The sequence below is a fragment of the Gobius niger genome (genome assembly GCF_951799975.1).
Source record: "Gobius niger genome assembly, chromosome: 4".
Lineage (NCBI taxonomy): Eukaryota > Metazoa > Chordata > Actinopteri > Gobiiformes > Gobiidae > Gobius > Gobius niger.
The window spans coordinates 17,849,452-17,921,540 of record NC_136855.1 but is presented as its reverse complement, the minus strand read 5'-3'; the positions used below and the strand labels follow the sequence as shown (position 1 = coordinate 17,921,540).

Below are 72,089 nucleotides of genomic sequence, written 5' to 3'. Positions count from 1 at the left end.
ATTGATTAAATTATTCTACATTTTGGAATTAATGTTTGTAATGATTTCCCTTAAACACTGTTGGTTAGTCCTTTTAATGCATGTCCTGTAGCAAGTTAATGTGAACAGCTTTTTTAGAAACCATATGGACATAGTAACTTGAAGCATGTGTCACCTCCAGCACAACTGCCCCTGGGCTCATTTGCTGTTGTTGAGAGCAGCTATTACATAACCATCTGCAAACAGAAATACAGCAGGGAACATGTGGGTTTCTCAACATTTTTGAAAACACTCAAAGCTGAGTGAGAAAAAAAAGTAAGTGCCATTTCATAACAATGCGGTCCCCTCTTAACCACAAAAGAAGTAGCTTATGCACATCCCGCTACACAAAGAAGGCAGAAAATCCATTTATTAAAAGTCATAATTTTATGTGCTGAAATGCACAAATACATGTCCTCCAATCACTAGCATGAGAAACTCTTTGCCGTGTAGCTCTGTAAAGCACTCAGGGCAGATTGTCAACACAGCTTCTCACATTGTCATATGTCGGCACAGACACTGTGGGAGACATTGACATTTCAAAACGCCAGCATGCAGAACACAGAATTAAAACATGTTTAGCATTTTTGACAATTACATTTTTCACATTCGTGGTCTCAGAGCCAAAGAGGCATTTATGTTGAACTGAAAATCTCAGTTTTCCCACAAATGGTTGCATAGCATATACCGTTAATTCGATTTATATATTGCATTATTATATACGGTGAATGGCTTGTTTGGACATGTTTATCAGAATTATGAAAGAACGATTCTCTCCAAGCAAGATGCATGACACGAAAGTACAGACCACCCCCTAAGCACGCAAATCAAATTACATGGAGGAATCTAATTTGCTGGGTTGTATATTGACTGATTTTGTTATTCCGCTGGATGCGCATATGAGCATGTTTGCGTTTCTTTTTTTAGTTTGTGCACGTGAAAGGGAGAGTGATGGCGGCGGGACAAAGCAGTAGAAGTGCTGGCTTGGGGCAGGTGCCAGGTCCTCCTTCTGCCACTGGCCCCCCCACATGCTTCATTAAACCCCTTAAACTTTGCGGTAGATTCATGCTTAAACATAACACCACCAATCTCCACCACTCCCTGCCCCCCTCCCTCCTCTGAGAAAAGCCCCTGGCCCTCAGCTCAGCCATATGTCCAACGCAGAGACACTGGCACTTCCTGAGGGCTTTGTACTGTCCACACTTGCCTTTATTTAGTGTGACTGGCAAGAGGACACACAGCTCCCCAGGCTGTAGCACTATATAGCACCATATAGGCCCACGTATTGTTTAAAGGCACTGGTTTAAAGATTAATACTTAGGAATCATGTTTTTTTGTGTACATGTTTTTGAATATGTGGATGCATCAATCTTAAGGGGAGACACGGCAAACCAATCTCTAATTATAAAAGTATACGTTTACAATTATCAGGTGAAGCAGCATTAGACATGTTAGGATTTCCTTATAAAGCCCCAACTTTGGAGTCTGTCATTTCACCTCTGTGCACTTTAACCTTGGGAATAGATGAGGTTAGGAGACCAGCGTGTTTATAGAACAGCATCCTGTAAATCTTAATGGTAAATGGTAAATTGCAGGGAGTCTGTTCTTTGTCCAGCCTGGCGGCCCGTGTTGTATTTGACATGCGATGCTGCTGCACTCTGTACCTGCCGTTACATCACAGCCTCCTGCACATGTCATGCTACAGTTAAGTTGAAAGGAACAGGCTAGGACAGTGGGTAATGATTAAACAATGTTAATTTCCATGGCTCTAACTAGATCTTGAGAAACATCCACAAAAACTAAGATCCGATCTTTTGGTCACATTCACATTGCAGTTGTCGCCACGGGGCGAACTCATAAAAGAAACCTTAAAATTCCTTGTTAAGGTATGTCCCCTGTGCATTCTTTTTATAAATGCGAATAACATATTGCATTTAAAGGAACATTAACTGTAACAAAATAACAACTAAGCCTAGTTAGTTAGAACAAAAAACAACAATTGCAACAGTTTCATACTTCTACAGTTAGGAAAAATACAAAAAGGTTTATATTTTGAGACTTCTTTTCTATAAAGGACCAAATATGCTCTCTGTTGTGTTATAATCATAGAAGAAATTAGGTTTCTATTGTGCTCTATGGGAGTTGCAGCTGTGGAAATGAGAAGAGGGGAAGGCTAGACAAAGAGAGAGCCATATAAGCCAAGTCAGGTTTAGATAAACAGTGAGGATGGGCCAGCACTCTGTTTAGACTACAGTGTATACCCAGGTAGCAACATCAATCAGAATCTGAAGGACTTGACCTACATCCGCCTCTGGATGTGTCAGGCAAAGCACACTGGATCTCCATATCAAATCTAACCTCTTATGACAGCCAAAGGAGCAGCTTCCTGGCACTATCTACTCAGCAAAAGACCAACTCAGCTGTCACAGGGAGACAGGAGGTGTAGTGGAGGGGGGTGAGGGGGGTGAGAGGTCTGTGTGGGCTGCCTGAGTGAACCTCTTACAAAAATAACAATAACTTCATCCTTCATAAAGTTAGTCTGCAGCTCCTGACTTTTCCCTGACCCCACAGCCTCATATTTATTGAGCACATGACTACAGCTGGAGAAAGCGGTTTCCTGGAGTGCCTGGAAAAAAGTGTGTTTTCTTTGGCCATTTATCTTTATTGTAATCAAGTTTTTATAGTGCAAATTTATAAGGCAGTTGTACAATCATATACAGGAACATAATATGCGCTTTTGTTTCCTTTTGCAGCAATTATCTTTCCTTGCCCCATGCCTGAACAATGGGTTCCAAAAGATAATTAAAGAAAACTGAGCAAAGGACATCCCTTATCACCTAAAGCCCAGATAACCCCCCAAAATGTGATGCACATTTCAACTGCTAATCTCAAACCATTAAAACCAGTGTAGGTTATTGGAGCATCAACAAATCATCATGTTTTCTCTGAGGTGCAGGAGGAAGTGTTGACTGACTATTTGACTATTTGCAAGCCTGTATGGACTCCACGTGATGTAAGCATATGACAGGTTAGAGACAGAGACATTGTTCTGCATTGTTCTTTTATTCCAATAAACCTCTTTTTGAAGCATACACATGGCGTGGCCTCTGTTTTTGCTTCTTTTGTTTAAAGGGATGTTTCAGGATTTTTGACAAAGGGCCTCATTTCCTAGTTATCCAGAACATTGTTGATTTCTGGAGATCTTTTTTTTACTCATGCAATTCTTATATTTGAAGAGTTTAGTGGTGCTAGAATAGTGCTAGGCTAGCGCTAGGCTAGCACATGTCTATGGTAACTAGTAGCCTGCATTAAAACCTCTTCAAAATCATCATTTGTAGAAAGCTCCTTTGTGAATTCTACGTGTAGTAATGCCGGCTGCAGGTAAACAAACTACTGTAGATCCGGTAACCGAGCAGATCACTCTGTCGCTGCATTGCTTACAACCAGGAAGCTGATGCTGCTAAAATATAAGTTATTTTAATGCAAAATGGTTATATTTAAAAAAAAAAAAATTTAGTCAACACAGACATTTATATCGGTAGTCTGGTGCTATAAGTGATTCGCCTCATGTGTTTGGGTCAGACTGTTTTTAATGCAGGCTACTAGTTACCATAGACATGCACTAGCCTAGCACTAGCCTCGCACCATAAAACCCTTCAAATATATAAATAAGGACTGCACAAATAAAAAAAATAAATAAATAAAAAAAACACTGGATAACAAGGAAATTAGGCCCTATGTCAAAAATCAGGAAATATCCCTTCAACTGTTAAAACGTACCCCATCATGTGTAACAAGTTACCCCGGTAGTGGGGTAGGTTGTAACAAAGCAACACCATGTATTTGACACAACTCACGAGGTCTGTGATATTCTTGTAGAGGTTTGAATTGGTGCCATACCCGGTCTCCCGTATTAGAAATCGTTTTTGGCCACAATAAAGGTTTTTTCTTTTCTTTTTGATCAAATTTGATCAAAATTACTTTATTTTAGACAACACAAACATGCATAATTTTACAGCACAACATCCTCTTGAGTGAGATTAACCCTCTTGACTATGAAAACATCAGATCGTTCCAAAGCTGTTCAACAAAGTGCCATTGTTTAGCCACGCAGCACACATGAAAGGCGTGCACGTGTGTACAGAGGAAGGTGACTGTGGTACAAAGAGTGCTCAGAAGACTGTTCTAGCCCGTTTGTTTGTGTTGAACACAATGACCTGGGGGAAAAAATTGCATTTCCATACATACTTTTGTCAAGTGCACAGTTTCTGCTATATAATCTATTTTTGATGGTGGAATCAAATTGAAGACCAAAAACTAATATTTGCACTGAACCGCGGGCAAAAGAAGCATGCTAAAGTTCAACTAGAAGCTCTGTTGGTGATTTACTATGCACAGAGTGAAGCTGAGTTCCCTTTTCTCAGTTATACTAACTAAAACAGCAACCTTTGAGACCATTGGCTTGTTTTTCTTTCCATACTCATGCCAGAATTAGGCAATTTCAATTCTTATCTTTTAATTGTTACAGTATATCCAAAAATGGGCAGAATATAACACATTAAAAAAGGGGGTTAGGAAGTTTTTCCTAATAGGCAGAAGCAACAACTTTCCCTGCAAAGCATTTAAACATATTTGGCAAACATCGCTTGCCTCCTTAACCTGTGGTGCATTTGGAATTGATCAATACTATATAGCAGGCAAGTTACTAAGTTACAGCTAATCCTTGCAAACAAATCGCTCAGAACTAGCGCATGGCTTGAATACTATGAACACAACCAAAGGAGCTTTTAATTTTTTTTTCTAAATAAAAGGTATACGGCGTTACAACAAGTTATCATCAAGTGACTGAAATGGACCCAACAAGAAAATATAGAACAGAATATATTTATTATGATTTATTATGTAAATTGTTGGTTATATTTGGGCCATCAACAAATGTTGAATTGACTTCAGATAAGTGTTCAATGGTTATGAATATGATCCATAAGGTTGGCAGTTCCAATGCGGCGTTAAAACGGTGCACACAGTTGATGTGCAATACAGTTCACCCACCCAGCCTATGAATGAATGTGGTGTGATAGCCAGTGGTGGATATGTCAAGTGTACCCCAATGTAGCTGAATCTACATAATCTGCTACCAGTGCAGAGCAATTGAAAAACTGTCCCTTACCATGTTTGTGAAAAGCTCTAAATAAATTCCCTCCCTTTCTATAAAAGTGGGGTTAACAGTATAGGCCCTGTTGCCCATGCCTGAGGATCTAGCGAGTGTGATTTTAGAGCCACCCCCCTGCTGTCTAATGAAAGGATCAGACTGGACATATTTCCCCCACCCCTCCCCTCCGCCTTTCGCTGTCTCCTTTTTCCCTGCACCACTCCTCTGCTCCTCCACACTGCCGCCTTTATGGGCCTCTGTCTTTTTTAATACTCTATCCGCCGGCCTGCTGACACAAGCCAAGCACAAAGAGTGATGTACGCACAATTACACCATCTCCGCGGACCCCGACGCCTCCACATGCGCCACATAAAGAGCCCTGCACACTTTCCAGCTCGCACGGCAGGTTTGCCGTGCAAACCTTAAGGTTTGCCCCCCCCTCCTCCTCCTCCCTCTCATCTTATTGTGTTCCTGTTGTGTGTGGAGTGTGTGCGCGCATGTGGCCAGAGATCTGAGGATGGCTAGCAGCGTCCTTTGAGATGGCGGATAAAAGATATAAAGCTGAATCAAACCTGCCAGTATAATTACAGACAAGAATCCAAGGAATGCTGTGATCCGGACCAGGGCTGACACCATGTTTAGGCCCCTCCACCAGCTAGTTTACTCATTCCCACAATGAGTGTGTATGCAGCACAGTTATTAAGCCTGGGGTGCATATCGGCTTACACAGCCAAGAACAAATGGGTCAGTAAAAAACGTATAGCATGAGTTATACAATAAGTGTCATAACAAGCCCCTTTCCTTTTGACAGTCCCAAGCCTGAGTGAAAGGAGAGTTGTAGAACATTTGATCTGAAACTATGAGGACAAACAGCTGAACAAAAAGACTATAATATTACATTCATCCACTGTAGAGCAGGGTTTTGGAGCAGCCATTGTACTAAAATATCATAACATACAGACAAATTTGAATTGTCCTGACCGCTTTTAGTCCTGATGTTGTTCCATTTAGCTTTTACTGTCTTTTATTAGTCATTATAGTCGGCTAAGTCCAGTTATCTCCTTTGAACGTCACAAGATTAAAAGATCTTCACAGTTGTAACTCACAAGTCAAATATTTCCTTTCGAGTTACTAAGTAAGATGAATGTGGGAGTCACTATCATTGTCAAACTCAAACCACACTGTTTTGATAGGCCTCTCTAACATTGGTTTGCGCATTGGCCCAGATATTCTCTTGCAGCCTGATGGACAGAGGGAGGCCATGTCACTTATCTGAGGAATTCTCCCTTGGACATCACGTCTTCATAAACACTTCCATGTGGACTTGCGATCTCTCTCGCCCACTCACACCTTTGTGGGCCCATCATGTCGCCAAGCGCTCACATGATTCGTTCAATACACTCACACAAAACAATTATATAATGCTTTTTTATGAAACATTTATAGCTCGTGTGTTTTACTGTGGTCCCCGTGTAATGCCTTTAAGCTGCTTGCATTTCTGACATACCTGTGTGTCTCTGTCTTTTGGATGTCACAGCCGCAAAAAACAGGTGGTTCTCATTATGTCTGCGGGGGGAAATTTGTCAAGACAAAAGCGAACGCATGCATTGGTCTCTCACGACGCGCATGGGCCACTTTATATCGGCAAATCCTGTGCACTAGTGTTTCGGAAAGTGACTCCTTCCTGCTGTTGTCACACATCTACATCTCTGTCTACGTTGGAATGAAAACAACATCTACAAGAAAGGAAATGATTTTTTAGATTTCGTTGCGACTGATAACAAAAAAAAAGTCTGTGGTGTAGGAGTGAATTCCAGTCTATGTGCAAAATAGTGACAAAGATAAGAGAGGCACCTTAAGAATGTAGCCTACACCAGAGCTCGAGAGCACGTCCCTTCAAGTATGCCAGAAATGAGCAAACACACACACTGCCATACAATACTGTAACAAGAACTGCACCCATAATTCACTACGAAAATAGATGGGAAGGGAGATATGCGGGGAATATCTGAAAATGTAAATATTTGGGAATAGCTGAAGATTAATCCAACTTTTCGCTGGACCGTTGTCACGTTCCTTGAGCTTAATCTTAAAATATTTTGACAAAAGATATTTGAGAATCTAGATACTTAGTTTCGAATGTGCATTTTTTATAACAATGTATTTTCAGAGAACACATGATTACAGAGCACATGGGCCAGCAATTTTGCGTTATTAATCAATATGTTAGTATTTTCGTCGGACAATGCATAGTTGTAGTGGAAGATGGTGTTTAATGGCATAGTTGTAATGGGGAATGCAGTATTATTGAGCTAATACAGGCCTCCAGAGTAACAAAAGGACCAGGCAACACATTGGTTTGAATCTGGAACACTGCAGTAACGGTACTACTAAACCTTAAAGTTTAAAATCAGTTTCAAGAACTAAAATAATGACAATAGAACCAAAAGTTATAATGGTGGTAGTATAAGCCAAAAGTGGTATGCAGTAGTAGTAGAATGACATTTACAGGGATAGAAAAATAATAATCGCTTAAGAACTAATATGTGTGTCGTAGGTAAAAATAGTGATAACAGTAGTACTGTATGTGGAAATGATAGCAGCAAAATCACCATTATTGGATATGTTTATGCCTAGTTGATCCAACTATTTGGAAGTAATAGTGCTGCAGTCTCTCGCTTGGGTCTCTGCAGATTTGTGCCGCCTGTAGCTGCTCTCTGCTCTGGATGTTTTGTGCATACGTTCAGATGTGTGTAACACGATACCAGGGCTGGAGGGAGCGCTGAAGTGCTGACCCCATATGGTGATGCTGACTTACAGTCTCTCCAAAGGCCCCACGCTAATGGAACACAAATCAAGATGGAGAGATGAGAGAGAGATTATATGAACAGAAAGTGCATGGATCGCCTTTCCCCTGGGGCCGGCATCACCACAATAAAACATTGCAAACACAAGATGGCTGACTGGGTTAAAAATCATGCTACAACTGCACACAAGCCTTTGATTTATAGCCAAACGGGTGAGGCATAATTCAATGAATAATATAGGTACAGAACATAAATTATGTGTGTACTATGAAGCTGGATGACACTCTTCGACGTGGACTGTGTAGTTACTTGTGATTTTGGCTCAGCAACGATCTGGACAGGCCCGTTTGACTGGGTTTTATGCGGCAGAGCGGACATACCAGCGGTCAGAGTTATATACCACATCCATCTCACAGCCTCTGAGAGAAGACTGCTGAGTCTCGGACAGGTCTCAGACAGGTCCAACTGACTGACAGACACCGTATCTCCCTCTTCTGCCCCTTTAGTGTACATACATATGTATTTGATGTTGGTCTGTATAGTGTTAAGCATAGTCGTTTTACACTGCTTGTGGTTTACATAGAATATAAAATAGAATGGACAATAAAGCTAATTTAACTAAATTGTATTGACTATTTCTTCAGGTATAATATAATTTGCTTTTTAAATGTCCAAATGTTTTGACTTGGTCTATGGTTAAAAATAGCTCTTAAGGGGCTGCCCACATGAACCAAAATCTTGCATAAAATCTTCAGAATCTGTAAATGAAAGTTATTTTTTTCTATCTCATTAAAAGGTTGTGGCTTTATAATCACTCTGGCATGACTTGCATGGGGACCCAATCCCAACAAATAATATTTATTAGACATGAATGAATGCTCTTAGAGTTCATCGGCCTGCTCTCTATCAGACCATGTTTAACATTAACTTGCGTATTGTTTGCTTTCTGGTTTTACCTTTTTGAAACACAATACAATATAGACCTCATTAGGGTTTATGTATAACTGGACCTCGGAAAAGACACCAAGATCAGAGTGAATGTAATAATAAAAAACAAGGCTTGGTGGCTTGGTCCAGGGAGTGGCTCCATAGCAGGCATGAGAACTATGGGAAAAAGGCCAAATTTACCGATTCAGGCAGAGCAGTAGTACCGCAATAGAGACCGAACAATCTGACGATGAATGGAGGGGAGGTTGAGGTCTTAATATTGCAGTGATAAGAAATTGGAATTGCCAGGTGTCCCTGCTCGGAGTCCACTCCCCTCCAGGGCCAAGCCTAAAAGAAAGAACAAAGACCCACAAGAGGGAGACATAACACGAGTACCAGGGCCAAACAAACATAACTGTATGTTAAGTGCCCTTCCTGATGTAACACAATACTTAGTTTGATCAACATAAGAGTTCTGGTTTGTGACCCTTTGGGGATATACTTATATGCACTTTTAATCAGCCAATCATTAGGAAATATAGGCCTGTGTAATGAGGTGTGAACAGTGTAATGCTGAGAGTGGCACAGTATTTTTTCCATTCATTCACATTGCTTTTGACAGTCTTGAAAGTCACCAAAATATGTAGAAAGAAACAGAATGAACACTTTTTTGGGTAAAACGTTGCATTTCTTTCCGGTTTGCTTTTGAATCTACCATATTCAAATCACACTCACATGTTGCGTAATTTCTGACCCTTCATTGCATGTTGAGCCCCACTCTCTTGGTTTGAGTGTAAACTGCTCTGTTTTGGTCCTGTACAGACATGCCCTGCTATAGCCATTCCCATAAAGATGTCATGTGTACAGTAAATATATAGTGTTTATACAGTATATGCACAATCTGGGGGTGAGTTTCTCTTCACACTCTCTTCCAAGTATTGTGCGCAACTATGTGCTCTGAGCTCATTAACAGTACATCTGGAAAGAGTAAAGCTATTTAAGCCTGGTCGCACAACCTTACGAGGGTCTGACTGGTTCAAACTGCATTGTTGTGGGTTTTGGATTGTGCAGACGGTGAATCAACTGAGGTGTGCATAAGGTCTATAAAAATCAAATGAAAGTCAGGTAAAGACCACCCGGGCGAGAATATGTGCCGATACAGCACCCATGGTCAAGTATCAAGTGAACACATTGGCTTTTTGTCCCTCGCGTTATTGTCCAATGTCCACACATAATCTGCACATCTGTTTGCAGGAAGAATAGTGCGGCCCCGCGTGGACCCCAGAGAGGGCTGAAGTATGCCGGCCTCCTGCAGACTCCCAGCAAACACTGCTCAGCAATGTTTTGGCAAGCCACTTTTAATTCAGCCTGCCTTAGGAGGAGGTGGGGCCTGGGCCGTTTGGAACAGAGCCAGATAAATGGATGAAAAAAAAAAAAAAAGGACACATTCTATCCTACCTTTCCTTTATGTTTGGAAGCGTTTCCCATTTCAGTGCTTTCATGGTTGGTTTCTTTTTAAATGACCATGTTCTCTCAGATGTGGCAAAGAGAAAGCAAGAGGACAGTTCAGAACGTAACCTCTGGATGGATATGACCACCAATCTGCCACCTTGCTCTGCTTCTTCTTTCTGGCGCTGACTCATGCACTCCCCTCCCCCTTTTATTGCTCAGAGCAACAGTGAGAATCGGAGGGCAGAGCGGCCCGTGTGCAGGCAGCCCTCTGATTTACCGATCGATTTTAACATTAACGACTGGCCCACCCCCACACTGTCCACACACGGTGAAAACACACATGCATCCTTTGTCGGACCTCTCCTGTGGCTTTAAGATAACGCCGCAGCAAGCAGAGCCAGTAAACCGAAGACTTGATAATGCTTGGCTGCAACAGTGCAACTTGAAGATGGGCAGGGTGAATATGGATAAAGCGGGACACTGAACTTTAACAGGCACATGTTTATTCTTCATATATATATATTTTAACACTGTCCCACTTTACATCTACCAATGTGCAATCGGTAAAGTGAGACAGTGTATTTTTGTGGAAAATCATGGGTATTAGGTGAAAATTATAACTTCTGTGTTAAATATTTGGCTTCTTTTTTTCTCCACTGGTGTAAAATAGACTTTTAAAAAATCTATAACATTAGACTAGATAGCAGACTTTGGCATTTTCTTCTAAACAAAAAATCAGGTGGAAACTGAATTGTCAAAAAGTGTCCCACTTTAACCATATACACCTTATTTGGAAGTCATTCATGAACCTCTTAACCGAGTGCATTTTCTCCAGTTCAGCTTTACCCAAATATTTGCCCATGTTAACGTTTCTCGACTGTAGCATACAGCCTAGGCCCGTGTAACCTCATTTGAAAGCTAAGACCTACAAAACAGTCCGTTTTCGTTTCTTCTTTTGACACATTTTGGTCAATTTTTGTTCCCTTTTATTGTGTCATTGTTGCTTTTCTGGTGTGTGTTTTTTTTTTTTTGTGGTCAGCCTATAGGCCAGTGCAAAGCCTAATTTGAAAGCTAAGACCTTGTGGTTTCTGAAATTGTGTGTAAGAGCTGTGTGAGTAAAACACAACTTACAGGGAGTGGACGGAAGGTGACTGGTTACTTTACAAGCATGTATTGCACTCTGTTTGGGCTGCTGTCGATCAGCGCATACTCAAAATGATTTAGCAATGCCTGTAACAGGCACAGTAAGACATTGAGATCGCTGTTTAGTTTTTTGTAGATGATGTTAGAGCTTTACTTTTTCCCCCCTTTTAATTGCACTGCTAATATGTCTAATATGGTCTTGTGGGAGTGCGAGATCAAAAATAGTGTAGCATGTGATGAGTGAAATGAATTTGTTGCAATCTCAAGTCTCAGCATGACTATGTACTGTCTTCATAGAATAACATGACCGTGTAAACAAGGACAGTCTGGTACTTAAAAATATATCAACAACATAAAGAAAAGCCTAGCGACACAAAACATAGTTTGTAATGTAAATGTAAGTCACAAGTAGTGAAATTATGTGCTTTAGGCTTAAAATGGTAAAACTGATTTCACACAGAGATCACAGCATTTGTGCAATATGTGCAAGGCTGTTTTGACTTGGGATGTTTACACAGCTGCATACAGCTGTTCAGAAACTGAAAAGAATGTTGAAGCAAGAAATTATGTCAGTAAAATTTCAAGCTAAATGAGTATGCTCATTTAATTGAATTGACATTCTGCCAGCACAGTACTAATAAAAATACATTAAAAAAGACACTGGTACATTAAAAAAGACACAGGTCAGTGCTGTTCTTGGGAACTCTTTCTGAACAAGTTCCTACAAACAATCAGTGCCATAAACGACGGCCACAATTTGTGAAACTAGCAAAAAAGAAAAAGGAAAAAAAAAAGCTAAATGACAGACCTCAGTCCGGAAACATTCCAGTAGCACAAATGTGCATTTGCTAGTTCTCTGAATGTATACATCATGGTAAGTCAGAAACTTTTCTATTGTTATTTTACATAATAAAAGCGGGAGCCTCCTACTGTTAAAGAAGCTAACAGTGCCCCCTACTGTTAACGAAGTCAACATCTCCAGCGTGGGACCTGATCAACCTGAATAGCGTGAGTCTAGCCAGAGGATACGTCACATTGCTGCCTCCCAAGAAGCTCACATGCTTGTCATGTTGCGTTTATTTAGACAGGATAACTGTGTAAACCTTGTTTTACTTATTGAATAACTTTTGCTAACCTCAAAACTTAGCTGACGGAGCCAATAACATGATGGGACCCACAACACAGCCTGATGTTAACATATTCCATACAGTGCCTTGTTTATTGTGATAAAAGGTCCAAATATTTCAATACAATTTATGAGTCATATCAAATGCTACATAGTACTTACATGTAGTGAGCGATGACAATGAAATACAGCATTGGTTTTGCCAGTTTAATATCCAGCATTTTGTAATTTTACAGAAAATTGTCAAAACAGGTCTTTTGAATTGAAGTTGAATTCTGATCATTGATCTTGAAGTGTAACTGCACATATATTGGGAGAAACACCCAAAGAAAGATTCAAACAGCAATGTCCCATCACAGTCTTGATACACAATGAAGTATTTAACATTTTGGAAATGACACTCTGACAATACCTTAGCAGGAAACTGTTCAGAGCTGGAGGGTGGCAGAGGTCTGCGACATGGCGTTGTAAATGTAAGTGTTGCTAAAGGGCACAAACTGGTGAGTGATGAGTTTGATGGCCTCTTGCGCAGCAGCTCCTGAGGAAGATTCATCATATTCATCAGTGAACTATTAATATGAATGTGTATATTTCCGTATAATATATACTATAAGCTATTACCTCCCATAAATGCAGCAACGGTGTGTGGCTCCGTGGCACCATATCGGCAGCTGAACAAAGCAGGGAAAGGTCAAAGCTAAATTATTCAGAAACATTTAAGCATGGTGTGACACTTGAGAATCTTCTGAAGTAACTTTCATATTTGACAGCTCTTACAATTCATGGACATAATCGTCTTTGATGTTGACAGTGAGGTTGTATTCCTGTAGAAGACTAGACACACACAGCTTAAGTTTGCTGATATCCTCCTCAACTTGGTAGTTATAAACCCCTAGAAGATACAACAAGTTAAACAAAATAAGACTGCAGGAACCCAGAAAAGGGGATATGAAAGAGGTAAATGTGGAGAGCGAAAAGATTGACGCAGTTTTCGAACCGTGGCCAATAGCTCCCTCTTGTGGATAATTATTTACTGATTGAAATGATTTGTACATCAGATTACGTTGAACTACCTGGGTATCGTGAATGGTGCTGATAGAAGCGGTCAACGGCACGTAGCATGAGGTAGAAAACCATCTCACTGTCTGGACTGTCCATGGCTGAGGCTGAAAAGACAACAATGGGAAAATGCATTCTCTGACTAAAGAGATCAAATCTTAGATGTAACGCTATGACGCAACCTTACCAATTTCATCTTTATTTACTGAATCCACACTGTATTCTTCAGCCAGGGATCGGCAACGGACCACCCTCAAAAAGGACGCATGTTTACCTATCACATAGACAAACCTTGAATTGTTAAAATTATTCTTTACAAATGTACTGTATAAATGGTACTTACAGAACAGCTTAATGTCCTTATCTGATATGGTTTCAAGTGCCTATTGAAAGTTAAAATCAGTAAATATTACAACAAACAACTGTCTTAATGTGAAAACACACCTTTCCAACAGACTGAATTAAGTACTCCACGTGTTTTGAAACCGCAGCTGCATCCTCCATGGCCTTTTGCCTATAACTGCAAAATCAGAGAGCAAAGATCCTCTTTGACGGCATATAAATGAAGGCGGAAGGAATAGACGTATTTCTTATTTTAATCAGGACTTACATGTTCTGCAGATTAATAAATTTCTGCGAGTCTGCGATCATATCTGGTATTGTGCCTCGGACAGGTAAGTTGCCATCGCCTTCATTTTGAACAAACTCTTTGACAGCACGCAGAATCACCCAGAAAGGAGTGGACTGTAGGCAGGTATCATTAATTAACATTATTATCATTAACTACATTTAAAAAAGACACCGCAACAGGCTTATTACAGAGAGTAATTAGGGCGCGTTCACTCTTGGTCCACTTGAAGTGACCTCTGGTGCACTTTCTGGGAAAATGTGCTTCTTTTGTTTTTCACAAACACTAATGGACCAAATACAGGACTAGTGGAAGCAAACTGACAAAAATATGTGACGGTTTGGAAATGTGTTAAAGACATTAAACCATGCAAACTTCTAGCAGGAGATTACTGGTACTGCACCAGAGTTCACTTCAAGTAGACAAGTAGAGTGTGAATGTACTCAGTAATCTGGTGATGTACCTGACTGGTGATGTGGTTACACTGTTCACTGTTGAATAGGTCCTCAACAGCATTAGGGATCTTAAAAACAATTTTAGTTAACATCCAATGATTCTCAACACAATTGTTTGTTTATCATTGGCTCCCAACTTGATTCTTTCTCAATTTACCTTTGTCGGATTTAATGCAGTATTGACATTTTTAATAGCTTCATCAAAATTTTCTTCATCTTCGGGAACACCATTCTCATTCTTCCTGATACCTGAATTAAAATTAAATCAGGGTCAGTACATACATTATACTAACAAAGATACGTGTATAATACCTTCTCGAATACACTTCCTGAAGGCCTCTTTTTCACGATATGTCTTTGGTAACTGACCGTGCTATGTAGGAGACATGACAAAAATGGACATGAAATGAAACAGAAAAGGCCATTATATTAACATATTTGCTGATTACCTCTCTAAGCCATTTTTCAAGGTATTTTGCAACAACAATAACCCATGGGGTGTGACTGTGATCCTAAATATGAAAGATAAGAAATGGCAGTGAAACAAGTTAAACATATAAATAAATTGAGAATGCAGTTGATTTAAGAACCTTCTTGTTCATGCTTTCAAGGTCATAAGAAGCTATATGATTCCTCAGTTGATCAAAGGGATGGTCCAATCGTAGGTCCTCCAAGGCATTGTCAGGGTGCGATTCAATCACTGGGAAGAAATGCAATTAAACTGATGTGTTTGACAACTGCCCACAGAAAATGTACCACAACACATTAACACTGGTAATAATAAATATTGACTCACCTGTATGCTCTTCGACCACTAGTCTCATGTAGCCAATGAGCCCATAGGTTTTACAGATGAGAAAGGGCACAGAGGCACTCCACAAAACAGAGCCGAGCTGCAAACATGTGCTTTACACAGAGAAAGACAAACAATGGTAAATGCATGTCTGCATGTATGTGGCAGCTTTACTACTAAGCTTAAATTATTTTACATAAGACATACTTTTCTGGTAGTTGGATACCAATGACAACAGTAAATCTGTGGAAAAACTCTGGATTGTTTTCCAAAAGCGTCTCTGGGCACTGCAAAAGATAAAGGAAATGACTTTATTTGTAAATAAACAACTAACTGTGTGACACAACTACATTTATTTTTTACAAACCTCTTCAACAAAATTTCCAGACACATCACTGTTGAGTTCTTGCAGCAGCTCAGTGGCAGCTTGTGCTCGGTTCTTTAAATAACATAATATATATATTTTTTTTTTATGTGGGTAATCACTTTTCATATCAGATCATACAATTAATCTCACCTTTCCTATGTTCTCTCTGCTCAAGAAAAAGCTGCCAAAAAAAGAATAACATCAATTACTGTTTACATTTTTGTTGATGTGGTCAATGTTGCCTTACTTGTTTCCAACATCTTCACCGGTAACAGTGTGTCCATCAACGATAGTGAACGATCCAATACCTTCATTATTACATCAGGTAATGATCAGTGTAATGCAAGGCACATTATTCATAGCGGTGGTGATGTATGATGATGATGGCAGCCCTTACCTGGGAGAACCAAGTTCTTTAGTATCTCTGTCCCTGTCGCAGTGGCATTTATGAGGCAGACGTGGGCATTTTCTAAAGCCTCTTGACCATGGTCTCCCCATAGTCTGAAAGCAAACTTACTTGTTATCATAAAGCTGACACAATAAATGAATGAATGAATATGAGCAACTGGGCAGGAACACTGTCATGTAACTAGCATTATCTCGACCGAATCCTTAGTTTCATTGTTTGTGGCCTTCTTATTATTCTCAATGCTGTCTTCATACCACAAAAGCAAGAATGCATTACATATCAAGAGAAAAGAATCCGGCAGGAATCTAACAATAAATTGGGGTGTATGTTAGACTGTGCTAGCTCCTCACATCCATGGCTTCTAAACAACAACAACGCAAGTAGCAAGTGAGGTAGCTTGGGATCTAAATGCTATGTTTCATAGTCGTGGAGTCTTGGGACCTATTTTCTACTCTCATTTTGTTGACCAGACTTACCTCAGTTGCCTGTCGTATTTTTGTTCTTTTGAAGCTTTAGTTGACGCCATGGTGGCTTTCAAATGAGTGACATTTGAGAAATGTTTGAATATACGCATTACGCAGCAGCAGATTCGACAGGAAAGCAGGCATTTCATCGCACTTTCGACACAACCTTTGTTTTTGTTTTTTTCTTTTATCTTTTTTCGTTCCCCAAAATATTATGATTACACAGTTTGGGACACAATTTTTGAAAGCTATTGAAATCCTTAAACATATTTTGCAATCTGATGCATTTAAAATACACAATGTGCTGTGATGCCAGAGAGCACCGCTAGAGGGTACCATTGCTTAATCTTGGTCGTGATCTTGGTCCTCAGAAATATAGTGATTGATTGTTAGCCATGTATTGGTGCAACTTGCAAGAATACATTTACAACGCATATTTATTTTTATGCAAAATCCATCACCATTATTGATAGAAAAGAAACATCCATGCTTTCAGATAAAACATTTCATTTAACAACATATATTGAGTGACAGTAAAGGCGATCGCACTGTTGCCATCAGAACAAAACATGCTCCTAATGAAACAACACAGAAAATACTACTTTTGCAGCGGGTAATTACTTTGGATGTGGGCCTAACCTATTAAAATCTCATATTTGGCTGCCTTCAGTCAACATCTCCATGATACTTTTTTGTTACATTTTCAATGCTAAAAATATCTGTAATCTTAAAAAAAATATATGCTTGAATTTTGTTCTATTTATTGGGTGAAATAAAAGCTCCAGTTGTTGTCAGTATGCATAACAATAACAACTGAAAGGCAATGCAACAGCAAGAATGCAAAAAGGAAAATGTGAACATTTTTTGTGCCGTGGTCATCTGACTGTATCGTTATGATCCCCGAGCGTATGAGAGGCGTGTCAAGTCAGATAATTGCCCTTCCCCCTTGACCGCCCGCTGAGCTTCATTAGGCGCAGCACAGGTCCAAGGCCCTGTTTGATATCCACGTGCTTGTGGTCATAGCGTCTCCAGCAGCGTCACAATGAAGGGGAACCACTGGGGCTATAACAAAGAGGATGGTAAGACTTTAACTTTTTTTTCCTTCTCTGTTCTTTGTGTTGACTGTGTAAATTTAAGTGCAGGTAGGCTTTGGTTGCCCTTGTGGACTAAGATTAGCTCGCTGAGAGGATTGCTGGTCACCTGTAGTTATCAATGTAAACAGAGATTAGTCAGAAAAGAAAGTGTTTGTTATTTTCACTTGCAAAATAGCATTGCAACCAGCTCTGGAATAGGCATTTATTAAATTGATAATAGTGTAAATTATTATTGTATGACTGTTTTTCCAAAGGCCTATGCTCTGATCTGAATTTTCTTTCTATAGGTCCAGATGCCTATGCTCTGATCTGAATTTTCTTTCTATAGGTCCAGATGTATGGCACAAAAACTACCCGGTTGCTTTGGGAAGCCGGCAGTCTCCCATTGACATTCCCCGCCAAGTTTCACATGACCCCGGTTTGGGACCGATTGTCCTTGACTATGACCACTGTACCTCCATCAACATCTCCAACAATGGACACTCTGTAGTTGTTAACTTTGATGACACAGATGACCGCTCAGGTAAAAAGTTGTTACTGAAACTTAACTTATGTTTATGTTGTTTGGGCATTCAAACATAACAATAAAGCAGAGTGGATGAATACCGGACTCGTGCATGAAGAGCATTGATGTCTATTGTGGGCAAACTGCAGTCATAATCTCAGCTATAATAGTTGCTTTGAGGAACACTTATGTTTAATCTTATTTTGGCAGGATAAGTGCTTAAAAGGCAGGATTGCCTAGTGTTTTTTGAAAGTGCCAACCTTTGGCAAAAAACATCCATAATCAAAGGTTAGGAATAACACCCTGTTTATGATGAGACACTGTCTGCTGGACAAGAGCAATAACAACTTCAAATGACCTTAATGCTTATTATGAACTATTCACTTTTATAACTGGGTGGATCCATGTTTACCACCCTGTCATTACCATCAGTGATGAAGTCAGTATAATGTCTCTCATTGGTTTATTCACTTCTCCCTGCACATTAACAAGGAACCTTGACAGCTTAGTTTCTCAATAGTTTAAATAAGGTGCACAAAATCCCTTAAACTCTTGTTAGTTTATCATGTAATTTCAAGCTGACGTGCCCATGGCAGAAACAAAAATGAATATGATTGTTAATCAGTAACTGTAATCATAATCAGATACTGTATAACTTCAAAGCTCTCATTTTATGACAGTCACCTTTAACCATATTACATACAGCAAATATAATCTCCATTTCAGTGTGGTGAATTAGTGTATCTCGCAGACGACACAGCAGTGATGTAGCAATCGTTGATCAGTGGTCACACAGTGGTCCTCTCTTTCAAATAAATGATGTTTAGTTTGCGATGTATTGCGTCATTGCATTAAAAGTAATGTCATTTGTTTGTCCTTCATGTTTACCCGCTAATTGCTTTTCATTACATGTTAGCTTAATTTCAACATCATGGATAAATAATCAAACTGAACTGCTGTAGCTTGGACAGGTGCAACTTATGGAAACAGATTAGGTATTGCTGAATGCTGAAATGGTATTTACACATGATGTATCTACATGTATGTGTTTGTGCAATTATGGCATAATGTTATGCTATTTATTGACAGTACAGTAATATTCTATGAGTAATATGCCTGTTTTTTCTGGTGGCTATTTCTTGTTCAAACTAAACCCTTGGTAAGTAAGCTTTTGGTAGGACAGCAAATGATAGATGTGTGACATAAAAAATGACTTTTAATCATTCCAGAGTAGGGACATTTTAAAAGTTTTTCATTCGTTACCACGACTCATACATGTATTAATGTTTGTTTATAAATGTGAATTTATAAGACACACCCCCCAGCATAATGGAGTTTTAATCAGAGATTTATTTCTATCACCGACAAAGCATGTGAACCTTTTTACATCATCTGTGTCTCTTCTTACAGTGATCCATGGAGGCCCCCTTGAAAACCCCTATAGGCTCAAACAGTTTCACTTCCACTGGGGTGGAAAGGGATGTGATGGCTCTGAGCATACGGTTGAAGGAAATAGTTATGCATCTGAGGTCAGTGGTATCTCTTATTAGGACATCAGCTATTCTACTGACATACAATAGAGCACTGGTTCCTGACCATTTTTGTCTTGCATACCTTTGAGAAGTTCATTTATACTCCAAGTGCACCCTACACACCCATCGGGAATCCTCGATGTGATCAACTAAACTTGGATTATTCAGTGTTTACTACATGTAGTGTTGTGTTCAAAATGAAGCCAAGATAATCTCACATTCAAACATTTTATTCAAAAACATAATTCAAATAAACCTTCCTTTTGAAAATAATTTTGAAATACCACTCACCTTTGGAAATAATTCCAAGTACCTCCTTCTAAGTGTCCAAGTAAGGTCCCTGTACCCCTGGTTGGGAAACACTGCTAAACAGTACTGATCAAAATTTAGTTTGCATGAACAGTACAATGAGAAGTTGTGTCGAATACTTCTGACTTTCATTTTACATTTTCTACCCACATCAGTAAGCAACAGAGTTTCATTTCTTAAAATTTAAGAGGAAACTATTGCTTATGTTTCAAAACACTGCACTGAAGCCATAAATCTATTTTTCTTAAGGGGCGCAGACTAGTTTTATGATTATCTGTCATATGCATAAATGACCTGATGCACTGATATTAGGATTTTCTTCCTCTAGCTTCACTTGGTGCACTGGAACGCTGTCAAATACCAATCATTTGATCAAGCAGCTACAGCTCCGGATGGTCTTGCTGTTGTTGGCATATTTTTGGAAGTACGTTATTTTTTGGTTGAAAAAAAAAGAACAGAAAATCCAATATAATTTGTGCACACAGAGCAGATGTAAAACTTTGTGTCAGTTTTTGTTTTATGTGGATAGGCTCTGTAATTACAGATATATTATCATTAGCTAGTCAAAACTTCTGCAATATCACAGTTGAAATACAATATTGAACTAAAGTATTTTTAGATTGCAAAATTCATCCATGTGAAGTGTGACATTCTCATCACAGTCTGTCGTTATATAAGACAGGTGATGACCACAGATGGCTGCACACAATTACAGACGCTATGTACATGGTGAAGTATAAGGTCAGTAAACAATTGGATTCATCATAAGCATGTATTAAAGTAATATGAGTAACCTTTCTCTCTTGCAGGGGAGTATAACAGACTTCAAAGGTTTCAATCCAAAGTGCCTTTTACCCAGCAACCTCCACTTTTGGACCTATCTGGGATCCCTTACCACACCTCCCCTCCATGAGAGTGTGACATGGATTTTACTTAAGGAACCAATTGTAGTTTCAGAAAAACAGGTGAGCTATTGTACTTATTGTGTACAGTATTTTTTTGTGTGTGTATTTTAGTTGGTATTTTTTCTCTGTGCAATTAATGTTGCTATTTAGCCGCTGTGCTACCAGGCCGCCCATGGTAGCGCATTTTCTCTATTTAGGCCTGCTCTGTAATACACCGTTAAACCTTATTCTATCAATATAATATCGATTTTATTATGTATAGTTGTGGTCAAAAGTTTGCATACCCTGGCAGAATTTTTAATTATTTTTTTGACATCTGTCATCCAGTGCTGCACTGATGTTTCTGGTTTCTGAGTCATGGGAAAGCAAAAGAATTGTCAAAGATCTGCGAAAGAAGATAGCTGAACTGTATAAAATGGGAAAAAGATATACAAAGATATCCAAGGCACTTAGAGTTTGAACACTGCTGATTGGTATCCTAATCAAGAAGTGGAAATTAGAGATTCTGTTGAAACCAATCCACGGTCAGGTCGATTTCAGCAGCAACTGCCAGGAAAATTGTTCATGATGTAAGAAAAACCCATAAATAACTTCAGCTGAAATACAGGACTCTCAAAAAAGCTGTTTCGAGATGCACAATAAGGAGGCACTGGGTGAAAAATGGGCTGCATGGCCAGAAGAAAGTCATTACTTTGCAAATGCCACAAAGTATCCACTCACAATATGCAAAACAGCACAGAGACACGCCTCAACATATCTGAAACAATGTCATTTGGAATGATGAAACCAAAATGGGACTTTTTGGCCATAACTATAAATGTTGCATTTGGAGGAGTCAACAAGGCCTGTGATGAACAGTGCACCATTCCTACAGTGAAACACGGAGGTGGATCATGGATGTTTTAGGGATGTGTGGGCGACAAGGAACTTGATCAAAATTGATTTCAGGATAAATGCAGCAATTTATTAAAGAATCCTGGAGGAAAAGTGTCATTCATCAGCCTGGAAGCTGCGCATGGGACGCACTTGGACGTTCCAACATGACAACGATCAGGGTCATTTTGGTAGTTTCAATTATCATTATGATTGAAAAAGAGTCAATTGTTTGACCACAAATAGCTTCATACAACCACTAACTATGAAAAAAAGTGTTATCATTCATATTCTCTGAAAAGTGGACAAAAAAATTATAATAATTCTGCCAAGGTATGTTAATGTTGTTAACTGTATATATACGTGTTTTTCTTGGTTGTCTTGCCAGAATACATGTCACATATACTATGAGAATGTGGTACATTACATTATAAGAATACATATATTTTAAGTGCTTAATGATGCCTGACCATAAGGGTTTAGGCTGAAGTCGAGAGTTATTATGCCCAACCCCATATACAATAGTGACACTATGACAAAAGATGGCACATGATAGTTATTCCAATACCAACGATGGTAACACATAAACACAAAACATAAACTTAAAAAATAAATCAAATTCAAAGAAGCCTTAAACCATATACTGTTGACAAGTTAAGCTGACAAACTGGATGAGTGCGGTGCATGCCTCCCACAGCCCTCCGGCAGAGTGGCGACTGCTGCCAGCCGCTGGATTATGCTCTTACACTTTGTTGATCTTTACTAGTTGAGCTCCAACGCTTTAACTCCCAAGTGAAGTATGGAGTTTCAGCAATAGCATCACCCGAGTGTGCAGGCATGAACTTAGTGTGTGAAGCCAGCACTGTAACGTTGCTTGGGGCGGGTGCGACACACACCATGGGCCTCACAACCTTGGAGTCCAGGCCTGGAGCCTTTGATCTCCTTCAGCTGATGATCCTGATGGATGAATGACTGGACGGTGCAGGGCTTTAATTGAGAAATGCCTGTGTAGAGACCTGGCAGGGAATGGCTCTTATATAACAACCATTCATTTGTTTTTCATTACAGTAGTATCATTCAGATGTCTTTGTTTTGGAGGTGTTGGAAGTACAGTCAATCTCAAAATAAATATAATAAAGATAATATCGATAATAAAGCTTTTAGCACTAACAACATGTATTTTCATTCTCACAGCTGGGTAAATTTCGATTGGTGTTGTTCACTGGAGAGGAAGAGGACCAGCGATTGCGAATGGAGAACAACTTTAGGCCGCCTCAGCCTCTGAAAGGCCGAAGAATTCGCTCCTCCAACTGACTTCTAAGAACTAATACGCCTTTACAGAGAGAGCTTTAGACAAGTGAATGAAAACACTGGTGTGGGATATGTTTACACTGCACTGAACAGCGATTTTCATTGATTATTATTTTTTTCAAATACAATAAATACTTATGTAGTTAAATGTGAATTATGATTGAGAGGTTCTTTGTTAATGGAATATATATATATATATATGTATATGGAATATGGAATATATATAATTGGAGCATGTAAGAACATCTGTTGTCAGATTTCCATTGGGCTGTTATTCAGAATGTACCACTATCAGATGTGAAGCACATAGTGGTTTCCCCACACTCTGGTCTGGCTACAATATGCAGAACCTGCCTCCCCGCTGATCCCTTGATCCCTTGGACTTTTAGGCTATCACTGGAGGATTCCCAGCCCAGGTGGACATGGATCCCCCCTCTCTGACTATCCTCACTAGAGGCTAGATTAGATTAGCGCTGCAGTTGTCTGCACTGTTTCATGGCGGATGGCATGTCTGTGGTACTTAAGTGATCAGTGCAAATATGTTGTTGTTGTTTTAATACTGTTGTTGCTTTTATTTGGGCCATTTTTAGCCCCCTAATTAATTAGATTAATTACACTGGGCCCTTAACAGTCCACAAACTAATCTCTCATTTCATCTGTATACTATTCACAAAGGACTCTTCACTGCCTTATATCTGATATTGGTGCCCTGCAGTTAACTCTAATGCATAGGCAGCCCATGAGCCTTTCTATTGTGTTGTGAAGTAAGTAAAAAACAGGTCACAGATAATTCCTTTTAAACAGCTTTAAAGAATAAAAGACACACGACAGACTGGGTTTGTGGTCTGTGAGTATTTTATTGAATCGTGTGAACGATTGAAATAAAAGTGATACAAGAGTCTAATTTCTGTGTTCTGTCCAAACTGTTTTGCAGTATTGGCTATACACTGCGTTCCAAATTATTATGCAAATGACATAATAAAAAGAAAATCTTTTCTAAATTGTCAACTCAAATGAGAGTCAGCATAATTTTCAAGTCTAACTGGTAGAAAATCATTTAAATGTGGTGGGGGAAAAAAATCTACTGTTCGTTTCAATACATTTTAAAGCTTGTAATTAACTGAAAATGGTCATTTGTTGAATTTGTAGCACTAGGAGGTCATATTTACTGAAATCAATAGCTATTTCAATCAAAAAAATATTAACAGGTCAAGTTATATTTGTGATAGCAGCTTCAAAATTCTTAAATCCATTAATGAGTTTTTGGACAGTTTCTGCTTGGATTTCTTTGCAGGATGTTAGAATAGCCTCCCAGAGCTGCTGTTTGGATGAAAACTGCCTCCCACCCTCATAGAAGTTGTTTTTGTTGAGGCTCGAAAGGTTCTCAACAGGGTTGAAGTCAGGGGAGGAGGGGGTCCACATCATGAGTTTCTCTCCTTTTATGCCCATAGCAGCCAGTGATGCGGAGGTATTCTTTACAGCAGGACATGGTGCGTTGTCATACATGAGGAGGATTTTGTTAGGGACTTCATTTTGTAGCAAAGAAGACAGTGGTCAGTCAGAAACTAATTTTCACACCTTCAGGGAGCCTAAAGGGCCTAAAGGGGCCGACCAGCTCTCTCACCATGATTCTGGTCCAAAACATGACTCCGCCCCCTCTTTACTGACGTCACAGCCTTGTTGGGACATTGTGGCCATTCACCAACTATCCACTACTCCATTGATTTGACTATCCAGGGTTACACGGCACTCATCAGTGAACAAGACTGTTTGAAAATGAGTCCTCATGTATTTCTGAGCCACTGCAGCCGTTTCTGTTCATCAGCATTCAATTAACCGTTTAGGGGAGGCCCGGATAGAAGTTTTGTGCACAACAGCAGGCACTAGCAGCTTCAAATACCTGTCTGCTGCTTTGTAGCATCTGTTCTCTTAATCTGGTGTGTTTGTCTTGCAGAAACCGTCCATATTGTGCCTTTATCTGCACAAACCCGAGTGTGCTCTGAATCATCCACATATCTCTTATCAGTATGATGATTATACCTAGACCAAGATATTCAACTAAATCACGCTTTTCATCAGCAGAAAGACCCTTTCACACTTTTTCAGTAGTTTTTTCCTTAACTGGGCTTAACCTGACAACTAATCATCCCAGGTCTCTGAGATTAATGTCAGTGATTCATAGAGCCCCAAGACACGATACCATCCATGAGTTTCATTATTATTGTTTGTTTTTTTTTACCTTTTTGACACAAAAATGCAATTTGCATAATAATTTGGAACGCGGTGTACTTGCATACTGGCTATAGAGAGTGTTTACACCTAACACGGAAATTGCTGAATTTGTGTTCAAGAGATAAAAAGACTCTTGAACACAATTATTATTATTATAACAATAGTCCTGTAATTTACTTTAATATGTATTTAACAGGTTTGTATGCTAATTTCTGTGTACAATAGCTTCTCAAATGATGTCATGCACGTTTCTAGGTAAATCCCTTCTATTAATTGCCATCTTTAGTTCACAGTTAACTATGGGAAATGTCTTAAAGGAGCTACACCTGATTTTACTTCTAGAAATGTAATGAAGTTTATTTTGTCCTCCTTTTGGATATTGTGAACATAAAACATTTGTATCAATTTTATGAACTTTCAGGCTATTTTTCGAGCATTTTTGTGAAGGTGACCCTAAAAAGTGACCGTGCAAGTTGTGAAATGTGCCTATAAACGTGTTCCTGTAAAGAAGTTGGATGCTATAGATATATTAGGAAAGTTATGAATGAGTTTGGACCACAACTAACATTTAAATTTAGTGTCTTCCACTTTCATTGTTTGCAATCAAAAAATCAGGTATAGGACCTTTAAGGCAATATGACTATGAAAGCACTCGTTGAATATAGGCTATCTATCATCACCACCAGGTGGCAGAAGCACGCCATCTATGCTATAATCACAACAGAATTATGTTCCTCGCTGTTGAGTCAATCGATTTCATGGTAGACGGGGAGGAGGCAAGACCTTTTGAATAGGTTCACATTTATAAAAACGATAATGATGATATATAAACTATCCTTTCGTAATCGTATCATGTCGTTGTAAAAATATGTTTTTGTTAATTATTTTAGGGAAGCAGAGAGAGGCCAATGCCTATTGTTTTAAGGGAGAATTTGCTAACAACGCAATGCAAACACCTGCAACTTTCTACAAAACGTTTTTTTTTATTTTTTTCCAGTAAAATACCAATTTCGGCAAAGTTGCGTTTTGTTGTTCAATGCTTAAACTCTTCACCAGGGGGCAGTGTTTATTTTCTTTTTTCCAGCTTGTGTTATCTCTGACACAAGAAAAGCTACAATTTTATTATGGAGGTGAAATAGAATTATAAAGCCACAGAGAAGACAACGGCACTGTGTCAGCTATGGTAAATATGAATGTCAAAAATGGAATATAATAAACTCACTGTGAGCTATTTTTAACCGGCAGGCAGAGCCTTTCTTGTATCTGGTGCTAATAATAGCTCTTGACCTTGGCTGAGTCTGCCCTCCATGTCTGCTTGTATTTTACATAGAATAGGATGCATTTTTGCGTTTAAATTCAATAAACGGCTGATTTCCATGGAGGGAAAACAAACCCATTTGATAATATTATATAGGCTATATAAAGAATGACAGTTAAAGTAGAATTTTTATTAAGACATGGGAATACCTGAGCTATAGCACATCATCTACAGCCACAATCAATGCCCCGTGTAATAAGATATAGGCTGGTTTCAGAAGTAGATTCACTCGTGTGTATTTATAGAAGCAGCAGATACAAGCTTGTATTAGTGACTTATTTTCCACACACTGATTCATTCAAGCATCAAGTAAAATGTAAAGCCTAGCACATAGTTATACAAATAGCAGACCAATGTTTTTTTTAAATTAAATTGCTCAAGTTTTTGTCAAGTTTTTGAATTATTTTAATGTGTCTGGATGAATTTGTTAATTTAAGGCAAAACAAATCTTTAAAGTAGGATCTATTAAATGAACATTGTGTTTAAAGGTTTGAGAGATCAAACCACCATTGAGTTTCACTATTTGTGTGTGTGGAAAAAGGTAAAAAATTAAAACAGTTGCATTAATCTATTGATCACAGCACTGATTTTTATTGCCATTCTGAGATGTGTTTGTCTAAAGCAAAGTGTAACCAGTCACAGAGACTGTCTTGATAATGGGTTGTTGAATACTTGTAACATAATCTGCACATAAAAACTTACTAATCATCAGCACAGGAGGTTAGTTCTTAATTCCGTTCGATAATGTTTCGCAGCACATTGTCAAACTACCAGAACAAGTTTATGTTTTGGTCATTCTAGCCAAGGCTTAATCTAAACAAGCCTCCGATCTCTCCCCTTCATCTAAGTGTTTTAAAGGCTGTAGTCTCATGTTTTTTTTTTAATACTCCAAACACATTTGCCTGCACTCTACACCTAAAAGTCCCTGCATTCAAAGACAGCGGTGACTATCTCACAATCAGGGGACGGAGTCATAGCCCTGTTTCCATGGAGACAAACAGCCCATCACACACAACAACACATGTAGCTCTCAGCAGCAGCTCGTATCTCTGCAGCTTGACCAAGAGCCAGGGATCCATACGGGTCTGGCCGTGTCACAAAATACTCCACCAAGTGAGTAATGTGCTGCCTTTACACCCCAAATCCTGTCACTGACACGTGTTTGATTGTGCATTTGATTATTTTCATAAATAGCCTTAAAGCCATACTGTGTATAGCATCAAATGAAATACAGAAATGTATTTCATTACAGTGTTTTTATTTGTGAAAAAATACAGAACAAAAACATTTTCATTTTGTTTAATTTATTCCTATATTTCAGGCCATGGCACAGAAGAATACAAGGTACACAATAATCCACAACGCTATGTCATGTAAGTAGGTAAGTATAATCTTTATTTTTATAGCGCCTTTCACAGACAGAGGTCACAACGTGCTTTACAGTGGACAACAATAAAAAACAAAACAATAAACAGTAAAAAAAATGCATTCATAGAGGCAGCTCTATTGGCTCTGGAAAGCCTGTTTAAACAGATGAGTCTGAAGTTTCTCCACAGAATCAAGGGAACGCAAGGACAGAGGAAGTTCTGTCTGGAATGTAGGACAAACAACAATATATAACACCAAGGAGATGAAGATCTTATTCTGCCTGAAAGGGATCCCACCCCCAATTCCCATTCAGTTATCAACATATTGAGTTTCACTGTTTTTTTGTTCAGAGATTGTTGTACAAATGTTATACCATTGTGACGTTACCACATGTAACAAATAATTATTACATTGTACCAACAATTTATACCAACAATGGTCAGAAGAATGAACAATACAAACAATGGTAAAAAGGACATACCAAAAATGGTAATTAAACAACCAGAATGTGTTATCACTATGAGACAGAGTACAACAGTAATTTTAAATCAAAGACCCTCCTCTATATAACAGAGGATATAATGCTTTGAATAATCTATGAATAGTTTGGCATTGCTTGTGTTGTTTATCCAGTTGGTTCCACAGTTTATACAGACACACAAAAATGTTTAGGAGCCGTTTGAGCTCTCGGCAATGACAAATCTCCAAATCTCCTCTCAAATTATTATTAGTATTATTATTATTGCTGTGTCATTACCGTGAGTGGACATGCCTTTCCTCAAACCTGGCTCATTTTTGCTGGTAGCAGAACATCGCCAATCGTCTCCATGGAGATGTTGCTAATTTCGCATTTACTGCAAGTTGGCAAACTGTGCAAGTTGAGGCTTAAATGCATTTAGTCCTTGAAATGCCTTATTTTGTTAACCTGCATACTATTGTCAGGGTCTTTATGTGTTTGTTTGTTTGTTTGTTTTTGTTTGTTTGTTTGTTGCAGACCCCTGGTATAGCCTATTCTTTTGGGTGAGTGCCTATGATCAAGCCTTCAGACACACACCACCTGTTATCCCATGAGCTTTGGCCTTCATTCAGAGGTCAAGGTTAATGCTCTCCAAGTATCAACATGCCAGTGACCAACGCCTTTTATGGTTTTCACACATGAACTTAGTAACATTGATGTTGTCAGCTGGCGGCCTTGATTCACCAAATGGTTTATAAATCTCACAAGTGGAGAAGATGAGCCCATTTCTTGGTTGGCTTGTTGGTGGTCCGGTATGATAATTACAGAAATGGATAGTTGTGAAGGAAACAGAGGTCGTGATCTGTAATTCTATACTGGCCTGTCACTGTCCTCTATATACAATACCCTCTGATTTAATGGCAGGAAATGTCTGCTGCACTGGCCTTGGTATTATACTGTTGACCTCTTAAGGTGAGAACCTTCAATGAACTTTTAGAAAAAAATTAAAATGTATGTATGTAATCCAACCTATGTTTAAACTAAGATCAATATTAGTCAGCCAAAATGGATCTAATCAGGTGGTTCCCTAAATCTGCTATAAAGGATGTAGTAACTACTTAAGATCATTTATAAAGCACAAATGAACAAGACTGGTACACAAACGATACCTAATTTGTCCCATTCAAAACTAATTCCAGTGCATTTCAGGGCCCCAGAGTGACACCAGTTTAGTTGCAACTTAAAAATGTATTGGTTCGACCAAATATTTTAATATTTTCTTTGGTGGCACTGGCCCAACCTTTCAGGCGACATACAAGCTGTATAGAGGTGTAATAGTGTAGTACTTTTATTTAGTGTAGCACCTTTATTTATTGTATCTGAGGATAATAATAAACCCTATATTTGCTGTGATGTTATTTGTCAAGTTATAATTTTTAGCATGCACAATGTATAATTACTGGGGATTATTAATACATCAGTGGTTCTAAACTGGTATGGTGTCAAGACTCACCATAATCATAAGATGACATGCTGCGACCCAAAACTTGTCAGACATAATGTAAAAAACTGTGTTGTCCTTACAAACTATTGCTGAATGAGCATGTAATAAGCCGAAAAAGCTGAAATCACTTTTTTTTTTTTTTAAAGAATAAACAACAGATGATGATTGATGATGGTGATTTTAACAGACTCAAGTATTGTTTGTATGCTTTTTCAGGAGATAAATATTGAAAGAAATGTCCCGACCCACCAGTTGAGAAACACTGCCATATAAACAGCAAAGATGATGAATGATGTTGTTGTTGTGTTTAATGTGAGACACTAAAGTTATGTCTTGGTGCGCCAAGATAAAAAAAAAAAAAAAAGGGGCAACAAACTGTCCGTCTGGAGTCTTGCATTATTAGTATTCTATATCGGACACAAATAGTGTCACACTGACTCATGACCTCTTCATACTTTCAGTCTTTGGGCAGCAGACACCACATGATGCCCCGAAGGTTAGCATTACTCCACTCTGTAACCTTCACCCCAACTGCTGTGTTGTCATTGTGCGTCTGTAGCAACGCACAGTCAGTATTACATCAAACCCACTCACCCCTGTATTTATTCATGCGAGCGTGTTTAAAATCATTGTCAGGGAAATGTTTCTTGCCAAAGCCATACATAATGGTATCTCAGCATCATCCATTACAAGAAGTGCTGTTTTAGATGACACACAGGCGATGACATGGACCAGCCGTCAAACAGCCTTTAACTTGATAAACACTATTGCTGGCTCTGAAGGCTCATCGTTCTTCTGACGTAAATTACTCACTAACACAATTTTTCAAAGTCGACCACATATTGACTAATAATAGTGACCTTGAATGGTGACCTGTCAAAGACTAATACATTTGCTTTGAGAAGTGAGTGGATTGAGCTTTAAGCTGTATTGTTTTGGTTTTGTTTTCTGATTTATTAATGTAATTCAAAGCACGGACAACCCAAACCTCCAGACAGGCCCATTACAGAGGGAACTGATAGCTTAATTTGTCTGACTGGGATAGACCTGTGAGATTATATCTCCCTTCATTTCTCTGGATTGTCTCCAAAAACATCAAGGGACCTTTGGCCGGTTTGATTCCTGCCGCACATTCACTATCTACAGTGCAGCTCCCATAACCGTCCACCGCTCACACATTTGAGTCACAGAGGTCAGTCATGCTCCCAGAAGCGTCACAAGTTTCCAAGATCCCTATCCCCCCGCAAGCCCCCCAGTGTCAAAAATAGCCCCACGTTAGCCTTTTATAAATCACTGCGTTGCTAATAAAAGCACTGGCCGGCTTGATCGCTGGTCCCGAGCCACATTAGCACTATCTTTAGCTTTATTTATGTCCTGGTGTTGACAGCGGCACTTGCACAGCTTTCCAGTCACTGTTCAATAGGTCACATGTGTCCGCAGCCTTTGGTCTGCAGTTTGGAATGCACCGCAACGTGAAATCAGAAGAGAATCCTGTCCAGGGTTGCAGATAAACTCAAAATGGTGGTATAGTTGCAATTGTTTGAGAGAATAATCAGATAAATAAATAAAAAGTTTGTTATGATTATGATGGAGGCTAGTCAAAAATGATTTCGACATATCTCACAGTATTCATCACATGTAAGGTGAAAATTTCGAAAGGTATAAGCCAAACTCAACTTCTGTGTGGAGATTGCAATCATACGTTATACAATACCTACTGTATGGACATGGTAAATATATCTAACACAATCAAATGGTGTGGTGGTTCCAAGTAGGTCAAAGGACAATTTTCAGTGGTCACGGCAGAAAGGCCTTTGCTCAAAATGACAGTTTATAATGTTTTGTTATATATTTGGTCGGGATAGTGCATAATGAACATAAATAGGACAACTGAACAACTGAACATGCCATGCCAGATTGCAGCCATGGGCATTTGCAGCCGTTGTCCCGCACTTGCTCTTGCACTCATCCTGCCCTACATGTTTTTAATGGTCAGGGAAACCAGAGCACCCGGATGAAAACCTACACAAACAGACACGAGGAGAACATGCAAACTCCACACAGAAAGGCCTGGCTATTGAACTCAGAGTAGTGAAGCACGAGCGCCAACCACTGCACCACGTGCCGCTTTAGATTGATTGTTTTTCATTCCTTTCTTGAGACTCTAACCCACAATGCTGGGGACAGAATGTTTTGCCATTTGTGCAGCAGCCGAAACCACTAAACTATCAGCAGCCCAAGAATCTTTGCTTTTTAGGATTTCTTATCGAAGTATACAGAAATCAATATGGAAAACTGCCTCTACTTTTTCTTCTTCTTCTTTTTTTTTTTTTTTTTATAATACTGTCCCCACTGTAAAGGCTTGACCACATCCTTTACAAAAACAATTCAGCCACAACAGCTGCTGAGTTAACGGGCTGCTGCTCCTCGCCCTCAGATTCTTTCCATCCACTATTCCACTTAGTGTTTATGGAGTTCTCTTGGTGACAGAGAAGCACGGGCACTATTGTGAAAGATGTTATTTTATAGTCACATGATGAGAACTATTGTTGAAATAGAGTTGCATAAATAGAGAAGACCATTATGGCGTGGCTTCATTCGATTACAATTGGTCACGGCTTTGTGCTGGGGCACAAACAGCGCCTGACCTTGATTTTATTTGCGCGTGTCGTCTGACCCCATTACTTTCTCTGTATTGTTGTTGTTGTTGTTGCTGTCTAGAGATGAACTTTTGTTTTGAGGTTATATAGGTTTAGGTAGGCTAATATGAGTAAAGAATATTCATTAGGAAACTGGGTTAACAAACTCTAACCTAGGTCTTCTATACTTTTATATTTAGATGGAATAAAACACAGACAGGAAAGAGTTGTTACCCTTGGAAGTTAGCATCACATTGCTGTATGCATCACTCCGTGCACAGAGCCTATTGTTTGAATCAAAAACCCTACTTTACTCTACCTTGCATCAGCCAACACGTGACCATCTATTGAGAATAGATGTATTTACTAAATAGGCCACATGTGATTTATTACAGATCCTTTCCCAGCCCTTTCCTACTGTGTCTCATCTGGCTCTCGTGATCTGAAGGCTTTGTGTGATCTTTCAAAAGTGCCCACACAAGGACAGTACCACAGCCCACTCAAACTACAGTTCATGAGTGATGGCACAGGCCACTTCTCTTTGTACTGAAAGAGAAAAAAATATATGTAGGTGGACTCACTTCTCAAGGCCTCTGCTTTGTTGCACTTAGGCTGAGTATATGTGGGCGCGACCATGTCTTAATGCACAAAGGCCCATTGCTCTTTCCATTAAAAGTAAGCTTGTTATTAGAGAGGGCATAGGTGGCTGTGCTGGATATTTTTAATCATTCATTGAGCAGCGCATTGATCGGCACAGAGTGTCATGCAAATGGTTGGGCTAAGATGGAGATGTGCCAGAGATTGGGAGATGTGAGTGGGATGAGAGTGTCTGAGCGGAACATTTTATGTGATTGTCTCAAGGCTAATTACAGTCCAGTCTGTCGCTGTCATCCAAAGACGAGAGAAGATGTTATTCTAGATGCTGAAAATAAATGAGAAATGTCATTTGACCATACAAGTGGATTCACGTAATGACAATTTTTGATGTAATTTTTAAGTAAAAAAATAAAAAAATGTTTCTCCACTTTTGTCACAGGTGTTTCTATAGTAACAGTTCAAAAGTAGAGATACACATGGAATTGTCATCTAAGAGGTGAGGAAGGATACTGTTGGATTTTTCTAATGCTCATTTGAAACCATATAGCAAGACAAGTACACTATCTATAGGGAAGGGGCAAGAATCTTACTTTTCACATGACACCCAAAGTACTTTACATGAGACAATCATTCATTCACTTTATACTTGGCGGTGGTAAGCGACAATACTCCGTGATAGATAATGCTCTATGATAGGTCACAGTGTCCTTCATGTCAATTCTCCACTGTTCATTGTTCATTTACCCTGCAATGTGTTTATTTTGTTTATTTGAAATTAACTTTACCTGTTATTTGCCGTCTCCCCTGATCAGAGGGTTAGGTTTAGGGACAAGGGTTAGGGTTATGATGCGGAATGGCAAATGTGATGCAAGCTGTGTTTCACTTTCACAGATCTTAGACATAGTTTTAGAAACTAGAAGGTCTTGGCTTTCAAATGAGGTATCACACTGGCATAATAGGCTATGAGCTCTACTGTCAATACGCTTTGAGATTTGGGTGTGCACAATTACTAAGTCTAAACCTAAACCGGCAGATAAGTGGTTAACAAGAATATCCCTGTGTAGATGTTGATGCTTCATCTTCTCTTAGATTAGGCCTATTTTCTTGTTGTTGCCATCTATTGAAAGTATTTTTATCCCATTCCAAATGTATGCGCTGACAAAATACATAGAAATCATAGCAGCCAGGTCACTCTTGCAAAAGAGATTATTAATCTCAATGAGTTTTTTACCTGGTTAAATAAAGGTTAAATAATAATAAAATAATAGAAATCATAGAAATGCATTAAGGTATCTGAACCTGTTCCTCCAAATGCGTACATTTTGCTAGTCATTGAATCCCGGACCTATTACAAATTGAGTGTTCTATCCCCATACAAATGAAGTTGGAGGCCATGGCAAGGTATGCTTTGTCCTTTCATGGCTTTACATAATTTCTGTGATTTCTTTATCATTAACATCTTATAATATGATGTTTTGTGGCAATTGGATATCTATCCGACCCCACATGGCTGCAGGGCGAGACTAACACTTTGCACCACTGCCTCACTTCTGTGTGTGCATCAGGTGCGCTGGATATGAATATCAAAAGACCTTCATTTTATGAAGTAAAATGCAGTAATTTATATCATAACATTTCTTTACCAGTCCTAAATTAATGTTTCTATAACTATCACTAACTTCTACATCATTCACGACCTGGTAGCTCGGGAGCTTCCAGAAGCTCTCCAGCCCTGTCCAAATAGCTAAATAACGCTTAATAAGTCATATTTTCTTATGTTGAACACAATATGCAAACAATTAAACACCACGTACTAAAGTATAAAGAGAAAACTCAAGTAATTTTCTGAAATTTTGTGGATTATCAATGTGGTATATGCTCATCTGGACTTTTACATTTTACCTTAATTTGAGATACTTTAATTTATACTGCAGTGCATTTAGACATAATGTAGTCTGTTATAGATATGTTTTACATTTTGGTGGTATTTGGAAGGTGAAATATTCTATGAGATGTAGCTTAGTGTGAAAAGTTTGAGAATCACTTGCCTAATATTGGCCAAATTCCGATTTTTTTTTAAAGAAATCTATTCTGTCAACACCGCTTCATCTTTCAGTAATATTGTCTTTGACCAACTATACATGACTGGTTACAGCCTCCAAGAAACACAATTTCTTTTCAAGTCATCTCTAAAAACACCATGTCCACGACACGTACTGAATAAAATGTCAAACCCATTTGTAGGATGAAATGAAGTAGCAGAATGATAACTTACAAAACAATCTGCATTATATGTTTCTAAGAAACCTTTTCACTTCACAAAGTTTCACAATGAATATGACACAGTTGATCACCTATTTTAAATGCTGCTTACCCTTTAAGTAACAACGCTCCAGTCTGTGTTTATTTTCTTCTTCTGGAATCAAATTGTTCAATCACAGCTTCCTGCCTCATATGTAAGAGTGATTTGACCAAAAATAGCAGGAGTGACGCACACAGTCTGTCAAATGTCCATTTTTATGTGACAGGCGGTTAAACTCTTTTCCATTTGTGGACTCAGAAATTGCTGGATAAAACATATAATACAATAGAGTGGTCGGGACAGATTGAGGCCCTGGTATTTTTCAAGGCTTTGTGACAGTGCAAGTTGAGTGCTGCTCTCCAACCACTGTCTAATCTAGTGTCAGACACTTTTACCTCAAATAAGTGTTTTTTGAGAATCATAATTTGAGCAAAAATCTTTGTACTGTCTGCTATCAGGGATGGTGACATAAAAGAGCCCCAATTAATTAGTCTCTCATGGACTTAGTTGAGACAGTATTATTAGATTTGAGAGCTTCTGCCATATTTTTCAAATACATTTAGCAGGTATTTAATACAAATTTAATGGAATAATTTTAATGTGTGATGTTTTTTTTACGACTTCTATTTTCAAAACAGCCAGTCCTGTCAATACTTTATTCCCCTTGTGTTTCAGAGAGACGTCGATACGAGCTTCGCCGGATGTTTTGGTGAATGGTAGGCAACAGCTGATGCATACAGGCCTCTAACTCAGTTTTATAAAATGATAGATCTGTTACAGCGCAAGAGAAGCAATGCCCTGTTTATGGACATTGTTTTTGCTGATTATAGGATTTTAATAAAATGTTAATCAAATATGAAAATGTAAAATGGTTCACAAAAAACCTTTGATATTTTCATTTGATTTGGGCAAAGGCCTGTTTTACAGGATTGATTGCAAATGTATGCAAATGGATGAACAATATCATAAACATATCAAACTCATCACTATTAATAGATTGGTTTTTATTTTCATATATTTTAAATGTTTTCATAATTTTCAATATTTCATCTTTTAAAAGAATACATTTGAACCGAACCTTCAGGCCCAATTTCACTATTGTTTTGAGTGGGTACAATTTTCTTGGCTAAATTATAGCATATATTTACAAAATAATCATTAAACTAATTAACAATTTCTTCAGTATGATTCATTGTATCGTTGTCTTTATTGTTCATGCCGCAAAAATCAAGCACATCACCAGGTGCAAGGCTACAGTGAGCAGGAAAAATGCCTGCACACTTACTCCAATGAAACTGCATTTATTTAGACGTTTCGATCCAAGTGGATCCTGACCTGAGGAAGATCGACGAAGATCTCTCACTCGTCCCGCCAAACGCATTAAGTGTATTCGATGTATTTAATGATCCAGCCATAATAATAATAATAATAATAATAATAATAATAATAATAATAATAATAATAATAATAATAATAATAATAATAATAATAATAATAATAATAATAATAATAATAATAATAATAATAATAATAATAATAATAACAACATTCAATTCTTAACTCTATTAAAAAAGGTCCAAATTCAAATGCCTCCAGTCTTTACTGTAACTCCTGACAGCTGGGCCACTTCACTTTAAATGATGCAATATAAAGCACCAGGAGCTTGTGCTGCTGTGGACCGTCCTGTCACCGTGTTCATTTATCCAGCGAATGGAAAACCCCTGCGCCTCTGACCTGTCTCCAGTGCCCGTAACTGCACTTGTACTGGTCAAACATGATTTACTGAACAACTCAAGGTTTGGTACACCCAGTCTTTGACAGATTTATTGCTGCTTAGTGAGAAATTTCCCCAGTTGTTTTTATGATGCAACATTTATTCTCACTTTAGAAACGGGACTTTTTTTTACCTAGTGCAATCAAAATACTGCAAATGAGATCTATGTATGCACAGGTTGTCCCCACTCATTTTTGCTATCACAACGTAATGCAAAACAAAAATTGTGTTTCCAACAGGAATTCAATTAATTTATATAAGTTCATATTAGGGATGGTTAAAAAAAAGGAGAATGCAAATAACTTTTCCTTGACATCAGCATAGCAAATAATATGACCACAAATTGTTAGATCAGGGATACACTATAGCAGACGTCTCCAACCTTATTTCCCTTGACACCCTGGACAGTTCCAGCTCAGGCTCATGTTTCAGCACAACACAAAGAAAGAACATGTGATTCTGCTTAATACTTCACTTACCAAAATGTACAGATTTTTCATAAACTCAAGATGAAGAAAAAATAATAAAAATAAATAAAACGAAACATAATATTTATGGAAAATGTTGTGTTATTTTTGACTGCAGCAGGATTACATTTTTTGTCACATGGACGAGATCCAGAGAGGTCTAAACATAACAACATTCCCATAAAACAACAGGAAGTACATAGCTCAGGAAATGCTGCCTTTGTTTACATGCTTGTCATTTATCCTATAAATTGTGGTATAATATGAAGAGTATTAACCTTTTTGACTCCTAAGTCATATAGCATTATTCATACCCGCATTTGGCATGAGATGAAATGAGTTTAAAAGAGGTTTTATCTATGAATAGTCAGGGCAAATATTCCATTCTAAGAAAGTCAAATATTAGTCGGGCTGTGCCAAACTGAGTGATGCAATAACATTGCTGCTATTAATAAGAAACATAGGATGTTTTTAGTCACACATTAAAAACACATGGAAATTACTGATGCAAGAAAAACTAGACACAGGTGCTCAGGAAGTCAATAACAAAAATGTGTTTTTGGGGGAAGGTGCTCTTTGGGGTTTAGACCCAATAGAAAAACAAAAAAACAAGGCACTCCTCCCACATCATAATTCTCTATTTACATTTTCTAAAAAGCCTTTGTTATGATGGGCTGGTGAATCTTAAAATGTTTTAAAACATATTGCTGGTTTCTTCCACGCATATCGCCTCCCCAACAAGATTTTTCAAGAAGTGATAACCAGCGACATGGAAATTACTATTTGGATGAAAACAGCTGTAGATGGAAAACTGTCAACTTTGGAGTTGATGTTAAGCTTCAGAAATTAAAACAAACTTAAAATAGCCAGGGCTAAGGGGAAAGGGCAGAAAGATCAGTGACGGTAACAGTGCAATGGAAAACGGCCACTGGAGAAACTGGCCACTGTGCTGCCCTTAAGTGCTGCTCATGTGGGGGATTATCAGTACATTTCCCAGCCGTATGTAGTGATTGGAAATCTCAGCCTGTTTGTCCATCGAGAGTTTGCTGGAACACGTCTAAGCTAAAGCACAACTCGATTTATTTCTCCAATGTAATACTTGACCCGGCTTCACAAGATAATCCCAGCTACTCAGAGTTCTATAACAGTGTCTTCTTCTACACAGTGATAAAGTGTGCTTCTCCAAATAGCCAAGCAATAATGGGCAGTGAGCTTTAGATTCCTGATGAGTCACTTGTTTACAACAAATGTGTCATTTTTGCCCCCAAAAATGACACATTTGGATGGCATATATTAAGGTTATAAAGGTCAAAGGAATGCCAAGGCAAGACTAGGGTGAGTAACCACAAATCAGTCTGAAAATGCCTTGCTTCAACATGACGATCACAGTAATGAATTATGGATTGTTTAAAAAAACGCTAAAACACCCCATTGTGGAGAATAGTGTGAGGAGACCCATTGTTCTTCCCGGGTGTCATGGGAGCAGGGGTTCCCAAAGTGAAGGTTGGGACCCCTCGGGGTGAAATCAAGCCAAATATCAAAACATACTATCAAAAAAACATTAATAAACCACATTTTGAAAGTTGTGCACCAATATTTATTATAACACTAAATATATTTGGGGTCCCGAGCTGTTGGTCTGGTGATATTGGGGATTGTGCCGTGAAAGGTTTGGGATAATCTGATGTTTTACGTTACTTAGGTGCACTATGCAACTTTTTATGTAAATAGAAAAAAAAGTTTGCATTCAACCTTTCAGTGAACCAGTGGCTGCTTGGATGGTTAGTCATGGAGCCCTAAGATGCTCCATGATCAATTGTTTTTAGAATTTTAGAATGTCTCCATGGTTACATGCATTCCATTCAGAAAAGTAAAGGAAAGTAAAGGAGCTAAGCCACCCAAAGAGCCACTGATTGATTACTGAAAGGTCACAAATGAGCACAAATATATTATATATATATATTTGCATTTACCTGTAAAGTTGCACCTTTAAGTATCACCTTTAATATGCCCTCCAGCACAGCTCCCATTGCTCCATTTTGTGAATGAGGAGATGACTCTCTTACTCCTTCTCACCCCTCCCTTCAAACATGCCACAACTGCCTCATCGTCAGAGCAGAAAATAGCGGAGATTTTTTTTTTAAATCTTTTAATTTGAAGAAAACTTGATAATCTTTATACTGGGTTAGGATTAATTTGATTACCATGAGATGAATTAAGTGTGTGTCTTATGTCAATGTAATTACAATAAGTACCATATTATTACACTTTTAAATACCATTCTATTTTTATTATATTATCATGCTATAACTGTGCTATAAAGTGCTTCATTGTTTACCATTTTTTATCAAATGAAGCCTAGGCGTTTTCAACCTGGAAGACGATTTTCAGCATCACATACCTCCAGCCAATGATCACTTCCGAGAGGGCCACACCTCCACCTCACGGTCCCGCTTTTAAGCCCCAGCAATCATGGTTCGTTCACTTCCCAGCTGCGCTGCGACCCGCCTCCACCCCATCTCCGCCTCTTCCATCCATGGCTTCTACCTGCTGCAGCTTCACGGGTCTTCCATACCACCACCAGTGTCCAGATTCCGGGAAGGCATCCCTAACTACAAGCTGTTCATCCACACTGACTTTCATACATCGATGTCTATCGCTGGGGTCTGATCGCCAAAACTAATATACATGTCAATAAATCTTCCTAATTGCTGCTTTTGTCTGTTTGAGTCTATCCAGGTTGAATGCTGAGAAGCTGTAAGCAAGTCTTAATCACAATTTTTTTGTGGCATAAAAGGAAGCAGTAAGATGCAGTTCCCAGTCGTACATGTGACAAAGGAACTATTTTCTTTCTGTTGTTTAAAAAAAAATATTTTAATGGTTTTCTGTCTATGTATACTAATTGTATTAAAGCCTCTTGATACTAAGGTTAAGGTATATTCATTGTCCCTGTAGGAAAAATTCATTCTCTGCATTTGACCCATCCTTTGATGCCGCTGTGGTTGCATCAGTGTGGCAGTGCCACACCCGGGACCCCTCTCCAGATGTGGAGCCAGGCTGGAAGTCAGTATCACCTGGCTGGAGAATTTTCCGGCTTGTACAGTAGGTGACTATAGTACATGTTTTTGGTGGTAGGGGAAAACGGAGTACCTGGAAGAACATGCAAACTCCACACGTCCAGGTGGGAATTGAACCTGGGACATTCCTGCTGTGAGGCACAAGCTTTAACCGCTGCACCCCTGTGCCACCGAAGACCTACACCATAAATTATATCTGATGCCTCACTTCCTGACTTTATCTGACCATACAGGGCCTGTCCCTGCTGTTACAGTAGCAGTCTGCTGAACCTTTAGGTAAGTAGCGTGAATTGAGCTTCTGTCAATGAAACCTGATTAGACCTCTGGGCCCACAGTGTCTTTCAGTGGACCTTCAATTGTTGTTCTATTCATAGCAGCACTTTGGACTGAATATAGCCCTGCTGCCTCTTGGGTTGTCTGGGCCATTTAAAACGGCTCTAATCACAGAGACTAGCTGGGATGTTAATGTGATTACTGACTGGATAATTTTAGAGGGCCTCATTAAAATAATAGTGTTTTGGTGCGCAATGGGGGGCTGAGCAGGTTGCACACATCACAAAAGTCTGTGCTCTCTTTGCAGGACATTGGTAATTGCTATCGGAAGTGTTACTGTAAAATAGACAATATATTTCAGCATTACTCACCAAAGGCAAAAAAAAAAGAAAACATTCTTGAGTTTGGAAAATTCAGCTGTTAGGGCTGTACAACACCTGTGAGCCTGAGAACTGTGCAGTCTTGTAAATGTACAGTATGTCAGTCCCTGGAGTGGGTGTGAAGGCAGAATCAGGCCCAGGACCTTGAGTATACTATACCCCCTGGTCCCAATGATGACTTAAGCAATGTCCATCTAACACAGTGATAACACCTGTTAGAGTTTTCCAAAACTACATACAGTATGTATGGGGAATTACCTTCAAAACTGAGCTGTGTGGTGAAGTTTTGGTCATTGTGGAGGACTCAGATTACATATGGTCAAATGGCAAAATCATTTTATTTGACCCAAAACAACAACCAAAAATATAAGTAAGATAGAATAAATAGCACACTTTGAAATATAAAGTCTTGCTGTCAAAAGCCTTTTGTCATTGTTACTGCATGGCCACAGATGAATTAAAGGAATAGGCCACCGTTTTTACATACTGAGATATGTTCTTACCTTAGCTTTGACGAGTTCTATAGGACCTGTCTGGTCTTCCCCCGTGCCTTCTATCACGTAAACACAGCGCAGACGGCGTTAGCATTTAGCCTCTCCCCCTCTCCAGTGTAGCTCCAAAACAAGTCAAGATAGAAGCTACCAAGCTCTTCCATGTTTTCCCTATTTAAATATGGTTACGTGAAGTGTTACACTACAAAGTATAATTACACAAAATTAAACAATGTGGATTTTCTAAGCGGATAAAAGGGAGAACTATATTGTAAGGCCTAATAATACCAGGAGTAGTTCGAAATCCGCGCAGTAATCTTCACTTTACTGCGCAGTAATCTTCACTTTACTGTGCGGATGCCAAACTACTCCTGGTATTACTACGCCTTACATTATAGTTCCCCCTTTAATCCGCTTAGAAAATCCACATTGTTTAATTTTGTGTTATTATACTTTGTAGTGTAACACTTCACGTAACCATATTTACATAGGGAAAACGTGGAAGAGCTTGGTAGCTTCTATCTTGACCTGTTTTGGAGCTATAGTGGAGAGAGGGAGAGGCTAAATGCTAACGCCGTCTGCGCTGTGTTTACGTGATTGAAGGCACGGGTGAAGACCAGACAGGTCCTAAAGAACTCGTCAAAGCTAAGGTAAGAACATATCTCAGTATGTAAAAACGGTGGCCTATTCCTTTAAGTGTGGCACTTTTGAGAAAGGAAAAGAAAAAAAAAAAAAAAAAACTTTTAAGGACAAAACAAAACATACAGATAATGCCCAATGCTGATTTAGATTTACATTTCATATCACAAATTGAAAAAAAAAAAGTTTGCAACTGTCATAGTAAATACATTACATGTAAAGTCTTTCTACCTCTGTTCTGTCGTTCAGAGAGAGAGAGTAATCTTTCAATTAGCCCCGGAGCAGTGTCGGTCATACGCAGCCTCGCATTTACACTGAAATCTTCAGTGGGACAAGCTCTTGGTTCGATTTGCTCTCCTCTTTGGGGTTTTGGTATGAAAGTCTGACAAATATCACAATAAGAATAACTCCTGTAGGGACGGTTAAAAACAGGTTGCATTAGAGTGTTTTAAGTATAATCATTTAACAGGGTGTTTGTTTACCGATTACTGCGAAGGTGCCAAGCAGGATGCCCACTGCAGACTGAATAGTTGGCATGCCCTGCAGCTTCTTGGCAGCAATTTTGCAGTTGCCCCTGACGTTGCATGGGCACACAGTTACTAATGGGAGGAAAGAATACATTTTAATACATTGCTGTCACAGGAAGAAACTCTGGCTTTGGAAACAATAATTGTTATTATTAATATTGTTTGCAACCAGGCTTTAAAGTTGATTTTATCATGTAAAATCCACATAGGATATCATGTTCTGTTCATTTCTGTAGTGGAGCCGGGCCACTAGTTGGCAGTATTACAGTAAAGTCAGCACCCTGTGATGACCATCTTTATTGGGGTTTGGTGCATGTTTGGGGCATGTTCAAAGAAACAGTACAGTCACTACTTTGGAAACATAACTTGGAGCACCCCGGTGCTTTAATTAACAAAGAATGTAAGGATGTGTTTATAGGTCACCAGTGTTTGGGCAGGCGGCTGTACCTGGCAGGTTGATGAAGGTGCTCCGTGGAGGAGAGCTGCTGTCTGAAATGGTGAAGGGCACAGTGTAGACCTCAGGGGGCAGGTACGGGATGTTTAGGGACAGGTTTGTATGAGTGTCTGAAAAACATTCAACAACAACATTCTACAGTGAAAAAATGTTCTATACAGTATATTTGCAATTCATATTGATGTGACAAGAGTATCTATACTTGAATGAGGAGAATCTAACATTTTAGAATTCTAAGAATTCTAACTTTTTCAGCTGTTTAAATATTACAAAAAGCAATTGATAGCTACTTGACAAAGTAGTTATAATCTAAGGAACAGTGTTGCAATTGTAAATGTAATACGCTTCTAAAGAGTGGTCTGGCCAGTGTGACACTATCTTATCTAGACAAATCAGTTTAAAATATATACTGGGCCGCCTGACGCAAAAGCCTTGTCCAGCAAAGAGCTGCATTTATCAGCCCGTTTGAACTGTTATCGGAGGGTCGTACACACCACACTCACACCTTACCACCATGCCCTTCATGTCCAATTTAGATCCGGGAAGCGAGGGCCTCGCCAAGAGCTTTGAGAGCTGTACGGCACTACAACTATATGTTTGAAAAGAGTTGTTTTCTATGGATGGAGTACTGTAGCCCATTTTGGACTATAGTACGATAGATATAAATATAGCTTATAACAAGCCACATACTTGTCACTTCCTGTGAGTAATTTGGTTTGACGTAAGTAAATGTATAGGTTGCTTGTGTGCCGTGGATGGTGAAAAAATGGGGTCGTTTGCATGTGAGATCTTCATTGCAGGGTTGTATACAAATATGTTTTCCAAGCTGTGTGAAAATTGCCGTGTATTGGCATCATTTCCTTCAGCCAGGTGCAGAACATTCTTGGTTGTCCCATTTTTAGCCTGAATTACCTGGCAGGGACCCAGTAGTGACGCCAAAGAAATTACTCTGAAGATATAATTACAGCTGGACTCAGTCAATACCATCAGGAGCGAGGGGAGAAGCAAAGCGGGGGGGAAAAAATCAAAGTGCAAATGGCCCAGTGTGTGTCAGTGACTGAGTGACGTGCCACAGTGCTAAATTGCTGGTAATAAAGCATACGGAAATTGAAAACGGGAACTTTGAATGAAACCGATTTGCTGTTATTATATGTTACAAGAACCATATTATGCATAGAAATCATTGTACATATCCAATCTGAGACAAAAAATATACTTAAGAGCATTTTTGGTAGTCATAATAGAGATTTGATATTTTTATATATATATCATTATTATTATATTATTATATCATAGAGGAAATTTAGGATAAATTACTACTTCGAGTCGGTGGTTTTGTCCGTTTACAAAGACATGATTGTCTATTAAAAAATTACACATTTGAAAACCAGGGCTGCACATTTCAATTGTTTTTATATCCAATTATGTTTCTATTTTAGGTTTTTTATCAAAGCAGTTTGTTTCAGCATCACGCTCTGTGTGAAAAATCCTTTCTGAACCAAATGGGATTTTCTGCTGCAGTACCACAGTGTCCCCTATTTTAACAGTAATAATACACCCATGTTTATGTACAAACAGTAAATGTGACGTCATATGATCCTCACCATTAATAGGAGTGAGTTTCCAGTTGCGTCGAACTGTGGCATCACTCCGGAGGGAGAAGTTGAGTCGTCCTCCATGTTGCGGCCCGTCGCTGTCCCGGGACGCCAGCACCAGCGCCTGGTCCTCCCAACGAGGGGTACAAAGATACTTCCATGAGTAATCCCCAACCAGCACCGGACTGTTATCGTTAACATCCAGAATGTGAACCGTCACCAGAGTGGAAGCGGATAGAGATGAGTTCCCTAAATTGTGAAAATAAAACAGGGGTTGAAATAAGAGGGAAACTTTTGAAAAGCACTACATTAAGTTAAAGCAATCTCTTACGTCCATCAACAGCAATGACCTCCATGGTATAAGTGCTATTCTCCTCTCTGTCCAAAGCCTGTACCGTTTTTAGTTCGCCTGAATACTTTCCAATTGAAAAGTACTTTTTTGTGTCACCTTGGAGAGAATATCTAGACAGAAAACCGTATGGCACTCTGTTAGACTATGCAATTAATATGTTTAACATTTGAAAAAAGTGTAATACTTTAGATATTTCACTGAAAATAGGACTAAAACAGGACTACAACAGGAGCAGGACCCTCAGAACCTGATTGGATGTGAGTCTGGGTCGTATCCCCTGATGGTGGCGATGACGCGGCCGGGCTCCTCTCCCTCCCGCACTGTGACTTCGTAGTGACTCTGGGACAGAATGGGACCCTCGTTCACATCGTCCACGTAGATGGACACTGTTGCCGTGGATGAGGGCCCATAGCGACCGCGGACCAGAGCCACGGGGTTCTGAGCACTGAGGACCAAAATGTACTCGCTCTCCCGCTCGAAGTCCAGCACCTAATGAGAAATACATTTAGGAAACACGTCAATGGCTTTTTTGTATTTACTTTGCGATGCGTCACTCTGTCTCTCTTCATTGTGCTGCCTTCAGAGAGGAAACGTCGAAACAGCGTCGACCACTAGGGACAAGTTCTCCTGTCCCTTATCTGACCTGCTTCCCTCTGTTTCCACCTGCATTTGGATTACACAGTTGTCAGCACAAAACATGCTGTTTGGCTTCACCCAAATCTAAAAGCATCATAATAGCGATGAGAACAAGGATGAAAACGCAACAAAAAAGTGACAAAGACATAGCAAAAAAAGTCATGAAAACGCAACAAAAAAGCAACAAAAAACATGCCGGAAAGTAACAAAAAACAACAAAAACAAGACAAAAAAAGCAATGAAAAAGTAACAAAATCAACAAAAACATGACAAGAAAGAGAGAAAGATATGCGCCGACATTGTGACAGCAAAGTTCTGATTTTGTAGGTCTTAGTTTTCAAAATGAGGCGTTACACTATGGGACACTAAACAATAATAATGTTTATCGTGATAAAAAATTAGGCAACTAATCGATTGCCACATTTTTGGATTATTGTGATTATCGTGCTGGAAGATAATCACTAAATCCATCAGACAACCAGTGCCGGTAACTTTACTGGGAGTGGGTACGTCTCCATGGAGATGTGACTATGATGTCAACTATGATGTGACTATGATGGCAGCAGTATTTAAGATTTCAGTAGGTTCGTTTCTCATCCAAATCTATTCTTTGATTACCCACTGCAGAAATAGCATTGTAAGTGTCGAGCTGCTCATTAGCTGAATGAATTTTGTATTGATGACAACAGTATAGTCCAAAATGTTACGCAGTGTGCCTTTAAATACTTACTTTATATCTCACTCAATATAACATTTACAGCACACAATGAAGAGGAATATTTAATAATCGCCCAATCCCCATCATTTCTGCAGTTTCAGTGAGATAATCGCGCCCCCCACTTTTCATTATCGTCCCATCCCTATTACACTGTTGCTCTGGATTTGGGTAAAGCCGAATTGGAGAAAATGCTCTCGGTTCAGGTGGGGGGGGGTAAGAGGTTAAATGTCGTATTTAGCTGCCCATAGTCAGCATCTCGTGCTGGTGACGTCCCCGCTCCCAGTACAGTGACAGGTCAGGTAAGAGGAGAGCTGAGTTCACTTTTCAAGCAAAGACATGTCTGTAATAAAATAAAAGCTTCTATTTTCTTCTATGTATTGGGTCAAATGATGCACTTTTGCTGTGCCATGGGTTTGTGACTGATTGAACCAAAAAATCTAATCTAATTGTTTTATAAATGGGTGGAAAAGCTCTACATTTTGATTGTCTGACTTGAATGCATTATCGGCACAAAATAGTAAATCAAATTATTATTTTTCAAGAGTAATTTAATTTCTCATGTGCACGTGATATTAAACAGGCAACTACAAAAGATCTCGGTGCTATTTATTTTATAACACAATCTCTTTGAATCAGAGCTTCTGGCGTGCTCCGGTGTTATTGTGAACTGGGTTCCAGCGGCCAATGTGTGGGCTTTGTTGATACAATGAAATCTCTTGTGTTCTTTAGTAAAAGCAGATCTTATTGAGAGACTGACATCACGGTGCCGCTCGGTTGCCAGGGTGAGGGAAGCAGACCCTGGAGGCTGCGTGAGTTCAGCCACTGACTGTAAAAGCCGTGACGCACCGCACAGCTCACCATGTATCAGACTGAGGTGTGCAAACTGTGGACATATTGATCCCTTTGAAGCTTTGTCAGAGGTGAAGATATGACGTCTGTATTTACAAAGCCACAGGCAGATTACATTGATACGCTACTGTCTATGTAGTTCATACTTTAGGGGGACATTTTAGGGGAGCCTTAATTCTAAAATACACACAGTTCCAAATGGTAAATTAGAGCCAACCACAAAAAGCTAACTTGTATTTTCCAGCTTGCACTCGCTACTTTGCACCTGTCTTGAACAATAAGCCCCTTACAGTAGTGTTAAAATACTTTCATGATCAATATGATCTATAATCATAGACTAATCATAGTGGTGTGTGATGAAGAAAAAAAACAACAACAACCAGGAAACAACAGTAAAAATGTAAAATGCTTGTGGCCCGAAACATCACATATCACATGGTATGAGTAAATAAAACATTGGATACTCCTACAGATGTGTGGACCCTCTATCTACATCTGACAAAGCTCTTGTGCCCGTGCAACTTGACAATTTTAGTTGTTGTCTAGTCGACTAGTCAAACGGTTTTATTGCGCCATTTAGGGATGGAACGATAAAACGTGTTTTGCATTGAGGTGGTATTTTAGACTTGAGTAACTACGGTGGAAGGCAAACTCTTTTGTGCACAACCTGCACACAGCAGTACAGTTGTCTATCGTCCCATCAGGATGTTTTTTAAAACAAAACTGGGTCCCCAACGGGCCGAGTGAAGCGCCTCTGTCCATTGCTGTTGTGGGCAGATGTGCATCAGGTATACGGGTGTACCGGAAAATAGAAAGGTTCCGGCTCAGGAGTTCTGGCTTGGGGGGAGGGGGGGGGAATCGAGGGAAATACTATTAATTGCGTTAAAATCTTTGTAATGAATTAATCGAAATTAACGCGTTAAAGTCCCACCCCTACATACTTAATGTCTCACTCAATATGACATTTACAGCAGACAATGAAGAATGTTTAATAATTGCCCAATCCCCATCATTTCTGCAGTTTCAGTGATTTTTTAAGCCATAGGCAAATATCGTGATAATATCGTTAATAGCAATTATTTTGGCCGAGATAGTCGTGACCCCAAATTTCATTATCATCCCATCTCTAGTGCCATTGAGAGGTTTTGTCAAAATGTAGCCAAATCCAGTTAATGAAAATATTGAGAATTGAGTGGTGTTATTCATCAAAATCACAAAAAGCATGTTGGTTTTATAGTGATATGGTTGCTTCACATGAAAATCATCTCTCAGTTTTTAGAAGCTGGTTCGAAGTCGAGTGATTCATGCAGCTTAAATGATGTCACAGCGTTGTCAGCCTTTGTGTGTAAAATACAAAAAGCCGAAAGGGACTATTTTTAGCTTTGCAGACATTTCCAAAGTGGAGCACATGCGACATGCAGTTCAATCATATTTGTCAACTCCCACAGAGAGGTTGGGAATAATAGTCTTTTATGTGCCAGGCCCACTTATAGCAAGTCATAAACTACTTGTCTCTCTCACCTCCAAAATAGCCCCAAAGGATTATGGCAGGCAAGCAGCGGCGATGTAACGATTAGAAGTTAAAACATCCCATTGTGCAGGTGTGACTAAATTGTGACACATTGAAATCTGTTTTGTCTTTCCCGTCTGTCAGTCATCTCAATAAAGCCGGGGATATGAAGAAATAGATTCTAATAGTATCCATAGTGTGACAGCTATTGTAAAACAAGGACACAACAGAGCTTTGGGAAACAAACACTGGTTGTTACATCAATATTTGAATAAATAGTAGGCAGAATGTCTTTACCTTTGAGAGCACTAGCGAGACCTCGTTCGTCTGTCTGTCAGTCACCAGAGAGAAGACCTCGTCCTCGTTGCCAGACTCCAAGCGATAGTTCACCTGCCAGCTGTCTCCTCCGCGGACATCTGCATCTCCAGCCACAATCGCAGTTACTGTGGTGCCCGCCGAGGCGTCCTCTGGGATGTGGTAGGGGCCAAACTGATCAAAAGAATACAGATCATGATGATTGAATGATGATTGCATTTTTGGAAAATACTCGAATAGGACACAAAGCATTTTTCTAATGTGTAATAGTGACAATAGTGTCAATATATGTGAATGTCGTAAAGGACGTTATAAATGCAACCGGTCAGATTTTCTGCTCCCCGGGAGCAGTCACACACGGCTGCATGGGGGTGCAGTAAAGAGGAGATGCAACAGCAACATGAGAGTGCACTGGCCCTCTTGACCTCCCGGTGTTTGGTGACCTTTCAGCGCACACCTCAGTGTGTTCAGACAAACGTTTAATCTGCCACTCACACATGTCGTCCCATGGAGCCAGGCCTCTGATCCCCGTGGCCCATTGCAGGGTTGCTGACCCCTCCCCTGTCAGCACTCTCCTCCCACACACCCCTACAGCGCAGCCTCCACAACCATGGAAAATACTGCACGCTCAGGCGTGACCTGCTCAAGAGCTTTTTCCACCTCAGTCTTTGAGCTGTGGAGACAGGGGGCTACACCACATCAGCTATATCCAGGGGTTCCCAAGATTCGCATTTCCCCAAATACTGAGGACCCCCACAGTTAAATGCAGTGCTCATTTCAAGGCTCAAAACATATAAAATCTGGATTAATATTATTAATTTGGTTGCTTATTATTTAAAGTGATGGAATTTTCTTAGACATACTGTCTTCAATTAGAAAATACATTGCAATTAAAAAAGAAAGTCCACTTTGGGAACCTCCAATCCAGATACATACAGAAAAAGATACGGGATAAATCAGAAACAAAGCAAAAAAAATGGCTTTGTTCTGAGCTTTCGTTTTGATGTAAAATCACTAGGTTTCTTTCCAAATACCCATCTTCTTTGCAGTTTAAAATGTCCACAATCTTCCAGTGTCACTGTGATCTCTAAAAGAACAGCCAGAGACTGCATCCTTATTATCGCAGTGTGAAACGCTCCCACATAACTCCAGCCCTTTTAGTTTTCCTATTATGTCGCAGCAGGAAGTGAGCAGAAGGGATTTCTCTGAAACTTGCTACTTTTGGACAATTTCCCTTCACACCACTCACAGCACAAAGACTGACAGAGAAATGAAGTTGAATTTCACATCGAGAAAGTGGCTAAAGCTCAGAATGAGAACGAAGAGGAAATATAGAAAGAGTACTGTATTTTTTCAGGTAAAGTGAAGGTTAGTTGTTTAATCTGTCATTATACATGGTCTGGATTCAAACCCAGGATTAACTTGCTGTGACGCCCTTAGGCACTGGTTATAGGTTACCCATCGAATTTTCCCCTATTTATTCAATTAATGTAGAGTAATATTTTTTCATAGGTTCCTACCCTAGATGTCAATACTGTTAAGCTTCATTGACCATAATTAATATGAAATTCTGAACATTTTCGAGAATTAATATGATCGGTCATTCATAAATGGTGGAAAATCCATCCATCCATCCATCCATCCCTCCATCCATCCATCCATTTTCTTCCGCTTTATCCGGGGCCGGGTCGCGGGGGCAACAGTCTCAGCAGAGATGCCCAGACTTCCCGATCCACACACACCTCCTCCAGCTGTTCTGGGGGGACCCCGAGGCGACACCAGGCCAGGTCGGAGACATAGTCCCACCAGCGTGTCCTGGGTCTTCCACGAGGCCTTGTCCCACTAGGACATGCCTGGAACACCTCCCGCGAGAGGCGACCAGGAGGCATCCGGAACAGATGCCCTAGCCACCTCAGCTGGCTCCTTTCAACGTGAAGGAGCAGCGACTCTACTCCGAGTTCCTCTCGGGTAACTGAGCTCCTCACCCGATCTCGAAGGGTGCGCCCAGCCACCCTGCGAAGGAAACTCATTTCGGCCGCTTGTATTCGCGATCTTGTCCTTTCGGTCATTACACAAATCTCATGACCATAGGTGAGGGTGGGAACGTAGATCGATCGGTAAATCGAGAGCTTCACCACCCGACTCAGCTCCCTCCACCACGACAGACCGATACAGCAACCGCATCACTGCTGACGCCGCACCGATCCGTCTATCGATCTCACGCTCCATCCATCTCTCACTCGTGAACAAGACCCCGAGATACTTGAACTCCTCCACTTGAGGAAAGGACTCCCCACCGACCTGTAGAGGGGAAGCCACCATTTTCCGGTGGAGAACCATGGCCTCAGATTTGGAGGTGCTGATCCTCATCCCGGCCGCTACACACTCGGCTGCAAACCGCCCCAGAGCGCGCTGGAGGTCCTGGTTTGTTGAAGCCAACAGAACAACATCATCTGCAAACAGCAGAGATGAGATCCTGAGGCTCCCAAACCCCTGGCTGCGCCTAGAAATTCTGTCCATTAAGGTAATGAACAGAACCGGTGACAAAGGGCAGCCCTGGCGGAGACCAACACGCACTGGGAACAGGTCTGACTTACTGCCGGCAATGCGAACCAAGCTCCTGCTGCGGTCATACAAGGAACGGACAGCCCTTAGCAGAGGGCCCCGGACCCCATACTCCCGGAGCACCCCCCACAGGGCACCACGAGGGACACGGTCGAACGCTTTCTCCAGATCCACAAAACACATGTGGTTGGTTGTCTGGTTGGGCGAACTCCCACGAACCCTCGAACACTCGATGAAGGGTATAGAGCTGGTCCAGTGTGCCACGACCAGGACGAAAACCGCATTGTTCCTCCTGGATCCAAGGTTCGACTATCGGCCGGATCCTCCTCTCCAGCACCCTGGAGTAGACCTTACCGGGGAGGCTGAGGAGGGTGATCCCCCTGTAATTGGAACACACCCTCCGGTCCCCCTTCTTAAAGAGAGGGACCACCACCCCGGTCTGCCAATCCAGGGGTACTGTCCCCGACCGCCACGCGATGTTGCAGAGACGTGTCAGCCAAGACAGCCCTACAACATCCAGAGACTTAAGGTACTCAGGACGAATCTCATCCACCCCTGGAGCCTTGCCACCGAGGAGCTTTCTCACCACCTCGTTGACTTCAGCCTGGGTGATGGGCGAGCTCACCTCCGAGTCCCCAGCCTCTGCCTCCTCATTGGAAGACGTGACGGTGGGATTGAGGAGATCCTCGAAGTACTCCTTCCCCGCCCAACAACATCCCCAGTCGAGGTCAGCAGCCCCCCACGCGCACTGTAAACAGTGTTGGTGAAGCACTGCTTCCCCCTCCTGAGGCGCCGGATTGTTTGCCAGAATCACCTCGAGGCCGACCGATAGTCCTCCTCCATGGCTTCTCCGAACTCCTCCCAGACCCGAGTTTTTGCCTCTGTGACCGCCCGAGCTGCAGCACGCTTGGCCTGCCGGTACCTCTCAGCTGCCTCCGGAGTCCCACAAGCCAACAAGGCCAGGTAGGACTCCTTCTTCAGCTTGACGGCATCCCTTACTTCCGGGCGCCACCACCGGGTTCGGGGATTTCCGCCGTGACAGGCACCAGAGACCTTACGGCCACAACTACGAGCAGCCGCATCGACAATGGAGGAGGAGAACAGGGTCCACTCGGACTCCATGTCCCCAACCTCCCTCGGAATCTGGGTGAAGCTCTTCCGGAGGTGGGAGTTGAACGCCAGGCGTTCCCAACAGACCCTCACAACAAGCTTGGGCCTGCCAGGTCTGACCGGCTTCCTCCCCTGCCAGCGGATCCAGCTCACCACCAGGTGGTGATCAGTTGACAGCTCAGCCCCTCTCTTCACCCGAGTGTCCGAGACACGCGGCCGGAGATCAGATGACACAACTACAAAGTCGATCATCAACCTCCTACCTAGGGTGTCCTGGTGCCACATGCATTTATGGACACCCTTGTGCTCGAACATGGTGTTCGTTATGGACAAACTGCGACCAGCACAGAAGTCCAATAACACTCGGGTTCAGATCAGGGAGGCCGTTCCTCCCAATCACTCCCATCCAGTTCTCACTGTCGTTACTCACGTGGTCGTTGAAGTCCCCCAGTAGAACAATGGAGTCCCCAGTCAGAGCACCATCTAGTGCCCCTCCCAGGGACTCCAAGAAGGCCGGGTACTCTGCACCGATGTTGGGCCTGTAGGCCAAGACAACGGTGAGAGACCTGTCCCCAACCCGAAGGCGTAGGGACGCGACCCTCTCGTTCACTGGGGTGACCTATAAACCCAAGTCCGGGAGTGGGTATTCAGACTAAGCATTTCACAGGTGATTACAGATGCACACAGGACAGATGTGTAAATTAAAGCAAAATTACTACATGATCAAATGTTTTCAAGCCCAAAAAAAGCCTTGTAATACCTGAACTTGAACTGTTAAGTCTAAGTCACATTTTAGATGAACTACACTTCGACTGCACTTGGTACCTCATTATGGGAGAAGATGGGTGAGTTGTTGTTCTCGTCCTGCACAGTCACCACCACAGTGCACGAGCTGTTTAGACCTGGCAGAATGAGAGAGAGTGAGAGGATCATAGCAGCGTCTGCCCATCCGTGACTCAGGCCTGGACCCTCACACAAATAAAGCACCGTGAAGGGGAAGGAAGGAACAGCCAGTCCCCCGCTATACTGCTTCACACCTTGGTCCCTGAGTCACACATGAGCCACATCATCCGTCACCTCAGACACAGACTTACATTTGTCAACTAAGAACCAGACCTGCCTTGAGTTAAAGCTAAGTTTTACGGAGTAGGAATTATCTCCTCTCGGCTAAATTTGTATCAATAACTGTTTGACAGCCTTTATTCTTGCATGCATCACGCGTCACATGTTCCCCACTCTTCTGTTTTTGGGTGAAATGTTATGCAGAGATCTCACCTTTAGCATCTTCAGCTGTGATGGTGACTGTGTACTGAGGAGCTGTGCCCTCCATACTGTCCGCTTGCACTGAGATCACCCCAGAGTCTCGGTCCACTCTGAACAGGGCCCTGGGACTCTCTGGGATCTGCCCCACTAAACGGTAGAAGATCCGTACGTTATCTGTCTTTGGATCATCGTTGTCAGCCGCCTGCACCGTCAGAATTTCCGTCCCTAGAAGGATGATGATTCAAAAATTCTGTACAATTATCTATTTTAGCACTTAACAGTTGGCATACTAGGTTTTAGATGCTCCTGTGGCTGGATAATAGAACTGAATGTTTTAATATATTTAGGCCTATTTATAGTAAGAGTACAATATTCTCACCTCTTGGAGCCAACTCTTTGACCACAGCGTGATATTGAGCCTGTGGAAAAGTGGGCCTATTGTCGTTGGCGTCTCCCACCATCACCCGCAGCTCCACAGGTTTAGCGATCTCTCTCCCGTCAGGACGCTCCGCCACGATGCTAATTAGAAACTGGAACACAGACACAGCAATGGAAGATCATTCACTGCAGTGCTTTGTTTTAGGTACACATAAAATGATCATTACAACTATCCGATGATTATCCAAATTATCTGACTACTGGATTATCTATTTGTGTTTTACATACACATATCGATGTTTAAAAAAAAAAAAATCTAATCAATTATTACAGTTTAGTAGAGGATGTTTGTTCCTAGTGCAGTTTCGGAGACACCACAAGCAAGACCCGATCAGAGTCAGTATCTGTGATTTTTCTTTCCATAAATCTGAAATTTCTGGTAAGAAAATTCCATATGAAAACATTAAATACTACAAAACTCCCAATACAGTCTTCGTTTTATGTCAGTAGTCAGTGTTATCTCTAAATTAGTCTTCCCTTATATAAAATAGACAGAAATAGACAGAAAGGTTATATAATATTTAGCAAAGACAATAATGTACAGGAAATCTCCATGAACTATAGCGTCAGCATTATGTTCTCATTATGCATGGCACGGTGGTGCAGCGGTTAACACTGCTGCTTCACAGCTAGAAAGTCCCAGGTTTGATCCTCGGGCTGGATGGGGGCGTCCTGTTTGGAGTTTTCATGTTCTCCCCATGTCTGGGTGCTCCAGTTTCCCCTATAACTGAAAGTATGTACAATTGGTCCCCTCTGGGGCCAGGACTCTCCTCGAAATGAGATGCTTAATCTCACAGGGACTTTCCTGGTTAAATAAAGGTAAACTAAAAATAAAGCAGTGGGTTAGACATATACAATAGGTCTGTTGTCAGTGATAACACATGTGGGGCTGTGAGGGATTTGCAGCGGTTGTACCTGGTCTTGTGTCTCTCTGTCGAGGGGAGCGTTCAGATAAATGACCCCCTCTCGGCTGATGGTGAAGAGCATCTCTGGAAACTCCCCCTCCAGGCTGTACTCAACCTGGCTACCAGTCCATTTGACCTACATAATGAGCACAAGCCAAAAACAGGTTACCACAAGTGCTAGTGGTGTCTAATTTACAGACATCGCTAGAGCTGCATAATGTGAGAATAAAAAAAATTAAAAATGAGAATGAAATACAATAACATTGTTGAGTCAGGCAAACATTATTTGGGGGAGGTTAGGTTGGTAAGGACAGACTAGAGCAAGAAATTCAACAGAGATGAAGACGTTTCACAAACACATCTTGAATAATCAAGGACTAAAACAACACAAAATTGTGAATTGGTTCCTCACTTCCAAATTAAGCACTTCTGTTTTATGCTGACAGAGAGGACGTCAAACTTTGTGCCATATTTTGTTTCATGTGGAGAAAATCAGGCCAAACTATCTGCATATGCTCACTTGTAATATAAAGACTCTTCAGAATGTTGATGCCAAATGAACCTATGAATCTATTGGGATATTTTGGTTTATGCCGGTGATATAGACAAGGCTTGTGCCGATAATATTGTAAGTCGCAATACATTGTACAGCCCAGGTCTCTATTCGCGGGAGTACATGCAGAACGTGCAGTACAAAAGCAAAAGGCTGTTTGCATGATAAGGAGCTAGCCCAGCGCAATGACAGTGATGTGGAACAGAGCGCGTGGCCAAAACTAACTGTGCGACCGAAGGGGATTTTCCACTGCTCTGCGGCCGTTGACATAAGCCTGTGCGGTGGGGCTGAACCAGCTCCCAACAAGGAAAGGAGGCCTGGCCCGGGACAACTGCTAACCCAGGGCATGCATCTCCGCCAACGCACTGTCACACTCTTCTTCCTTGTTTTGGAGATGGTTGGCCAAACGCTATTTGAAGAGTAGAAACAAGCCTCTAAGCTCTATAGCCTAGTCAGCGGTTCCCCTTCTGTAAAATGTAATAAGCATTTATGATCATTTAAAGTGCTGGTTTAATGGTGTTTTATTTTATTTATTTATTGATTCATTTGAATGGGACAGTGCATATTAATGAACAGACAACTAGTGCTGTAAATATGCCGGATTTAGCTCAAGACTAATTTCCATCCGCAGTCCCATAAAAAACAAGACAAGAACATACAAAATATAAAACATATAAGCCACAACACACAGCAGTACATTACAGACAAAACAGGCAAGGACAACAACAACACAATACATAAAGTGCATCTCTTTCATACACCATTCCCCTCGTCCTTCCCACTCACACTCTTGTACCTGCAAATATTTAAAAATATGTTCCTGTCTAATGCCTCTTAATGGTCACACCTTTGTTGGCAGAAAAGCCGTTCTTTCAGTTGTCTCTTAAATGAGACGTAGGTGCTGCTTTCTTTGACTGTCATGGGTAGAGTGTTCCAACTAGAACAAGCCTTAATGGAAAGCACGTTTTGAGAAAACGTTTGGATACTGCATTTTGATACTTGGCTTAGTTCCACTAGAATATGCTTTTTTCAATCCAAATACAAAAAAATATGGTTTCAAAATCATCTAGCGACCTCCCTCGACCCCCTCTTTAGGAACCATGGGCTAGGTACTCAATAGACCGAATAAACTGACCTTAGCTAATTCATAGCAATGTTTTCCAGCACTGAGTGAGATCCAATAGCTATAAATCCCTTTGAATTGGTGCCAGAGGTTAGTGTTTGTTTACCAAAGTCCCAGTCTTCTACCTTGAACCTAAAGTCGTTTCAAGCCAGAGTGGAGTCCCAAGAAATCAGTTCTGAGTCTCAAGTCCAGAAATTACTTGGATGAGAAATCTTGAATCCAAGTTCAAAGAAATGCATAGATGTCTTTATAAAATATATATACATATATTATATATATATATATATATACCTTTAATTATTGATATTTCATACCTTTTAATTATTGATTATTCATCCATACTGTACATTCAGGCTTTAATTTGAATTTCAAAAATATAACCAATCTACGCCATCACCGACCACCTTCAAGGGAGGTGAAATGTCCTGCTCAAGAACACAACAATATTCTGCACCGGCGGGAGTCGGTAATCGAACCAAGCACCTTCTGGTTGTAAGACAACCCAATCTACCGTCTGAGCCTGCGTCCCCCCATGCACTTACACATATAACATATGACTTAATTTCATTTTATAGTAATCAGAATTTCTAAATCTGTGCATTTCTTTCCCCGCTCTCACAAACAGTCGCAGTCCTGATTAGCAGCTGCACTCAGCTAAACATATGATGTCATCCAGGAGGGTTTGCACGTCCTGTCTCTGGCGAGAGAGTCTAAAAGAACACTGTGTCTGTGCTCCTTAAACAACATTATGGGAGCAATCAATACAGATACAGCGATATGGGACCAGTGCAGTACCTTGTTCAATTGAACACTTAAGAGGAAATGGCCTTCTGCAAAATTACACTGAAAACACTTACCATAGAATTAGTGCTGATTCGACAATTAGTGTAGGTAGAAAATTAAATGCTATTGTTATTCGTCTATTGGGTCATTTATATATCGCAGACTATACATATTGCTTGTAAGGGTTACAAATAAAGTGACAAATAGACCGATTAATCATATGTATAATGCACACTATCGCTCAAAAGTTTGAGGTCAGCAACAATGTCCTAATTAATTTAAATTCTCATTAAATTAATTTCTGATTCATTTAATGAGCATAACATTACATTAATCAGAAATACAGGCTAGACATTGTTAATGTGAATGCATACTGTATTCTAATTGGAGACAGGTGATTTTTAATGGAATACCTACACAGGTGTGCAGAGGCGCATCGCTCCACTGTTCTAATGATACACTGTGTTAGCTAATCGTGCTAAAGGGTAATTGATAAGTAGAAAACTGCTGAAAACTGTTGTGCTGATTAGAGAAACTATAGGACTGGCCTGGGTAACCCCAAACTTTTGACCGGTAGTGTATCTTTAGGACATATTACGGTATTATGTCTTCCTATATTAGCATCCTGTGTTGTGACTGTATCAAATCTAAAAGGACAGTGTAAATGATTGTTTTCATTTTAAATCATTAATTGGTTGCTCGTAACTGCCATTTCACCTCTCATCCAATCACTGAAGAAAAAGCTCTGCATTTGACTTTCACCTGGTTTGAAAATGTACACTATATGACCCATTGCAGCTTATTATATCTTTAAAAACATATGTTTTGTATTAAACTTTTAAAAGATTTTTTTTTTTGTAGGATAATAATAATATAACATAAGTACAGTTAAGGACCTTGATTTCTGTTAATAACTGCAGAGCGGAGTTCAAGTGTGGACTGATTGCATTGTATAATCAGTTTTAGACCTGCAATCAGTGATAAGTAAAATATGCACATACTGCATGAACACTTGTCTGATGATTCAGAAGCACTTAACTAAAGCCTGGAGTTTATTTTTAAACTTTAGTACAGTAATAGCTAAAATGGCTTAAACGAAATAAGTCTAAGGGCAACCACATCTAACCTTTAGCGAGATGTTAAAACTGTCAGAGAGTGGGCATCTGCTAAATGCCATCACGCTGCGGGAGATGAGAGTGAATGCTCATCTTTCTGGAGACAGATGAGGCTGAGTGGGTCCTTGAACACGACTGTCTGTGAATGTGTCATAGCAGCGGTTCGTCCCACCGCCCACTGAGCACCGCGCTTCACACTGTCGTAGGCGGGACAGGCTTCCCCAAAGCTCACACCAGCCGAGGTGAAATATTATCGATGTTGTGGAGACAGACACTACTGTGTCCTCACTTTTCACATGGATAACACGTTTGTTACAGGAAACGCTAGCTGTGCCCACGATTCCTCATTTTCAACATTTCTTCTTAAAAAAGAAGAAAGAAAATATGTACACAAACTCAAAAAGGGTTTTAGACATAACGATATTAAGCACCGCCGCACAATGTGTTCATTTCTAAAGTAAAAAATACAGTAAATAATAATGTACACCCAGCGCTTAATTTGATCCCCCAATTTCCAGTTTTTCATGGTAAAGGATCCGGGAAATATTTAGTAGGATCCAGCAAAGATTTGATCTGATATAATGGTGTTTAATGAGAGTGTTCCGGCAAATGTTTTGGCCTGATCCCCGAATCCATCACATCAGACCATAAGTGTTCCTGAAAATACTAATTTACAAATTAAGCACTGTGTACACCCCTTGATGAATATAGTTATTTTTTTTCCTCCATTGAACCAATTAAAATATAACCCTACTTTTACTGGTGTCTACTTCTCACCAAATCACCAAATCCTCATATAATAAATAGTAATATTGGATGTAAAGAAGCTTGAGTAACGATGTGAAATGTGCCTACACTGGGTCCACACGTGTTCAGTGGGTGGCAGGGGCTGTTGGAACAGGAGCCATGAAAGGCTGAAGGCGAGAGCGGAGGAGGTGGGAGAGAATCAGCGGAGGGGGAGGCATTGTGAGGCACCTACTGGACACAGCAAACAAATATGAATTTTACACATGAGTGACTACTCGTTTCAGGACACACTTCTCATAACGCCAGGTTGATGTTTTTTTATGGAGCCACAGCTGAAAAAACTCAAGGTGGCTGTCACTATGGTTACCTTCTGTCTGTTGGAGGCCTGTGTGCTTGTTATCATACGTTTTATTTCAGCTGCAATCATTGGGATCAGATTTGAATGCCAATGTCATGTTTCTAGCATACACTCTCTTCTACTTTATACCTGGCTAATTGTAATTGCATAGACTATAGATTTTTTTTGTTTCTGGCTTTCTAAAAATAGAAGTGAGGTAATTTCACTGAACTGCTAAACGTGAGAATGGTAGTTGTATCAGTGGCTGTGTGTTGTAAAAATGTCACTGAAAACAGCTGACTGGTACAAAGGCTGACTAAAACATAACATGAAAGCTAATTAAAGAATGTGTAATAAGGCCATTAATGGAAACTGTATCAAAAATGATTCATTTTGAGAATTTAGTCCTGTTTGTAATTGTAGATAATTATATTTGACATAAAGGAATTAACAAAGCAGAAGTATCTATTAATTTACATCTTTCACAAAGCAAGACAGTAATATGAGTGGCCCCTTTCAAAGCTACAGATAGAGCCGTTACACAAGTGGCCCCAGTCAGTTGGACGACGTAGACAGAAAGGATCCAAAGCATTTGAAAGATATCAATTATTTACTCATTGGTCACTTAGAACGACCCAAGGGGCGCTAAAAACGACAAGAGCGATGCATTTTATGCAACAAGATCTAACCATTTGTACTGAGTTAGCAAGTCAGCAACAACTGTAAAGTATGTTGTGTGGTCTAAATGAAAAAAAAAAAAGAACTGATTTGGTGATCAGCTGCCTTAACTTTTAGTGTATTACAAAATACTAGTTAAAAGTAACAACTGCCAAATGCAGTGATGCCCATGTTCTCAGCTTTTGTACGTCTTGTTTATAAGTCGTAATCATGTCAACAAAGCACTCCTGACTGGAAAGTACTTGCCCCAGAGCAGGTGCTGAAACAGGCCCTCAAACAGCACTCTGGAACACTCCTGTCCGAAAGCACGTTAAAAGGAGGAACTTTACTAAAATAGCGATGAGAACGACAGAAGGTTATTGCGGTGAGAGAACGCCTCGTAATAGATTTCTTCATCTCACAAATTACACCCATGCTCAGTGGAGTGTGCCTACAGACCCCTCAAGAACGAACACACATTTCATAAAAAGAAAGGTAGGTTAAGTGTCCTGTCCAAAACACAATGACAATATGTTTGTGCTGAAAATCACTGCCAACTTTTGGGTTTATAGATGACTGTTCCACTACTGAGCCTTTAAAAGTCAGTAAAGATGAATAGTGACATAATTATTATGAGGGCTTGACATTATCTTTAAAAAAAAAGAAAATTCATCCCTTTTTGATAAATATGGCAGGTGTACCAGAATTAATTTTCTCATACAAAATCAGATCTAAGTATTATCATAATATTAATGCATTAGACATATAATGCTAAAATCATCATACTTGGTGGTGGTAAGTTTCTATTGTAGCCAACTGGCAAGTGGCAAGCTAGAGTAAAAGACTACCCAAAACAAAAATGTCTCTTGTATCAAAGGCCCTGTGAACATAAAAGTCCTCAATAAATCAGCCCTATTCCCCAGACATGTATGCTCCTGCTGTCACATTTGACAGTTTAGTAGTGTAGTGCGCCATACATAGGAGGAGAAAATGAAAAACCGGCCTTCTATCTTCCTCAAATATAAAAATATCCCTGTGAAGAATTGTGATGTTAGAAATGAGTAAAGATGATTTTGATCCAACTAACTCTCTTCATTGTTGGCGTTATCCAGTCTGACTTGTCCTACCTGTGAGATGGGGATGGGGTAGGGCCCAGGTAAGTTCTCCTGCAGCCTCACAGGGTCCGGAGAGGCCCACGAGTTCCCAGTCACTTCCACTGTGACAATCCCAGTGGTGAAAAAAGCGTTGGACTTCCCAGCCATGTCTTTGACCATCACCGACAGCTTGTAACGCCCACACATCTCTGGGTCCAGGGCAGAGGCTCCTGAGACAGCAGTGAGGAGGGGGGGAGGGACAGAGAAAAACATGTTATGAATGGTGGTACAGCGGTTAGCTTCTTCTCCTTCTTCTTCTTCTTCTTCTTCTTCTTCTTCTTCTTCTTCTTCTTCTTCTTCTTCTTCTTCTTCTTCTTCTTCTTCTTCTTCTTCTTCTTCTTCTTCTTCTTCTTCTTCTTTTTTGTCCAGGCTTGTTTTATAGTAGCACACGTTTTCAGAAAATCAGAGAAGCTTAAAAAGATAATTGCACCAAAAAACAAGTAAAATTCATTAATTAATTAAGAAAATCCCATCTTGAAGTCTACAATTAATAAACTAAGCGCTAACTAGCTTACTAGTAGGTATTAATGATCGTTTACCTTGTAATTAAGCATTTATTATTATTGCATGATAATGGGTTGCATCTGCATAGCCGCTAAGTGAGACTCGTGCATTAATCAACTCATAATTACTGCTTGTTATGATGTTAGGACATTGTTGGCCATGCATATATTTATGATCCTAAATATACTGTACTCAAAATATAATAATCAAATCAATAATACAAAGAGGGTAAAGCGAATGCTTTAAATAGAAATACTGCTTTTTTTAGTTGTGCACATAACGGGCAGAATCAATAGCGGTATTCATAAAGGACTGCTCATGTGAAGCTGTCGATAGCAGCAGTGGCGCTGTGGGACCTAAGTGGTCCAGTGAGCATGAGCGTCAAGCAGCTCCCGCCAAGCTGCAACAAAGGCACCACCAGCTCCAGAAATAGCACCGGGACTTCCTGCATTGTACCACTCACACACTGCATTCACACATCCAACATTATCTACAATTCACATTTCATTTTCCTCTAGGCCCGGAGCGTTTTTAGATATAATGAGGTCTGTAATCAACTTGAAATGTCAGTAATGTGTAAAGTTTAAATATGGTCACATATATAACGTATGAGAATAGCAAGCATTTATACATTCTCTGTACCAGTTCAGAATAATGGAAGCAGCATCAAGAAGAATGTCTAACATATATATATATATATATATATATATATGTGCTTTACAGGGCTCTGCAGTCCTGGATGGATAAAATCTACACTATGTTTGTGTGGAATAACTGAAGTGGAGGGCTTATAGTCTGTGTTTATGAAACCACATTTTTTTAAAAGGGTGTTTAGTTCAACCTTGCAAAAGTGGCAAGTGGAGGAGTATCTCAGGGTCTTGTTCACAAGCGTGAGATCGATAGATGGACCGATGCGGCGTCAGCAGTGATACAAGCAGCAGAAATGAGTTTCCTTCGCAGGGTGGCTGGGCGCACCCTTCGAGATTGGGTGAGGAGCTCAGCTACCCGGGAGGAGCTCGTAGTAGAGTCGCTGCTCCTTCACGTCGAAAGGAGCCAGCTGAGGTGGCTAAGGCATCTGTTTCGGATGCCTCCCGTGGGAGGTGTTCCAGGCATGTCATAGTGTGAAGAGGCCTCGTGGAAGACCCAGGACAAGCTCGTGGGCGGGGCGCCGAGCTGGCCTGGTGTCGCCTCGGGGTCCCACCAGAACAGCTGGAGGAGGTGTTCGTGGATCGGGAAGTCTGGGCATCTCTGCTGCCCCCCCGACCCGGCCGCGGATAAAGCGGAAGAAAAAGGATGGATGGATGGATGGATGGATGGATGGATGGATGGGTGTTCAATATTGATCACAGTAATATAAAGAAAATTATTGATTATTTCATTTTGCTTGTTTTTTGGTCATATCTCCCAGGATTAGGAAAAAAAGGGATTGACAAACTGGTAGATTTAATCCTAGTAATAATGATACAACTGCTTAAGTCTCTGTAAAGAAAAAAATAAATCCTTTTTATATTGAGATTTAAGTGCCCAATTTCTTTTCTATTTTGAAAGCTCTGGTTAAAATAATATAGCTGATTTGGATTTTCAAATGATTTTCTAAAAGTCAGAGCGCCTATAAAGAATACCAAAATGCTGTACTTTACTATTCAGTCACTCTTCAGTCACACTCATGCGCGCTAAGCAACTCTTTCTTTTCTAAATTATGGACAAACCTTGTAGGGGCACTGACCTTCTTCAGTGAGAGACACCTCTCCAGACAGTGGGTCTATGGAGAACATTTGGCTGTAGGGGATCCTCGGCGTCTGCTCCAGGAGGCTGAAGCGCAGCTCGGCGTGGGGTGTGTTCCTATCATCACGATCCAGTGCCCCCACCTGCATGAAGGGGATACCTGGGCCACAGGAAATATGGGGCAAAAGGAAGAAGCACACAAGGTATGAGTCATGTGCTTTGACTGACGTGTAACTGAGGTGTGCCAAATAAACAGGAAACGCTAACATACCAACAGAATTTTTATAGAACACCAATCTACATCTTTATTTTCCACCAGTGGACTGTTTCATCCATTCATTCATTTACAGTGCAGGAAAGTTTTAAAACATAATCTGGCCTGGCTCAGTATAAACACACACAATCACAACATCAGGTCAACTAAACACACAGGCAGACACCAAAGCAGGATCACACTGGTGTGAGGCCGCAGTGTTACAGCAATAGTCATCATCAGCCATATGTTTCTCCATAGTCTTTTTGTCCTAGCGACTATGTGGTTCTTATAGGATCCGATAGGTGAGCTCACAGAAAAATTTATTTGATTGGATTGGATAAAACACTTTGGTACTTAATCATTTCACAGCTATAACCACTGGAAGAAAATGTATCTGACCCATTACCAACTTTTTAAGTATTTTCTTACTAAACCAAACTAATTCCAGGGTAAAAACTTTTTTTTCTTACAGTGATCTACAGAAGGTCTGATGTATGGTACAATAACATAATAATAGATTGGAAAGGGCACTATGAATAACAAGGGATACTGCATTTTCCATATCACTACCAACCAAATCCTAATCATGAAATATATGTGTGATTACGCTTTGAGCATTACGCTATACCCACTCTATTACCATGCTATTACTAGGTTGTGATGTAAAGTACTACCCAATAGGGCATAATTATGATAGTGATAGTGAGTTGATCAATCAAATTATACAGTACATACAATCTACATAGTTTACGTCCCTAACATGGCCTTTCCAGCTGGAAGAACAGAAGAAAAATGAAATGATACCAGAGTGACTGTAGGGGCGTGTACCTTTGAGGAGGCCGAGCTGCACGCAGCCTCTCATGCTCTCCTGTAGAAACATGGGCACATTGTCGTTCTTATCAATGACAAACACCTCCACAGTGAAGCTCTGCCGATGCACCGACGTTTTGAAGGACACCTGCAGGGGGCAAGGTCAGCATACATAAAAGCCAATTCATATACACTATTTTTACTTACAATAGACATGAAAAAGAAGCACATAAATCAGGTTGTATCATTTATAGCAAACACGCAGAAAAATTATCAGGCAAAGCAAGATGATCACTGACCAAAAAATAAATAATATTATCTTGCTGTCATGTAATAGTGGGTGAGATATGGCCTGGATTTTTTTTTAAATAAAGCAATGTGTTATTATTATGAAGGTTGATGTTTGGCCAAGTGCCTAAGGACTGTTCAGTGTGAGGTTGCATAAGCTTCTCTTTTAACAGTAAACAATATGGTGGATATAGAGCATACCTGTAATGAGTAAGATGGCTGTTTTTCTCTGTCCAGTGGTTTTGTGGCATACAGAAACTGGGCATCCACTCCAAATATCCCTTCATCGTCCCCCGTCACCACCAGGTCGCTGTAATTAGCTGGGAGGCTGTGTAGCTGTTGATAAAAGTAGGTCCATGTTCTCACATTTAAGCTTTCAGGTTAAGTTTAAGTTTCAAACTATAGGTCACAAAGAGCCTATAGGGGTTACGCATGGGTAATTTGTTCTATCCACTTATGAAACTGCCAAGGCTATCCACTCAGACCATTAGTGGGTTATTTGAAGAGTGTGAATGAAAGTGACACAAAAATTACTATCTTTAGCATAAGATGTGGTGATGTCACAGTCCAATTAAAGTGCCAGATTGAGCTGTGTTGCGGCAGAGGATGTCAGTGTGTATGGGTTTAAGCTGCCAGCCTTGCGCCGAAATGAAACGAGGCAAAGGTTAGATGTGACGCCTGAAAAACCATTATGAACACTTCTATTGCAGTTCCATTACAATCGAGAGATGACGACAGCTTGCTGATGCATTCGTAGCCCTGAGAACAGACACACTGGGAAAAGAGACTGACAGATGCTGCGTCTGTATCAAGGATAGGCATTTTTGCTACATTCAAAAAGATGAAAGAGAGATCCAATAGATGCACTCAGCCATTTGACTAAACTGCATATTGCAAACATGTTTTTCCACAACAGGGAATCACTGGATTTTTGCGCAATATTGCTTGTTTCACAACTCTCTAAAAAGCAATGTGCTATATGCAACCCTTTGGATCCCATTTGTATCCCGAAAATACAAAGTTTTTGCATGTAAATAGCTACTTCTTTGTTCTTTTATATACATATATGCAAAGTCTGCATTGCAATAATATGATCATGACCTCTCAAGATTTATTGTCTTTAGTCAACCTTACTTGTCAAAGGGTGACTGATTGTTGTCAAAGGTTGACATAAAAGATATTTACATCAAAATACCCTTTTCATTCAAATCTGACATAAAAGAATAAACATTATGAATAGGGCCTTTTATCAAACCACTTTCCACTATACTATGAACAGCAAGAGCAACGTTAAAGAGCCAAATCTGACTCTAAAACCATAAGATGCAGATGCCTGTTCTATCCAAAAGAACATCACTAACACAGTTAGACAGTTTTTCTCATCTGTAGGGTATTCCACAAAAGAATCGAGGTGTTATAACTTTAACTTTAAATATTTAATATAGACCAATGAAGTGAAGAACACAAATTTAAAAGGTATACCTTGGCTAAATACCATGGAAAAATGCCATCGTAGTTTTCTGGTACACCAATTTTTACATTTGCACCAGAGCATGATGCGAAAGCAATAAATATCACCTGTAAGAGAGAGGCAAATGAAAGTCATGCTCAATCTTCTTCAGTGTCATTTGTATTTCACTTTTTTATATATGAGTTAAAATTGCCTCACTGTAAGAGCTGAGAAAGGCATGGTCAGCTCTCTGTCAGTCATGTCTCTGTAAATACAAGTAAAGTTCTGTTACTTATTTAGCTCTCACACACCAACATTTTGTCCCCGAAAACAATAGTTACTAAGGACCAACAGTAGTCAGCCAATACTGGAGAAGCTTTTTAAAGTTGTATCTAAATGTATGAGAAGATGAAGCACAATAATGTTACAACTATAACATGACGATCAGGTGTAAAAGTAAAAATTGCACCCAGGTAGCTCTATAGCCCATAAATCATTGCAATAGTGGTCCCTATCTTAAAGCAGAAAAATAGAAACATATCAACCAAAAAAATGTTAAATGTATCCATTTCCAATCAACCCAAAGGATTTGGGAAAATACAAAAGAGATTACCTTGAGAGAAAACGCTTCAACGGTTTCTTTTGTATCTTACCTTGCGCCTCTGCGTTGTGCTTCTCTTGTGAGGTGTGAGTGGAGTTTAAATTGTGTGGGAAAAGTGCGTTCTTGTACTCCTTCGGCCAATTAATGGTTAACACTTGTGGATAAAGATGGCTAACTACCACATTTCCTCCCTTCTAGATTAGTGCTCAGCGCGGTTCCATCTCATGGATCTGACCAAATGAATATTTATGACGATGTTAACAACTCAACTTCAGTGTTGCATTATGCTTTAGGCAATTTTACACTTTGAAGCCCGGAAAGAAATGATGGAAAAGATGCTTCATTTTTCTATTTTATTGAAAAATTAATTCAATGTAAACAAAGAAATTGCAAATCATGTCAGAGTCACAACAAGACTAACATAACTTATTGCTTTATTTATACATTCACAACCTGAATTCGGTGTTAATGAAATAACATAGGAGAGCAGATCTGTCTGGGCCTCAGAGACTCCGCAGAGGCACGACCTGCGCGCCATGCTTCAAGTAAATCCGACCCTGGGATCCGTTATTGTGTCTTCAACAATAATGAGATGTATGTTCAACAGACGAGAGCTTACAATATGTACAACAAGAACTTCCATTAGAAAACCCAACCCAAGATCAGTATCATATCAGTATATCCACACATGATGATCGTACAATGAGAGCAATGTCTTAAGGCAATCTTAACAGAATAAAACACATGATTGCAAAGCTTCATGCAGATTACCAAAATTCATGATATGTCGCTTGGGTTACATCAGACTCAATTGTCCACTTTTTGCTTTTTGGTGTTTCAAAATAAAAAATAGATTTCTGTACAGTTCTATTAGTCCTTAGGGTTAGTGTTAAAACACACACAGCATTTGGTCTTCAGAGGCCAAAGAGAAAGTGTCCGTCTGTCGTTCTACTCCTCAGAGGACAGTCAGATCGTGGCAGGACTTGGACTTTTGCCTGAAGGCCATTTTCTTGTTTTTGCGTGCGACCATGCGTCCCAGGAACCTCTTGGCTTTCTTGCTGATGCTCTCTCGGCGTCTGCAGTTGGCCATGCGTCGAGCATTCTCCTCCTTACTGTCTTTCCTCAAGCGGATCTGCCTGACAATGCCCTCAAATAAAGCCTGCACATTGTGGTGGAGAGATGCTGACGTCTCGATGAACTTGCAATCAAATACCACAGCACACGCGCTGCCCTCTGAAACAAAGAAAAATAAAATATTAGGGCTTTTGACTATTTATAAAAGAGAGTTTATAAAAAATAGCCATGTCTGTATTTGACAATAGTAAAAAGCGTAAAAATGCCTGTGAACTTACCATCTACAGACACCTCTCTGGACCGCACAAGGTCACTCTTATTGCCCACAAGTATTATGGGAATGTTCTCTGACTGCCTGGCTCTGCGCAGCTGAATCCGCAGTTCGGATGCCTTCTCGAAGCTGGACTTGTCTGTGACTGAATACACAATAATGTAGGCATCTCCCATCTTCATACACTGCTCCTTCATCCACTGGCTGTTATCCTACAGGAAGAGGCAAATGCTAAATTAGCTACAATCATTACAATGTTTTACAAAAGTAATCCTGATGAATCAATGTATATTGGCCTAGAAGGCATGAATAATGAATGATGCTTACCTGTTCCCAAACATCAAAGAGAAGGATGGATGCCTCCTCTTCATCCACCACAATAGATCTATCATAAGTGTTTCCTGTAGAGGAAAAGAAAGAAGTTATTACTCAGAGTGGTTGTTGGGAGAGCATGCATTATGTCTTGGCTAGTGTAGCATAAAGCAGTCAATCGCTGTGTTTGCAGACTGCATCACAGAGCTAATGTGGTCTGCATTTATATGAAAAAAAATAAATCAAATAATATGTGTGGGTTATTAAAATCTACCTGATTTCAGTTATATCAAAAACTCATCTTCTAGCATCTCTCTTTGCAGAGACTGTTCTCTGTACTTAGGGGGTTGCTGAGGTCGGTGAGTCACTCATTTACCTGCTTCCTCACAGTCGTGACTTCCATCCTCAACTCCGCCGAAGACGCGCGCCAGACTGGACTTGCCGACGCCGTGCTCCCCAAGGAGAATCACCTTGTAGAGCTGAGAGTCGGTCTCGCTCCCAGTAGAGATGACCGAGTCGGAGGAGTCAGAGGCGCAGCTGCCTCTGTGCTGTTCACTGGGGGAGTAAGAGGTGCACCGAAGCAGATTAGACAGCTCGTCGGTCTGTCCAGTTTCGGGCATCGTGGCGCGCAGGTCTCTGTCGTCCACAGGCATGCTTCTCCTGTGAAGGTTGGGTAGATTCATGGGGAATGGCACACTTCCTCGTCTCTTGTCCATGTTCCTCAATTTGTCACTCTTGTTCAAAGTCATAGTGCTTTACTCCGAAGATCTATGGATATAGATGCCATGCGTCAATTAAGCGTAAAATTTACTTCGGTAGTATTAGACGAATGGCTAAAAAGTAGTCAGTAAAATATTGTAGCTTTACTAGAATGTTAACATGGCACCACAGTGATAAAGGCTATGTTTATAAATTGCTAACAAAAAGGTAGGCTATATTATTAATTTTAAAACTACTTACATATTTCAGGCAAATAAATCCCACGCAGAATCAAATAATCCTCGTATATCCTTTGATTAGAAATGCCGTGTCAAAGAGGTTTTTGCTTTGCTCTCCTCAGACTCGCCACTCGCAGTATTTATATTGGATCCGAGTGACGTCGACAGGGATTCGCCCAAGAGTCACGTCTCCACTTATAGTAGTGCGTAATGGTAACATCATACAGCGGAGGGGGTGTATGGCTGGAAGAGCTGAGGAATCTCCCTTCCGTAATGCCAAATGAAGCATCTGCGGGGGCGTCTGAAGAAGACGGTCCTAACGCAGGGAATGCCCACTAAAAGGGGCATCATTTTAGGGAGAATACAGGATAACTAGGCTTGTTATAGGCGCGTGTGATATTACAGTATGCATCCAATGGAGACAAGTGTGTGCTTCTATGATTCATTCAGTCAATGCTGGTCAGTTTTCAGCGTTAGATTGCATTGCTTATTTTCATTCATATTTTAATTTTCATGGTGATAAATTGACACTGACTGCTTTTTGTCAAGTTAACTCACCACCGACCCTAAAAACACAAACGGATCCTATTTTACTATGTTTTCCTTATTTAGCTGCCAACACAATTTCAAACTATGATTTTAAAATGAGCAAATTGGTCGCGCATCAACGTGTTCATTTGTTTGTCCATCTTTTGTGCCTTTCAAAAGGGCTTGAGTAATGTGGTTTCAAGCCAAAACGGTGCATTCAGGCATAAGTGCAGAGATTTTCAATAGTTTCTCTATTCGGATAAAAAACATGAACACCAAGATTATCTTCTGCAAATGCAAATCTATATCGTAGCATTCTTTACATGCGTGCTTCTGCCTATTTATGATGTAGCTAGTAGCCTACTATATAGGCTACTGTTCCTGTGCTTTCCTTTGGTGCGCTACCGCCATCTGCTGGGGTTGAGTTGACTAATATTGAACACACAGACGCCTAGCCTGATAAACCACACCCACCTTCTTTCTGCACGAAAGAAGGTGGGTCTGGCCACGCACGGTAGACAAGTTGTTGATTGGCGGCTAAGGCCGAGCCGAACCAATCACGACCGTCACAGAGAAATGAGAAGGCTACGTCACTCGCTGCACCTCTATGTTTTTAGTTCAATTAACGTTAACATCAGCCAAAACTAATCATTGGATGAAGTAGTCTAGGATTTTGCCTCTGCGTTCTCCGCGTGAGTTTATATTTACTTCATATTTGTTTAATTGGACACGGCTGTCGTCACGTCCGCTAATCGCTAATTGGTTTATTTCACTGACAA

The 72,089-nt window shown here is 40.2% G+C and overlaps 4 protein-coding genes across 5 annotated transcripts; 1 reads left to right on the top strand and 3 right to left on the bottom strand.

Annotated features, from left to right (window-relative positions):
- Positions 1-12,515: 12,515 nt before the first annotated feature.
- Positions 12,516-16,930, bottom strand: nae1 (nedd8 activating enzyme E1 subunit 1). The gene is made up of 19 exons (XM_079555401.1): positions 16,813-16,930; positions 16,325-16,428; positions 16,175-16,235; positions 15,928-16,108; positions 15,768-15,847; positions 15,564-15,673; positions 15,358-15,467; positions 15,217-15,279; positions 15,080-15,140; positions 14,925-15,016; positions 14,776-14,835; positions 14,295-14,428; positions 14,129-14,204; positions 14,028-14,067; positions 13,872-13,958; positions 13,699-13,791; positions 13,403-13,517; positions 13,247-13,296; positions 12,516-13,163 (listed from the first exon to the last, which is right to left on the bottom strand). Exons 4-19 carry the CDS (start codon positions 16,051-16,053, stop codon positions 13,054-13,056), a joined length of 1,407 nt encoding a protein of 468 aa, XP_079411527.1. The 5' UTR covers positions 16,054-16,108; positions 16,175-16,235; positions 16,325-16,428; positions 16,813-16,930; the 3' UTR covers positions 12,516-13,053.
- Positions 16,931-17,783: 853 nt separating this feature from the next.
- Positions 17,784-23,332, top strand: ca7 (carbonic anhydrase VII; the record flags this gene model as incomplete). The annotated part of the gene is made up of 7 exons (XM_079555390.1): positions 17,784-17,879; positions 18,223-18,417; positions 19,810-19,928; positions 20,569-20,664; positions 20,919-20,981; positions 21,050-21,205; positions 23,213-23,332. The coding sequence occupies exons 1-7, from the start codon at positions 17,843-17,845 to the stop codon at positions 23,330-23,332; spliced, it is 786 nt and encodes a 261-aa protein (XP_079411516.1). The 5' UTR covers positions 17,784-17,842.
- Positions 23,333-42,967: 19,635 nt separating this feature from the next.
- On the bottom strand, positions 42,968-66,453 carry cdh16 (cadherin 16, KSP-cadherin). The gene is made up of 15 exons (XM_079555326.1): positions 66,338-66,453; positions 65,867-65,996; positions 64,784-64,942; positions 62,527-62,723; positions 56,095-56,220; positions 55,121-55,271; positions 54,754-54,966; positions 54,304-54,380; positions 49,786-49,977; positions 46,023-46,264; positions 45,755-45,885; positions 45,433-45,672; positions 43,822-43,938; positions 43,330-43,446; positions 42,968-43,257 (listed from the first exon to the last, which is right to left on the bottom strand). The coding sequence occupies exons 2-15, from the start codon at positions 65,916-65,918 to the stop codon at positions 43,157-43,159; spliced, it is 2,115 nt and encodes a 704-aa protein (XP_079411452.1). The 5' UTR covers positions 65,919-65,996; positions 66,338-66,453; the 3' UTR covers positions 42,968-43,156.
- A 2,133-nt stretch (positions 66,454-68,586) lies between these two features.
- Positions 68,587-71,107, bottom strand: rrad (Ras-related associated with diabetes). 2 transcript variants are annotated; one of them, XM_079555756.1, is made up of 5 exons: positions 70,805-71,107; positions 70,221-70,504; positions 69,860-69,933; positions 69,540-69,744; positions 68,587-69,420 (listed from the first exon to the last, which is right to left on the bottom strand). In XM_079555756.1, coding segments are annotated over exons 1-5 (843 nt in total). In that variant the 5' UTR covers positions 70,807-71,107; the 3' UTR covers positions 68,587-69,142. The 2 variants fall into 2 exon arrangements, with proteins under 2 accessions (XP_079411882.1, XP_079411881.1); XM_079555755.1 differs by having other exon boundaries at positions 70,221-70,612; positions 70,805-71,100.
- Between the last annotated feature and the right edge of the window lie 982 nt (positions 71,108-72,089).

What these genes read in the sequence shown, in the direction of transcription:
- nae1 (XM_079555401.1), bottom strand. Translation starts at nt 16,053, where the DNA reads ATGAAAAGTGATTACCCACATAAAAAAAAAATATATATATTATGTTAT. An exon ending in TAATTCAGTCTGTTGGAAAG is followed by an intron (nt 14,068 to 14,128) that starts GTGTGTTTTCAC and finishes AACTTTCAATAG; the next exon opens with GCACTTGAAACCATATCAGA. An exon ending in AGTAAATAAAGATGAAATTG is followed by an intron (nt 13,792 to 13,871) that starts GTAAGGTTGCGT and finishes TTGTCTTTTCAG; the next exon opens with CCTCAGCCATGGACAGTCCA.
- cdh16 (XM_079555326.1), bottom strand. Translation starts at nt 65,918, where the DNA reads ATGTTTCTACAGGAGAGCATGAGAGGCTGCGTGCAGCTCGGCCTCCTC. An exon ending in CAAAGAGTTGGCTCCAAGAG is followed by an intron (nt 54,967 to 55,120) that starts GTGAGAATATTG and finishes TCATCCTTCTAG; the next exon opens with GGACGGAAATTCTGACGGTG. An exon ending in CCAGACTCACATCCAATCAG is followed by an intron (nt 45,886 to 46,022) that starts GTTCTGAGGGTC and finishes TTTTCTGTCTAG; the next exon opens with ATATTCTCTCCAAGGTGACA.
- rrad (XM_079555755.1), bottom strand. Translation starts at nt 70,593, where the DNA reads ATGACTTTGAACAAGAGTGACAAATTGAGGAACATGGACAAGAGACGA. An exon ending in TCACGACTGTGAGGAAGCAG is followed by an intron (nt 69,934 to 70,220) that starts GTAAATGAGTGA and finishes TTTCCTCTACAG; the next exon opens with GAAACACTTATGATAGATCT. An exon ending in TCTTTGATGTTTGGGAACAG is followed by an intron (nt 69,745 to 69,859) that starts GTAAGCATCATT and finishes CTCTTCCTGTAG; the next exon opens with GATAACAGCCAGTGGATGAA.